General features: G+C 36.0%; 2 protein-coding genes and 1 pseudogene across 3 annotated transcripts; 1 reads left to right on the forward strand and 2 right to left on the reverse strand.

Moving 5' to 3' along the window:
• Positions 1-10,945: 10,945 nt before the first annotated feature.
• On the forward strand, positions 10,946-13,717 carry LOC127117384 (uncharacterized). Its single transcript, XM_051047437.1, has 9 exons — positions 10,946-11,175; positions 11,299-11,355; positions 11,606-11,703; positions 11,973-12,042; positions 12,342-12,390; positions 12,805-12,893; positions 12,986-13,033; positions 13,260-13,319; positions 13,415-13,717. The coding sequence occupies exons 1-9, from the start codon at positions 11,116-11,118 to the stop codon at positions 13,514-13,516; spliced, it is 633 nt and encodes a 210-aa protein (XP_050903394.1). The 5' UTR covers positions 10,946-11,115; the 3' UTR covers positions 13,517-13,717.
• Positions 13,718-14,319: 602 nt separating this feature from the next.
• LOC127117400 (polyprotein of EF-Ts, chloroplastic) lies at positions 14,320-19,342 on the reverse strand. 2 transcript variants are annotated; one of them, XM_051047439.1, is made up of 6 exons: positions 19,121-19,342; positions 17,018-18,565; positions 16,808-16,882; positions 16,267-16,458; positions 15,401-16,112; positions 14,320-15,146 (listed from the first exon to the last, which is right to left on the reverse strand). In XM_051047439.1, exons 2-6 carry the CDS (start codon positions 18,507-18,509, stop codon positions 14,513-14,515), a joined length of 3,105 nt encoding a protein of 1,034 aa, XP_050903396.1. In that variant the 5' UTR covers positions 18,510-18,565; positions 19,121-19,342; the 3' UTR covers positions 14,320-14,512. The 2 variants fall into 2 exon arrangements, with proteins under 2 accessions (XP_050903396.1, XP_050903395.1); XM_051047438.1 differs by having other exon boundaries at positions 16,808-16,912; positions 19,121-19,341.
• Positions 19,343-30,606: 11,264 nt separating this feature from the next.
• On the reverse strand, positions 30,607-36,145 carry LOC127092657 (probable CCR4-associated factor 1 homolog 11; annotated as a pseudogene).
• Between the last annotated feature and the right edge of the window lie 35,944 nt (positions 36,146-72,089).

Below are 72,089 nucleotides of genomic sequence, written 5' to 3' on the forward strand. Positions count from 1 at the left end.
CCTTGTGAGGAATAATCCTTAGTTAAACCCCTTTGAGCTTATTTTAGGATTCATTTGATTGATCATTGTAAAATCAATTGAAAATTGTGGAATAAATGAATCCTAATTTCTTTCGTATCAGTTGAAACCCCAAACCGAGTTGTTTGCAAAATTTTGCCTTTTGCTTATGTCTAAGTAGGGAGCATTATTGAATAAATTTGGTTTTGGAATATAAAGTTGGGGAGAGTAAAATTAGAAGTGATTAGAAACTTGGGAAAGTGAGTTTCTTATGAAAGGGTGAAAATTTGAAAAGAAACAAGACAAAGAAATCACCCTTGAAACCATAGAGCATAAAAAAAATTAGAAAAAGAAAAGCAAAGAAAATGCTTATGGTTGTGTGGATTTGAAAAGAAAAAGAAAAAGAAAAAGATAGGGATCAAAGAAAGGGAAATTGTGTAGGGTTGAATATTTGGGAATGCTCCCTTAGGATAGGCAATTTGGTTGAATTCTCTTAATCATATCCTTTCTTGTAACCTAAGCCACATTACAACCTTTGAAAGACCTCTTGATTCTCATTTTTCACATGATTTGGTACTTGTTGTGATAACCGCATGATTTGAGTTGTTGTTGATTTAATTGCTTGGATGAGTGAAAGTAACCCTTCATGTTATTCATCATTATTATGATGTGTGTGTAAGTTTGATTCAATTTTGACATATATGGCTTTGAATTCCTTGGAATGATTTTTGCACTTTACCATTTCCCTTATTCATGTTTTGTCTAGAATTGAGATACGTGAATTGAGAAAATGCCAAACGCTTTTGAACCATTTGAATGTCCTTGATAAATTCTTGTTTAAATCTTTTGTGTCATTGCTTTGGTTGTAAGGATGGAAAATTTTGCTTAGGGACAAACAAAATGCTAAGTTGGGGAGAGTTGTTAGGGACCAATTAGTACTACTTTTTATATCATTTTATTGGTCCCTTTTACCAAGTTTTGATGTAATTACACACTTTTTATTCTTATTAATTCGGATAAATGCAATTACGTTTAATTTATTTTGTTTCGAATAGTTATTTCACATTTCTATTAGTTTTGTAGAAATTTTTGGATGAGAAAGCTTTGGATTGCAGCATCATAATATGGAAGATTTTGGATGAAGCTTGCAAAGCAAGGAAACTGAGGCAGCTTCAGTTCGCCCCGCGAACAAAGTTCGCCCCGCGAACTGAATGAGACAGCATCAGTTCGCCCCGCGAACCCTGCGAATCCAGCAAACTGATTTTTGGGTCAAAAGTGCTGTTTTGAAGGCCAGCTGGTTTTGCCATTTTGGTGTCTGCCTTGGAATAGCTTTTCTGCTTTGGATGAGAATGACCAATTAGGGAAATGTCAACCCTATTTGTAAAGAAAAATACATTGTTCTAGGGCATTCATTCATTATTATTCACATTGATATTGAGAGATTTTGTAAGAGAGAAAAACAGAGTTTTTCTTCTTTAATATTCTGCTTTGTAACAATGATGATGAGGAGCTAAAGTCCCCTTTGTCAAGATTGGAGGTAGTAGCTATTCTCATACGTTTATGTATTCCATTTGATTTATATGTATGATAAAGATTGTTGATGTATTGAATACTGTTTTTGCCCTAAGTTGAAAACCAGATTTGAGTAGTTGTCGAGAGAGATTATTTGAGTCTTGACATAAAACAGATTTTCAAGTAGTGAATAAGTTGTAGAGATAGATTTACTCATTACTCTTCTTTGGTATTAAACATTAAAGATTGCTATATTGATAGTTAGGTGGAGAGATCGTCTAAGGATCAATATAGTGATTATCACAATATCATTTAGACATAAATGACTTTGAGAGGATACTTGAACATCATCAATAATCTTGAATCTATTTATTTATCATAAGGAATCATAAGCATTTGAAATAGTGAACTCCAATCTTGCCAAGCTTTTATATTTTACTAAAACCATTCTACTATTTTTAGTGACATTTACTCACAAGATAATTTTCCAAACAAAACAACCTTGTTACTTTCTAAACTTATAACATAAACTTTCTAAACTTATAACATTTGGATTATAAAACCACTTGACCAAAAAGTTTGAATCAACTAACCTTGTGAGGAATAATCCTTAGTTAAACCCCTTTGAGCTTATTTTAGGATTCATTTGATTGATCATTGTAAAATCAATTGAAAATTGTGGAATAAATGAATCCTAATTTCTTTCGTATCAGTTGAAACCTCAAACCGAGTTGTTTGCAAAATTTTGCCTTTTGCTTATGTCTAAGTAGGGAGCATTATTGAATAAATTTGGTTTTGGAATCTAAAGTTGGGGAGAGTAAAATTAGAAGTGATTAGAAACTTGGAAAAGTGAGTTTCTTATGAAAGGGTGAAAATTTGAAAAGAAACAAGACAAAGAAATCACCCTTGAAACCATAGAGCATAAAAAAAAATTAGAAAAAGAAAAGCAAAGAAAATGCTCATGGTTGTGTGGATTTGAAAAGAAAAAGAAAAAGAAAAAGATAGGGATCAAAGAAAGGGAAATTGTGTAGGGTTGAATATTTGAGAATGCTCCCTTAGGATAGGCAATTTGGTTGAATTCTCTTAATCATATCCTTTCTTGTAACCTAAGCCACATTACAACCTTTGAAAGACCTCTTGATTCTCATTTTTCACATGATTTGGTACTTGTTGTGATAACCGCATGATTTGAGTTGTTGTTGATTTAATTGCTTGGATGAGTGAAAGTAACCCTTCATGTTATTCATCATTATTATGATGTGTGTGTAAGTTTGATTCAATTTTGACATATATGGCTTTGAATTCCTTGGAATGATTTTTGCACTTTACCATTTCCCTTATTCATGTTTTGTCTAGAATTGAGATAGGTGAATTGAGAAAATGCCAAACGCTTTTGAACCATTTGAATGTCCTTGATAAATTCTTGTTTAAATCTTTTGTGTCATTGCTTTGGTTGTAAGGGTGGAAAATTTTGCTTAGGGACAAACAAAATGCTAAGTTGGGGAGAGTTGTTAGGGACCAATTAGTACTACTTTTTATATCATTTTATTGGTCCCTTTTACCAAGTTTTGATGTAATTACACACTTTTTATTCTTATTAATTTGTATAAATGCAATTACGTTTAATTTATTTTGTTTCGAATAGTTATTTCACATTTCTATTAGTTTTGTAGAAATTTTTGGATGAGAAAGCTTTGGATTGCAGCATCATAATATGGAAGATTTTGGATGAAGCTTGCAAAGCAAGGAAACTGAGGCAGCTTCAGTTCGCCCCGCGAACTGAATGAGACAGCATCAGTTCGCCCCGCGAACCCTGCGAATCCAGCAAACTGATTTTTGGGTCAAAAGTGCTGTTTTGAAGGCCAGCTGGTTTTGCCATTTTGGTGTCTGCCTTGGAATAGCTTTTCTGCTTTGGATGAGAATGACCAATTAGGGAAATGCCAACCCTATTTGTAAAGAAAAATACATTGTTCTAGGGCATTCATTCATTATTATTCACATTGATATTGAGAGATTTTGTAAGAGAGAAAAACAGAGTTTTTCTTCTTTAATATTCTGCTTTGTAACAATGATGATGAGGAGCTAAACTCCCCTTTGTCAAGATTGGAGGTAGTAGCTATTCTCATACGTTTATGTATTCCATTTGATTTATATGTATGATAAAGATTGTTGATGTATTGAATACTGTTTTTGCCCTAAGTTGAAAACCAGATTTGAGTAGTTGTCGAGAGAGATTATTTGAGTCTTGACATAAAACAGATTTTCAAGTAGTGAATAAGTTGTAGAGATAGATTTACTCATTACTCTTCTTTGGTATTAAACATTAAAGATTGCTATATTGATAGTTAGGTGGAGAGATCGTCTAAGGATCAATATAGTGATTATCACAATATCATTTAGACATAAATGACTTTGAGAGGATACTTGAACATCATCAATAATCTTGAATCTATTTATTTATCATAAGGAATCATAAGCATTTGAAATAGTGAACTCCAATCTTGCCAAGCTTTTATATTTTACTAAAACCATTCTACTATTTTTAGTGACATTTACTCACAAGAAAATTTTCCAAACAGAACAACCCGATTACTTTCTAAACTTATAACATTTGGATTATAGAACGGCGGTAATATCAACCAATCTCTGTGGATACGATATATAATATTTGCCGAAGATATACTTTTCAACACTTGTGGGATACCATTTGGGAGATTTATTCTGATTGCCTTGTTGGCACGTTTACTTTATACATGTTTGTTTTGTATGTGTTCGTATACCCACAGGTAGCGTGGTTCCTTCGTCAAGGACTGCCTTTTCGCATGAGCATCCCTAACCCTACCAACTCATTGATTTTTCTTCTCCTAAGAATACGTTAACTCCTTCTACTACAGGCGAGTAAGTCTCCAAAGGTCGAGCATCTGGTAGATTGTGTAGTAACGTCGTTCGTCCAAAACCCAATCCATAACCCCGTAGTTAGCCGAACTACGGCTTGATCTGATTCTCATTCCAGATGAGATACGTAGGCATAAGACGCGATGTCTTAGCGAGCACAATTACCCTTAACCCCTAGGTAGCCGAGCTACGAAGACTCTGACTCTCATATTCAGATGAGATACGTATGCAGTGGATACGACATCCGTGCGAGTCATTTTCTTTTGACCCCTTTTTTTTAGTAAATAACACATTAGATAAACCCACACCCTTTAGACAAGAACTACAAAAGTGGATCCCGTAGAGTACTACGGATGCGTAGGGGTGCTAATACCTTCCCTTCGCATAATCGACTCCCGAACCCAAGATTTGGTTGCGAGACCCTGTCTTGTCCTTTCCTTTTTCCAGATTTACTTCGAGCGTTTCTTTTCCCTCCTTTGGGATAAATAACGCACGTGGCGACTCTCCTGTCTTTCTTCGCCGGTTGTTTTTTTTCGCATTCCATTTTTCAGGTTGCGACAGTTATTAATGTTTTTTATGTGAGATACTCTTTTAATCTGATTTTGGGCACATATGAAATATTGTATATGTGTTGGGCCTAGGGAAACTGTTGTACTTACGCTGGTTGAATACAAATAGGAGACCCTGAGTAATGACATTGAGAATTAATGTTCTATACATTGCTTAGCTCTGCTTACATTGGCGGACTAGGGATAGAAAACACCGAGTAGTGGTTAGTGGGTTATTTAGTGAGGGATAAACTATAACAGTTTTGCTAATTTGTCGTGGTTTTATAGTGATAAGATCATTCATACAAGGCATCAAACATCAACAATAGAGGAATAAGGATTCTTGAACACAACCTGACCACCTTTGTGATATTGTTTAATTGTTTATTTGATTTTTGCACTGAAACTCGAAAATTCCCCATTCTTACTAGTTTTCTATACATTGCACACATTTTATCTTGCTCGAAGGCAATCCGTGTGGATTCGATAACCGTTTTGATTCCGAATAAACTTATATCATTAAAAGAGATGCTTATACACCAAGGAATTAACACAACTATCAAACACTAAAAAATAAAGAATTCGAGAAAGGCATGGTCATTTTAATCTCCGATAACTTTCATCTTTTAATTTTATTTTCTGTTGAAAATCAATTTTTTATGAAAATCCCCAAACTTAGTAATTTTAGTACAATGGTATTGTCGTGTTGCAATTAAGCAATCCCCATGGAGACAAACTTATTATAGATATTATTGCTTGACGATGATTTAGTACACTTGATGAATAATCCATCAAACATTTGGTTCTTTAAATTGATCCGAGAAGTACTTAAAGACCGCATGACGAATCTCAACCACCCACTCAATTCAACCATTGCATTTTTAAATAAATAAAAAATCCGTGGAGGTCTATATGAGATTTTTTTTAAATAATCAAGTTTTTCAATTAAATTTCTAAAATAACCACTATTTCAAGTTATTTACGAGAAGCATAGCCAAATCTCAATCCAGTATTGATTGTCTTATTTGACGCATAATTTGAGTTTCGTAAGTCAGTTTGAGGCACAGTCAATTGCTTTGGAAAGATAACCGGATAACCATTCTATTGAAGTGAGGAAATTATGTCTGAGAGAGCTACAAAAGTAACCGTTCTCTGGTGTTTATACCAGGAGCTTAGTCAAATCTCAATCATATTGGTCATCTTGTTTCACGCGTGACTTGGATTTCGTAAGTCTGTTCGAAGTGTGGTCAGTTACATTGAAAAACTACAACAATAAATTTGTTGTGATAAAGTTTAATGATATTGTTGTATCAATATCACTTTGGTAAATTGTGAATGATCATTGTGAGTTGAATCTCAACAACATTAAACATTTAAGTTCACACAACAACAATAATCATTACTACATTACATCCATGCTTTCCTAAAAACAATAATATTTTTTAACAAACATGTGTGGAAGAACATAATTTTAGCAATTAGAAAATAAGAGATTATTTTAAGAAACCAAGCTCGATTAAAATATTTTTCTATTTTTACAATTTATGATAGAGAATAGTTTATTCTTGTTGATTTCACGTTGTTGGAAAAATCAAGAATTTTACTTCGGTAGAAAATCATCAGAGGAAAAAAGTGGGGAATTTTACATTCTATCCTTCGTTAGTTCATTCACCAAACTGAAGAAAAAGTCATTTTATAACTGAGGTAATAACCTTTTTTCTTAATAGTGAGTTTTAACCTTTCTACACATACTAAGAGAACATAAAATCTATCCGTTAGAAAAAGAAAAAAGTTGTATACATGATAAAGATATGAAAGAGAATATTAGGTGATGAATATTTTATGAACTGAATTAGATGCTGAATATTTTATGAACTGAATTAGATACCATCTTATAATAATTGAATAATCTTGCTGAAGAATAACGCTGGCAAATATTCTGTACTCCGTATACATAAATCTCCTATAAAACTTAAAAAATTAAGGGTAAACTTTTTTTTTAGTTTTTAAAAGTTCCAAATTAAAAATTTTGTTTGGATATAATATTTTGCAAAACTGTTTTTAAAAAATCTTTTTTATTTTTCAATTTTTAAAAGTAAAAAAGTGAAACAATTTAGGTGTATTTTACTTTTTACTTTTCAGTTTTTAGTATTATAAAACTTGAAGAAAAAATATAGAAAATTTATAATTTTCATTAATGTCATTAATATAATTTTAATAATTTTAATATTTTTAAAATAAAATAAAAAACGTATTTGAAAGAGTATGATATTTATTTTATTCATGTGTGCTCTTTTCATGTATAAGTAACTTTTTCAAATATGTTTATTTATTTTAATTAATTTTTTTGTGTTTCTTAATTATTTGCACTATATCTATTAAATGTACAATCCCATTTTTTTACTTGTTTTTTTCTTCTTATTATTATTATTCTATTTTTTAATTCTATTTTAAATCCTCAAAGTAATAAAAACTCACTTTCATATAAATTTATTTACTATTTTGAAAATCAAATTGCTCATCTAATCAATAAAGTACTGAATGATTAATTTATTGGTCGAACCACGATGTCATTGCTCGAACCGCATGGCCAAACCAGATTAATCTAGATAATTCGGTTGAATAAACCAGTCTCTATGAAAAAAATGTATAGTCATTAAATCGGTCGAACCAAATGATTCAGTCTCAAAAAAAAATTACGACACCTATAAAATTTCAAAATTTTAAAATATCATAATTTAACAAATTCATTCTTTAAACTCAAATTTTAAACATATTCATAGCACACAACAAAATAGTAATAATACAAATCTAAATAAAATAAACTCGAATAACAAATAATGCATTGTCTAATAAATTAGATTTAAGGAGTGAAAGGTGTTCCAATTAAATTTTAATAAAAATCTAATTATATTTTAATTTTTTTAATTTTTTTTTATCAAAACAGTGTCGTGTTTTGTGAAAAAAAAACAAGCAATTAGGGTCTGTTTGAAACACTTTTCAATTTTGGTTCTTAAAATTTGTTTTTCAAATCAATTTTAAAAAACTATTTTTAAGAAGAAAATTAACAAAAAAATTTTTTGCTAAACTAATTTTTAAAAACTGTTTTGAAAATATGAAAATGAAAAAACTTGTTTGATAATCTAATCTTTTAATAGTACTTTAAGAAGAGAATAAAAATGCATATTTTGTCATTTACTTTTAAAATCTATTTTATTGTATAAAATATTAAAAACTTAAGAAAATTAATTGATATTTGGTCGAATACAAATAATTGGGTTAAATCAATTTTTAATTTTACAAATCACATAACACTTGTTTGTAATAATAATAAGAAAAAAACAAGTAAAAAATGGGATTCCACGTTTAATAGAAAAAAAATTATATAGTGAAAATAATTAAGAAACACAAAAAAAATTAAGTAAAATAAATAAACATATTTGAAAAGGTTACTTATACATAAAAAGAGCATAAATAAAAGAAATAACATACTCTTTCAAATACGTCTTTCTATTTTATTTTTAAAATATAAAAATTATTAAAATTACATTAATGCTACTAATGAAAATTATAAATTTTTATGTTTTTTCTTCAAGTTTTATAATACTAAAAACTAAAAAGTAAGAAACAAAACACAACTAAACTGTTTCACTTTTTTGCTTTTAAAAACTGAAAAATAGAAAAGAGTTTTTAAAAACACTTTTGCAAAACATTATATTCAAACAATTTTTTAAATTTTAAATTTTCAAAAACTAAAAAAGAGTTTTTAAGATGCATTTCAAACAGACCCTAATTCTTTATCTTCTAGAAATGATGTTGAGTGATGAACTAAGATTCGGAGTTGTGTTCTTTAACTTCTCCCGAAGAATACTTTTTAATGAGGTGTCCAGAATTTTATGTCATGAATCACTATGATGGAGAGACTTGATGGGCTATGGTGATTCTTTGGAAGTTACTGGTTTCACTGAATCGTTCACTTTTTCAAAACTCATTCTAGTATTTTTTTTCTCTTAACGGTTACAAACCCTATTTTGAGCATTTTTCGAATATCATTAAATTGTCATCCATTTGCCATCATAATCATCATCTATCATCTTTACTCATCATCATCATCATCTTCATAATGGCATATGAGCTTAGTTCCAAATGAAGGTTTGAAAGGCAGAGCTAAAAGAAACCAACCTTTACTTCTATTGATTTTGAACCTCTAGTTCCAATTCCAAAGAGGTCAAGAACAAAAGTCCAAGGGAGTAAAGCATATTGGATAGGGTTTTGAGCAAGAAGGCGAAAAGATCATCCGCTATAGGTTCCTCTTCTTTGCCACTTTTGTGTAGTAAAGTGATTCATCTATTACTTGAAGATAGCTTGCAAAAGTATCAAGATAAGTTCTTATACAAGCCTGTAGACAAAAATCAGGCACCATAAATCCTACTCGTTTATTACAATTTTCTATCTTTAAAATTTTACCTGTTCTAAACTAAAAACCCTAAATTTCGATTGTTTTAGCTACACATAGATTAGATAGAATTTGGTAATCATTCATTTTATCTATGAGGCTCGACAACTTTTTATACTACTCGATATTGCCATACGCTTGTAACGTATTAGCATGACACCCTATGTTGTATTCACTCTTCTTCATGGCATCCTCTATATCATCTCTCAAATAGTTCACCATCATCTCTGGTGCATTAGGTATGGTCTTCTTGGAGTGGTCTAATAATCTTTCCCCAATCGAAAGATATAGTAGAGATGGCACATCATCTAGTGTGATGAAAAGACGACGTCTCAGAGTGCCATCTTTCAACAAACAATGACAACATACTATGATTAATAGTAGTATAACCGACTGTATATAAATCTCACAGCCAAGATTGTTGCATGGCATCGCGAAACCACTACTCCTTAGGATACTCTAGCCTCACAATCTTTTGACCATGGTTGATGCATTTTAAAGCATCTCAGTATTGTAAAAAAAATACATCAACTTCAGAAAGTTCGAGTATTATAAAAAATGTGTTTCAAAGAATAAATACAAAGAAAATTGACCTCTCCATCCTATACAGAGGCCATAATGATAAGTTATATGGGCCGCCTCTAAACTTCTCAGGAATGACAGTAGTAGGTGCATCAACTTGGATTGGTGGGGCTTCCGGAGTAGTAGCTAGTGACACCTGCTTCCAGGAAGATGAAGCCGGAGACACTTGAACCCTAAAAGTTGAGGCATATGCATCAACTGAACTGGCAGGGATCGATGGTTGCGAGGGTCAAGATATTTCCTTGCGAACCGATGCATGATGCGATACTTTATCAGCCTTAGTCGTTCTTGTTTGCCAATCATGTTACCTATAATTAAATCAGACAACCCAAACAAATCATAAAAAATCAAACTCAAATGAGTGACATTAAAAATTAAACCAAACAATATAGACAGACAAAATATAGAAATGCACTTCTATATTCTTTAAAAATCAAATTCTACAACAATATGGAAGTGTATTTCTATAGTTACTCGCAACTCAGAAAAACAAAAAATAACATAAACACGGGGAAATCAAAAAGGGAAAAAACACATTATTCTGTTACACTATCTAACAAAGACTATAACTACCTATATATTTATATGTATATTACACAACTTAATGTTCATATTTCTTAATGCATGTATAGAAAATCAAATGTGAAAAAAAAAACTTAGATTTAAAAACTTACCAAATATGTAATTTACATTGAAAGCACTTTGATTGATTGAATATTAAGAAAAGAAATTGACAAACTATTTAGATGGGATGAAGTAGAAATAAAATTTGGATTGAAAAAAATTGAGAATTTGACGCGTATTTGAATAAAATCTCGTTCGAATTTACATTTTGATAAATTATTCGAAAATACATTTTGGTATTAATTTTTGTAAAAAAAAAAAGGTTCTACCTCACTTAGAAATACATTTATGAATTCTAGTAGGAATTTTTATTTTTCTGAGTTAGGATCCCAAAAAAAATATAAGAAACGGGCTCGGAATGACCGGGCTGACCCATGAGATGATATGAAGAAACAACAAATGTTCTGACAGTGGCTTTGCAGTGACACTGAAAGAGAAAAAAAAATTGTTGATTCATTCATTCAATTCATCTTCTTCTTCACAATTCACCGGAAAAATTCGATGAAGCTGAAAGAGTTAGAAGGTCACCTAGGTTCTCTTGATCAATTTCCTAACCCTAAGGTTTCTTTTTCATCACTCTTTTAACTTTCAATTGCATTCTTCTTTAAATAAAATTAAACTATTAATCAATGATTGTGAAGAACCAAATACTGAATCACTTACTCACTTCATTGTTTGTTGCAGATTGAGCTTGAGCAATACCCAACAGGACCACACATCGCTTCTCGCATGCTTTTTCTTGTAAATTTCTTAAACCCCATTTTTCATATTTTTTACTTTGTTTATTTCCCTTTATGCCCCTAACTCTACTCATTCGTTTGATAACCATATTGAAAATTTTCATCTTGTGGTTGAAACTAGGGATAGATGAGAAGGAGAGAGTATTGTAGCAAAAAAAAATATTATGGATAAGTGCCGTTTTTCTTAATGGAATGTTTATTATAATTACACATTGTGAAAATCCTGTTTCTATTGTGATTCATGGAATCAGGCAGAGAATTCTTATGACGATGTGAGCAACAAAGTTGTGGCTGATTTTGGATGTGGTTGTGGTACTTTAGGCATTGCAGCTGCCCTTTTGAGCGCAGAGTAAGTTGCAGCCGCATTTCGGGATATTTCATCCATTTGTCTTATTTTTTCTCAGTCTTCTATTTTATGGGAGATTATTATAGTGACGATGATTATTGGTAATGCTAAAATTTTGAACTACTATTTTATACAGATTGCAGAAGCTATCTTGAATGAATTTCATTGTTGAAAGATGAAAATTAAATTTAATATTTATTAAATTTGTTCTTCAAATAATTTTCCCCTTTCAATCAAATAATGTTCTTTTGATTTGTGTTAGCATTGATCAGACATGTTCTCAGCATTGACATTGATCCAGAATCTCTTGAAATAGCATCTCTTAATGCTGAGGAACTCGAGGTATTGTCCTTTTTCTGATTATATTGGTAAAAAAATGCTTAGGTTTCATAATAACCAGCTCTATTGTTGAAGGAAAAGAATAATAAGGCTCAATACTTTTTCATTGTTGTGCATGTGTTTGACTGAGAATGATTCAGGTCAACATTTAGATTTTTATTGGAACAATAGGAGATGAAATATGGTCGTTAAATAAGTGCATTATATTTATATATTTTATCAGAGCATTATTATGTTAAAGTTGGCCTCCACTGATGGGTACTGATGCACACTATTGCTTTGTTATTCAACTAAAACTGCAGCTGGACATGGATTTTATTCAATCTAATATCATGGACTTGAGATGGAGAGGTATTTTCAACATTATCTTTGTCCTTCAATAGTTTGTTACCATCACATTGTATTACATATATACACTATTTCTATAACAAGAGATAAAGTTAAGTGAAACCGTCTTCATACAAACAATAAGTTGTTTTCTGAATCTATCTTGGAGAGCTTATAGGTATGTCATACACCATTTGCATAAGTTCTCCTAAATATTTTCCCTAGTTCTTATGCCAGAAGGTAAGCTCTCCCAACAGTCTCACAAGTGCTTATGCCAGTAGATAAGCTCAAATAAGTCAATCCTAATAAGCGTTAGGTGTATGTTATTTACTGGTATTCAATGAGTTAGTGACTTGTTCTGGTAGCTGTCAAACAATATAATCTTGTGATAGTCACCAGTTAAGAAGAAAGCAATAATAATATTGGTGCTTTCGCCAGGTCCAATTGTCGATACAGTTATAATGAATCCTCCATTTGGAACTCGGAAAAAGGGTGCAGATTTGGAGTTTCTTTCTGCTGCTATGAAGGTAAAGCAATGTCATGGATGCTGGTTGTAAATATTAGCATATGATTGATGAAAAATCTAATAATATACCTTTGCAATATTTTGTTTCATTAGGTTGCTTCTCAAGCTGTTTATTCTTTGCATAAAACTTCAACAAGAGATGTAAGTCAGTTGCAACTTAAACTTTTAGTTTTTCAGTTGAGCAATTTAGTTCTGCAAACTTTATCATATTGCTATTGACAACCACCAATATTTCTGGATTATTGATCAAAATCATTTTTTTCTATAATCTATAACAAACAGACCCTACATCTATATATATTCTCAACACAATGAATGAATATTCCCTCATGTGTTAATACCATTGGTTAACTATATATGATTGCAGCATGTGAAACGTGCAGCCTTAAGGGATTTCAATGCTAGAAGTGCTGAAGTTCTATGTGAGGTGAGTGCAGTTAAAGTATTTGTGGAGTGTAACCATGGTGCAATTCTGGACCGTTCTCATATTGTTGAAATCTTGTGTTTTTTATGCTATGGCAGCTTCGGTATGATGTGCCGAAATTGTACAAATTTCATAAGAAGAAAGAGGTCGATATTGCTGTTGATCTCTGGCGTTTTGAACCTGCAAATCATCAGAGCTGAGGCATTTAGTGCAGACAGATTGCAATAGATGATAAAGTTGAAAATTAGAGATGAAATTTTGTTATGTACCTATATAAGAAAGATATTGTGTTTTTCCTCTCTGTTACAAGCTCTTTGATAGACTTGGGAGTTTCCTCTTCGGTAACTTGTTTGAACTTTGGAATTCCTTTTCAAATTTATTCTAGTGATTCAGATTAACCATTTGAGCTACATCTTGGCTATGAAGTGGCTATGAAGCAGACACCGGACATTAACATCTCTGAAGTTGGTAATAATTTGAAAAATAAATAAATAAACCAGACACAATTGTATGTGTTGGTGTCAGACACACATGTGTTGGACACTAGATACGTGGCATGTTGATAAAGATAATAATTTGAAAAAAATAAAAAAAACAAACATTATCATATTGGCACCGGATACGTTTTTTGTTCAAAGATGTCGGTGGTATAAAGGGTTCTAGCAACTTGTACATGTAAAGTTGGTCTCAACTCAAGGATGTTTTTGTAATCTAACTCAAGAAGCATTCAAGTGTTGCTGTAGTATTCCTTCTCTCTATTTTTAGAGTATCTTTTTTTTTTATGGATGATGATAATGTTTACCAATGAAAGTATGGTATGAAATAATCCATTTTCAATTTATGATACGCATAAATTAGACATATTATTTCTTTCACAATATCCAACCGTACCAGCATACTATAAGCAAAGAGTTGCTATCCTTACAACAATTCTCAAACAGATCAATGATTATTACAATTTACATGAAACGTAACAAGTGTCAAGAATTAATGAAACTAGCAATTCAAACTTTAATGAAATTTCGTAATTTAAAAATGCATCAACTAATAATTTCAACACAAACCACAAAATTACACAAAACTCAGTCCTCGTGTATCGACAAATACAGATACAGATCAGTTAAATGTGTCCGCGCCTAATGAACATTCTGTTATTATGAAAAACAGATTTCTGTTTTCAAAATTGATCTCTTAAGCTATGCTGCAACTGTTGTTTCTTTTTCAACTGTCTCTCCGAGAGTGAACCGAACAAAACGTCGCACTTTAATGTTCTCTCCAATGGCAGCTATACTTTGCTTCACCAAATCTTTCACCAACACACTGTCATCCTTAATGAAAGGCTGCTCTAGAAGAGCAAGCTCCCCTAACCTCTTTGAGATTCTTCCCTCAACAATTTTCTCTCTTATGTTCTCGGGTTTTGAAGCAAGGTCTTCTCGTTGCATCTCGAGTTCTTTTTCCTTCTTCACAATGGCTTCTGGAATATCTTCAATCGATACAAACTGAACCTGTGTAGAAGCCACAACTTGCATTGCAAGATCATCGACCAGTTCCTTAAATTTCTCACTTCTGCCAACAAAGTCGGTTTCACAGTTCACTTCGATTAGAACTCCTATGCGTGAATCGTGAATGTATGTGCCAATTCTTCCTTCAGCTGCAAGTCTTCCGGATTTCTTGTCAGCGGATGAGAGACCCTTTTTCCTGAGGTATGCTTGTGCCTTTTCAAGATCACCTTCGGTTTCAGCAAGAGCTTTCTTACAGTCCATCATCCCCGCACCGGTTTCTTCCCTTAACTGCTTAACCAATGAGGCCGAGATCGCTACTGTTGGTTTCCTGCAGTTCAGCATTGAACAATTTTAGACTTGCAGCAAACACACCTTTGATTAAATTTTGTTCATACCAAGAATAATTCATAGATAATATGTAACATACAAAAATAGCAACTAGAGTGCCTGGGAATTTGAACAAACTGCTATTGTTCCACAATTTAGTAACGGAATTTGAACAAACCGTTATTTTTCACGATCTGCATTTGACAACACTGATTAACAACTCATTAACAAATAAAAACTCATAGATCTGCTTACTTTTGTTCAGTCTCCTTTACTTCGGCAGCAGCAGGCTCCTCTTTCACCGGTGTAGTCACTGGTTTTGCTGCAGTTTGTGCGGCCACTTCAGCAGCAAAATCCTGGCTTTTCTTTTCCAAACCTTCGCCGAGGTTGAACCGCACAAACCTCGTAACTTTAATATTTTCTCCAATAGTTGCAATTGTCTGCTTGACCCAATCCTTTATGGGCACTTTATCATTCTTGATGTAGGGCTGCTCAAGCAAGGCCAAATCCTCGAGTCTTTTCCTTATCCGTCCTTCAACAATCCTTGATCTGATTTGCTCCGGTTTCGAAGCAAGATCTTCTTTCTGCATTTCTATCTCTTTTTCTTTGTTCACAAATTCCTCAGGAACATCTTCAGTAGCAATATACTCTACTTGAGGACACGCGGCCACTTGCATGGCTATATCCTCAACGAGCTCTTTAAAAATTTCACCTCGGGAGACGAAATCTGTCTCGCAGTTTACTTCTAGCAAAACACCGATCCTGCTGTCATGGACATAAGAACCTATCCTTCCTTCAGCAGTTGCTCTGGCTGCTTTCTTGTCTGCGCTTGCTAAGCCTTTTTTCCTAAGGAGCTCTTGTGCTGTAATAATGTCACCTTCACTCTCTGATAAAGCGTTTTTGCAGTCCATCATCCCAGCTCCTGTTTCGTCCCGAAGTTGCTTCACAAGTGTTGGTGATATGGTTGCTGCAATCCAAAGGAGGGCGGAACAGACATTTAACAATTAGAAAACCTATTTAAAAATCGAAATGATTTTTGAACAATCAAATTTAGATATTTACTTCAGTTTAATGCAGAAAAGTGAGAATTGAAATGCGAAGCAAATAAATGAAATTGAAACCTTTACTCAAGCCTTCGCCTTCATCTGAAGCAGTAATTTCGGTTTGTTCATTAGAACTAGATAACGTGCTGTTTGTCTCGGATTCAACTGCAACCTCTTCAACTTGTGCTATCACAGGTGTTTGTTCTTCTTGCACTTCTTCAGTGACAGGACTTTCAGGAGAGGGAATTTGATTGTTTTCTTCGGTTCCATCTGTCGACAAAAGAAAAAAAAATCCTCCATTTATAAGCTAACTATAACGATGCCATTTGCTTCGGTTGCATAAAATTGATTGATTGGAATCATATAGGAAATGAAAAGGGTGCAAAATCTCATGTAATATGTGGTTTATGCATAAAGATCAAAAAGACAACAAAAACCTAAAACTTGCAAACAATTTCCATTCATTAACCAAAATACAATCCAGTGCTGTTAATTAGCAGCGCTATAGTGCTTTAGCGTCGCGTAGCGGAATTTGAACAAACCACTATTTTCTGCAATACACGATTCACAACACTGATTCAATCAGGCAAGTAGAATTTGAAAATGAATCAAGCATAACCTTTGTTCAAGCTTCCCTCGGGAGACAAATCACTCTCATTGTTCTCTGGAACAGCTCCAACATTGTCGTTGTTCTCTGGAACAGCTCCAACATTGTCGTTGTTCTCTGATTTTAGTTGTAATTTGGGAAAAAGACATTAAATCAGTACTTCCATATGTAAATACGAATGAGATAAATGAGCAGAAAAAACGTGACATCATAAACAAGAACCTGCGGTTTCTTGAAGAGCTGGTGCACTTGATGTTATGTCTGATTCTGTAACAACAGGGACAGGCTCAACTGCTTCATTATCTGTCTGTGTTTCATCTTCCGCAACAATTTGATCAACTCCACTTTCTATTACATTTTCATCAGTCACTTCAACTGGTGAGTCGGTTTCTACATCGCTTGTTGTGATATCTGGCTGAATAGCTTCCTCGACTATTGAGTTTACAGCAGATATATCCCCTTCAGAAGCTTCCTCCGTTTCCTTCTCCACATCACCATTTATACTACTTCCTTGACTGCTTTCATCATCCGCAACAGTTGTTGAGGAACCGACCGATGAACTAGTTCCAACATCTTCCTCAGTTTCTGTTGTTGATGATTTCACTTCGCTTTGAGCTTTCTCCCTCTCATCCAAAAATTTAGCAATATCCTTATTTTTACGAAAAGCCAATGCAAAAGCGTTTGTTCCAACATCCACACTCTCTTGTGGTCCAAATGGATTGTCCGATTCCGTAACAGCTCCTTCCTTCTTCATAGTCAACGTCGCTTGTCCTCTTGTGATACTCAAAACCCGTACGCTAACTTCTTGACCAGCCTTCAACGAAGATTTTCCCATTACATTCGCAAATCCAATGTCACTCTCCTCACCTATCGGGAGAAATCCCTCCTCACCTTCCGGAAGAGATACAAAAGAACCACTCCTTGTCATATTCTTCACCGTACCGTTCAATTCCTGACCTACGGTAAATTTTGTGTTTCTCTTCATACCAGATTTTGAAGGGTCCCTCCTACCAGGGCCGATTCTCTCCGTAGTGTTCGGTGCATCGTTACGTTTGCCAGCGTTAGCATTCTCACGCATAGAGAGAGATATACGCTTAGTTTCAGTGTTCACTTCAATCACCTTCACCTTCACTTCTTGTCCAACAGAAACAACACTGGCAACATCCTTTACATAAGTATCACTCATCATAGAAATATGAACAAGTCCGTCTGTGAAAGCTCCGAAATCAACAAATGCACCGAACGTCTGGATAGATATTACTTTCCCCGTAAAAGCTGCACCTGGAATCAAATCCTCTTCCTTTACCGGAGGCATCTCGCTTTTCCTCCTCGGTCTTGAACCTTTTACGTTTGCAGAACTAGTGTTCCCATTGGACTTAGGAGATGAAGCTACAGTTTTTGCAACTTCAACTGAAGGAGATTCGCTAGAAACTTCATCTGCAATAGGTGAACCTGTTACCTCCACGGGTGCTTCTGTTTCTGTGGCTGATATTGAGGTTCTAGATTTCCTACGATAAGAGCATATCCGTTTGTTCTGCGGAAACACTCCATTGACGACAAATGAAGGAAAGAGAAATCTTCTAGTTGACAATCCTTGTTTTAAAGAACTCCTTGAAAAACTGAGTCTAGTTAACGAGTTATTCTTCCTTGTCGAATACGCAACTCCGGGAATAATCGAAGCATTGCCAACAGAGCATGATATTATGGGATTCATGTTGAATTGAATTATAAAACTTAGCTATTTTTCAGGATCAGTTCATCTCGTGTCACCTTCAAAAACAAATGAAGAATATCAAAAGGTGCAAACTCGGTGATAAATTAAATACATGAAAATTCTATAAATACACAAATCACATTACATAATCAATTTCCTCAGAACTACTTCAACCATAATCGCATCGTTTACGAATTGAGTAAATACAAACACATACTACATTGCAGAGAAATATCTACATGAATTTCAATATCTGGATTTCGGAATCGAAAAAACTTCAAGTTATTGAATTTCAATAACTGAATTTCGTAATTGAACTCTTACACAAGTTCAAATTACTCCCACTCCACAAATTATAATATATAGTCTGAAATGAAAATTAGACTAACAAATTGAAGCAAAACACACTTTCAAAATTCAAACTCATTTCATGAAAAATACCAAATTCATTTCATATAGATAAGTGGCTAAGCCATGAAACCCCAAAAGTACTTTTTTTACACAATTAACTTAGTGAACTAACTAACGATAGAGTGAAGTAAACACAATTAACTCTTAAGAATTGCCACGGAGAAAATAAAAACACTTGATGGTTTAAGCATAATATATACCTCGGAAGCTTCAAAAGGGTATACACAAAAAGGGAAGAACAATGAAGATGAAGTTTGGTGTTTGAAGTTTTGAGTGTAAAACTGAAATCTTTTTGGTGAAAGTGGAAATGGGTAATGATGATAGAGAGGGAGAGAAATGAATGGAGAGGCTTTAAATCCTTATCTTCATTATTCACAGTTGAGATGAGACAACGTTGTTTTTCTTTGCTTCTGTTTTTCTGATAAACCGAACGAAATGCCGAGCCTGAGCTTCGGTTTAAGCCTGGTAAAAGAGCCATTTAGTTGGGCTTAAAGCCCAAATCATCAACCATACATATTTTTGGGTTGCTCTTCCCACCTTGGTAGCGAACACCCATACTAATAAATTTCGAAATTGCCTTTTTAATATTTTGGAAGTATATTTTCGGAAGCACTTAGTGCACACTAAAACACATTCTAAGTAAAACACCTTCATTTTCTCAAAAGAACTAGTTCAGAAGTATATTTTTAGAGTAATTCTTATATTGATTTTATTTATTTCACAACTCAGTAAATAATCAGAATTGCAGTTTGAGATTCATCAAGCAAAAAATTGAATAAAACACTACCATGTATTTCACAATTTAGTGAATAATTTGGAAGTGCAATTTCGAATTTGTCAAGCAGAAAATCGAGTAAAACACCATTTCACATTTATTCTTCACTCATATGATCATATTAGCATTCTTCTTCAAACCCTATAAAAACTTTCTTTCAGACTCAATCAATTTTTCTACTTCGAAATGATATTCCTCTATTTTTTCACATAAAAAAGGAGTAAAATAAGTTACAATTTAAAGTAATGTACATGTATTTCCTTCTTTAATACTTGTTAGAATCTAGATTTTGTGCTGAAAAAACAAATGTTGCGTCCAAAAGTGTAATTTTGGATTATTATTCAATGTAATATGAAGTGTATTTCTAGATTATTGTAATGTTGAATTTGGTGAGTTTTTTTTAAAAAAAAAATCTTGTTATGATTTCTCTTAGATATGGTGCATCTTGTCGATGTCTCCAAAGTTAGTGTGTCTATGGATGTTAAACTAGCTGACGTCGAGGTAGATGTTGGTAAATAATTTACAAATAAATAGGAGTTTGTTGTTTGTGAACATATGCTCCAATGGATCCGCACATATGCAGCCAAATTGGGGTTTAACATTGTTATCGGGAGGTAAGATAATGGTTCTGATATAAGACAAACATTTGTGACAATGAGATGCGAGAAGTGACAAGTACATAAAATATATACGAAAGTTGAAATAGGATGAAACGGGTTTGAGAAAATGTGAGTGTCATTTTGAGTTGTGCAAGTACCTTATGGAGAATAATACATTGACATTTAATAAGATATGTGGTATACATAATCATGACTTGTGTTACAAGTTAGTCGGTCATCCCATTGCATGCCGCCTTAATCCCAAAGACAAAGATCTAATTTCTGACATGACATTAAACATGGTGCAATCTAAAAACAAACTTGTAACTTTGAAACAGAAAAGACCTTAAAATGTCTCAAATATCAAGCAAGTATACAATGTTCATGTATGAAATAACAAGGCGATAAGAGATCCAAGAACTGAAATGCAATAACTATTAAAGCTTTTGGATGTTAATCATTATGTATCTAGGTACCGAGTGTGCGAGGATAGAGAAATCGTTTGAGATATATTTTGGACTCATCCTGATTACATCAAGTCGTTCAAAACATTTCTCAATGTCCTCATTATTTAGGCGGTGACACATATTTTGATGCATTTTAGTTTTTATCTAGCAATGTATTTAGGTGGTGACTAATTTTTTGTATTTATGTGGTGACTATTTTTTTTGTATGTATTTGTTTTGATATTGTCAACGATGTAAACTGGGTATTATTTAATAAATTTTCATGTATATTCAACATTAAATGTATAAATATTGGTTGTTCCATTTTTTTAAAATTTTGTGTTTTAAATTGTTTTCATAACAAGTTCTGTTATAACAGATTATGTATGAACAATGTGAGGTTAATCTGGAACTGTACTTCCGGACTCACCATATTTTATTGGAAAAAAATTAACATGAGATAATTCAGAATTGTATTTTTGTAGACACTCATTTATATATGATTTACTAAACTAAACAGGGTTAATTCAGAAGTACATCTTTGGAAAATCATGTCTGAGACATGATTGGGTTTCTATGGTCCATATTGATCTAAAACTTGTATTAATATGGGTTCTTCTCATGTTGTTAGCCATATCATACATAGAATATCTCAATATTTGTATCTCGCTTTTGTCTATTTCAACGACGAGAGGCCCCTTGTAACACCTTACTTCCCGACTCCATAATTAACTAATGAAGCATGTATAAAAACATAAGTATTCATCCAGTAGGATATTACTCGCACAATCCAAACCATCAAAACTCTTTGAACCACATAATATTGAGAAACAACTCGAATAATAAGCAGTAAAATCGCAGAAACCTTTGGCATAAAACCTCAATATTAATGTTAGTTTGAAAAATGGTTCATCGCAGAATAAAATAAAATAGAAAGATACGCAACAAATCAAATATAGGACAACCTGTTTCCCCTGTGTTACGTATCAGAGCGACTCCAACTATAGCTCCGAACGATAAACAACTAAATAGGCACAAGACGTCATCAACCTTAAACTCCTGCTCAAGTACTTGATTGTTTGTACTCCAGATTAGCACATACGCAACAACACAAAAAGAGGGTGAGAATAAATTCAAATCATAAACGGTGCATAAACATTCAGGATAGATTCACACATATATGCAATTATCCACACAATCATAAAACACACAAACTTCATGTATTCACACCTCACTCATATCACAATCATGCAACAATGATTCGACTCATGCTCGTCACGGTTCTCACTCTGATCTGGAATCACAACTCAACTCTATATGCATGTTGTACCGACTAAACATTTGGTTCTTCATATGAACCAAGTCTCAATCTCTGTGAACCCCGAGCCCCCACTCTGAGCTCCAAGCCCCCACTCAAGGCTTGGGATAAGCCACTAGTCCTCATCTCTGAACTAGCGAACATGCCTATTTCATAATGCGACGCATATGATGTATGTCATACAAAATGTATTATAGCCTCACTCTAACTATACATAACTCTCAACAACAATAAATGTAAAACAACTCTACTCTGATTGTAATAAAAATATATTCTCAATGCATCAATAGTCACTCAAACACATCTCATCGACACAATTAACATCACATCATAATTTGACCTTATCACAATATTCATAAATTACACATAATCACATGTATGCATAATACTACTTGAGTAATTATATAATTTAATTAATCGGCTCATCATAAAACACCAAACAACAACCCATCACTGATTGCCCGACAAACCACCCTCATATCCAAACTCAGCTCGTCAGAACCTGCATTCTGACTCGATGATGAGTAACCTGTCACCAGGATGACGCCTGTCATCCATCTCAGAACCCAACACATCACACTGTGACGACCTGGCAAGATTGATTTTTGTTTGGGCAAAAAGTGTAATTTATATATATATATATATATATATATATATATATATATATATATATATATATATATATATATTAATTTATATATATATAAATTTAATTTATAAGTAATTAATATTATTTATAAATTTTTGGGAGAATTAGGGTTAATCATGTTAAGGTTAATTAATCAATTATAATTAGGGTTTATTGATCGGTTATAATTAGAGTTTGGTAGTTATGACCTAATTCAAACCCTAATTCCCCATAAGACTAATTAATCAAGTGCGACACTAATTAGGGTTAAGTAGATTGGTGTACAACCTAGATCTTTTCCTATAAATAAAGTGTTATTTCGTTGCATTTTCTTCACCACTATTTCCTATCACTTTCTCTATCAAGTTGAGTTCATGGCATCCCCAAGACCGTCGTCATGGCAGCGAACATCATCAAGGCGGCCGGATCCTGAACCAGTAATCTTAAAAAGGGATGGGCATGTTATTTTCTCGCCTGTGAAACCCCCAATGGAGATGAAATTTTGGAACATCCGTTCGTTGGACCAACTAAAAAGGTCCTTGATGTCTTGGTTAGAGGGAGATTACGAACCTGGTGAAGTCATCAGAAGGATTCAGAGGCTTAGAAGAAGTATCTCATTTGAAACTGGAGAAACGGTATGTTCATGGGTTGAAGTTGAAAGCGACATTGATTGCATCCAAATGATGCATGGATCAGACGACATAGTGTTAACTGTTGTAATTTCTTAGATTTTAATGGTTGTTTGTCATGTTGTTGTTGTATTTGTTATTGTTGTAGTACTTGTTCTTGTTTTATTACTTGTTTTTGTTCCAGTATTTGTTTTTGTTTTAGTAATTGGTGTTGTAATGTTAGATGTTTGTGTTTGTTGTTCAAGTGTCATCTTCTATTTGGAATAAAAAGTAAACTTTAATGATAAATAGTATTAGTACACAGATTTATGAATATGAAAACTAAGTTGTGGAACTAGATCCACGATATGGACATTTGTTTTTATTATGCCCTAGTTGTCTACATATGCTACACTTCCTCTGCATTTTCTCTGCGACGTCCATTTCAGTTCTAATGCGCCTGCTATTTGGGCGACCACTTTTATTCCGCCGCATCGATTCGTTGTGCCAAACAATTTCCCCGTCATACTCTGGCCAATATGCCTCCAATGCTACCACCGGAAAGGGATTGTCGTATACATTTAGCAATGTTGCAACTTTGTAGATGGGAGACACTAGTGACAATGCATCGAAGTGGCTGTGTGAACATGCTGCAATGACATGGGAACAAGGCATACGATAGGCCTGAAATTGACCACAGTCACACCAACTGTCTGGTATTAGGACCCTATACTCTTATCTGGGCAGCCCCTGGTTATGGTCAATTGTTTCCTTGACACTAAAAGTATGGCCATGGCGGTCGAATTCCGTAACCCGATGGCTGCTGGCTTTGGTAGATTCCTGCCTCATAAACTTTATGCAGGCATCACTATATACTTGACTCGTCTGTAACACTTCATGCCAGCGCTTCCCTCTTGTTACGAACAATGTTGCCATCCGAAAATAGGTCACACTCACCAAAGCGGTTACCGGGAGGTTACGTATGCCCTTAAAGACGCCATTCATTGATTCCACAAGATTTGTTGTCATGTGGCCCCACCTCACCCCATCGTCGTATGACCTAGTCCACTTTGCTCTGTCGATATTATCAATCCACCTCCATGCATCAGAATTTGCCAACACTATTTCCCGGCGGTAGTATTGAAATCCAGGTTGGTTTAATGCATACCCCGCGTTTATCAAATTTTGCTTCAAGAAATTATCTTTGAACTCCCGCACAAAATTTTGAGCAATATGCCTGATGCAGTAGACATGCGTAGACGGGGGGTCATGCCAACCATTTGCTGGATTATTGTATGCACTGTCTATAGAAGCGTGCCTGTCAGAAATCACACAGATGCCAGCTTCTGGAGTCACGTGCGTTCGGAGATTCTTAAGGAAGAAACTCCAAGCAGCAGCCGTTTCTCCTTCAACCAATGCAAAGGCTATTGGGAAAATATTAGAATTTCCATCTTGTGCGATCGCCATCAGTAACGATCCTTTGTATTTCCCATACATCCAAGTTCCATCGACTTGAACAAGTGGCTTGCAGAATGTGAAATCGATGATGCAGGGACGGAATGCCCAGAAAAGTCTATGGAATATTCCATTACCTTCTAGACGAGTTCCGTCAGGGGATTGTGCCGACAAGGTCTCCATTATAGAAACCGTCCCAGGTGAATACAAATGTAGTGCAGCCAGGTAGCGCGGAAGTTGTTTGTATGATTCCTCCCAATTACCGTATACCAGTTCAATTGCCTTGGTTTTCGCTAACCAAGCCTTTCTGTATGACGGTGTATATTTGAAAACAGCCACACAATGGGAGATAATAGTTTTGACCTTGAGTGACGGGTCAGCCTCAACCAGAGGTAATATGGAATGGAAAATCATATCATGGCTAAGTTTGCGATGATCCTGTGCCATGTTTGTGTTGACGCAAGTGTGAGCTTGAGAAATGGACCCTATCACCCACACATTATGTTTCTTCTTGTACGATGCCATCAACCTATACCCACACTCCGGATTTTTGCATAAAATAACGTATCTTTCCGGATTTGATTTGTTAACATCGTAGTCAACACAGTTTTTCAAGTGCCAGTTCTTTATTGCTAACAGACACTCTTCCTTGGTCCGAAATTGGTCACCCTTCTTTAACTCCTCATCAGACCTCATATGTGGGTTGTAGAACATATCTGATGAGGGCTCATCCTCGCCCAAGTTAAGGGTTGTGAAGTGCGTAGGCGGTGAGTAGCGTTGCGCTATAGGTATTTGAACTTGGTCTTCGTCTTCGGAATCACGGTTCACCAAGTCATCAACCACGTCTTCTGCATCATTAACCACATCGTCTTCAACGTGGTGTTCAACATCTTGTTCGTCATCAATCACAGGATCAATAACCTGTGACTGAATATTTTGAGTTGGTTGAAATTGTTCCAACATAATGTACAACACTATATATTCGTAACCAGAATACTCATGGTTACGAAACATGTATTGTGCCTCCATGTCATTTTGAATCAATGACTTATAAAACTTGACTGAGTTATTTTCAGAAAAAAAAGGTTGTTGATAAAAAATTTGGGACACGGGTTGTCTTAGTTTGGACTCAATCTTTTTTTTCAGATAAGAGAAGTCAAATCCTCTATTTAGACAAAAACGAGTGCATTCGGTGTTTCTAAATAGGAAGCCAGACATATCACATTCATAAGTCTCACCATTGACGTGAGCTTTGATTTTGTAATGTGATGAAGATGCCATGTTATGTGAAGGTTTTGTGAAGATATTGTGAAGATATATGTGAAGATATTTTGAAGATTGCTGTGAAGATATTGTGAATACCTTTGTGAAAATGTGTGTGAATATTTATACTACCACCAAGTCTGCAAGATTCTGACACATCTTTGCATGCATGTATTCAACCAAGCATTCCCCAAGACTAACGCATGCAAAACTTGGACACGTGTAAAGCATGCAAAGTTTGCTGAGAATCTTGCAGGCTAGGTGGAGCTGCATGCATGTAATAATTTTGACATGTCTACTGCATGCACCAGTAGGTCAACAATAGTTATAATACTCATACCACCAAGTCTGCAGGATTCCCATGCATGCCTTACACGTGTCACACCTTTGCATGCAACACTACCACCTAGCCTGCACCTAGCCTGAACCTAGTCTCAGAGATTCCCACGCATGCCTATCCATCAAATGTATTCACCACCAAGTCTGCAGGATTCCCACGCATGCCTTACACGTGTCACACCTTTGCATGCAACACTATCACCAAGCCTGCACCAAGACAAGACAAGTGCAACCTAATCTGTACCAATGCATGCGAACCTATCCACCTAGCCTGCACCTAGCCTGAACCTAGTCTCAGAGATTCCCACACATGCCTATCCATCAAATGTATTCACCACCAAGTCTGCAGGATTCCCACGCATGCCTTACACGTGTCACACCTTTGCATGCAACACTACCACCAAGCCTGCACCAAGACAAGACAAGTGCAACCTAATATGTACCAATGCATGCGAACCTATCCACCTAGCCTGCACCTAGCCTGAACCTAGTCTCAGAGATTCCCACACATGCCTATCCATCAAATGTATTCACCACCAAGTCTGCAAGATTCCCACGCATGCCTTACACGTGTCACACCTTTGCATGCAACACTACCACCAAGCCTGCACCAAGACAAGACAAGTGCAACCTAATATGTACCAATGCATGCGAACCTATCCACCTAGCCTGCACCTAGCCTGAACCTAGTCTCAGAGATTCCCACACATGCCTATCCATCAAATGTATTCACCACCAAGTCTGCAAGATTCCCACGCATGCCTTACACGTGTCACACCTTTGCATGCAACACTACCACCAAGCCTGCACCAAGACAAGACAAGTGCAACCTAATCTGTACCAATGCATGCGAACCTATCCACCTAGCCTGCACCTAGCCTGAACCTAGTCTCAGAGATTCCCACGCATGCCTATCCATCAAATGTATTCACCACCAAGTCTGTAGGATTCCCACGCATGCCTTACACGTGTCACACCTTTGCATGCAACACTACCACCAAGCCTGCACCAAGACAAGACAAGTGCAACCTAATCTGTACCAATGCATGCGAACCTATCCACCTAGCCTGCACCTAGCATGAACCTAGTCTCAGAGATTCCCACGCATGCCTATCCATCTACATGTGCAAATTTAAAGTGAATAACTCCATAGCGAAAAGTAAAACTTCTTGAACTTCCAATACTGAAATAAAATTGGAAGCCATAACAAGTGAATAAAATAAAACATTATGTTGGAAGCCATAACAAGTGAATAAAATTGGAAGCCATAACAAGTGAATAAGATAAAATAAAACAAGTGAATAAAATAAAACGTTATTCAAAAGCTAAACTATCTCTTTTTTCCATTATGTGTTTAAAATAATATTATATCTTATTTAAGCTTATTTATTTATTTTAAACAACCTGATTAACTAAATTGAATTAAAAACCAATTTAAACTTTCTAAAACTATTGTACTAAAATAATATTCAAAGCAAGATTCCCACGCATGCCTATCCATCAAGTGCCTTCACCACCTAGTCTGCAAGATTCCCGCGCATGCCTTACACGTGTCGCATCTTTGCATGCAACACTAGCACCAAGCTTTCCCCTAGACAAGACAAGTGCTACCTACTCTGTACCAATGCATGCCAACCTATCCACCTAGCCTGAACCTAGTCTCAGAGATTCTCACGCATGCCTTACACGTGTCACATCTTTGCATCATCAGGTTCCACCAAGCCTTCCCCTAATCTGTACCAATGCATGCCAAGCTATCCACCTAGCCTGCAAGATTGTTGTATAAATAGAAGGTCATTCTTGCAAGTTTTCATCAACCACTAACACTTTTATTCAGAGAACTCCGGCGAAACTTCTCATCCACCAAACTTCACTCTACATTGCAATCATGTCTCTTCTTACCATGGGCCAAGAACACAGAGGCACTAGGGCAAACATTGCCTCATTCGTAAGTTTTTCTTGAACATTGCCTCTTTCGTATGTTTACAATTTATTTTTTAAAAGTCCAACCTAATGATTGTTTATATTGTTTATTTTTAAAGGATCCCAAGAAATTTCGTCAACGTTCACACCCTATGCCTTATCCAGACTCATGGTGCGTACCTTACATAGAGCGTGCGGGGTTCGATCATGTTATGCATGTCGTAAATGCCACAATTGATGTCAAATTTATTCTTGCTTTGTGTGAATGTTGGAGATCAGAGACACACACTTTTCACCTACCAATCGGTGAATGTACCGTCACACTAGAGGACGTGTACATGCTTTTGGGTCTTCGAATAGATGGTAAGCCTGTGACTGGAAATGTTCAACAGCCCAACGAAATATGTGTTCAAATGTTGGGCGTAGATCTGGTCGAGGGTGAGGGATCTGCAAAAGCAAGGGGCCAGGGTATTAAACTATCGAGCCTCCAATTCTACCACGACTCCATAACTTTGACTGAGGATTCGTCCGAAGAAGAAAAAATCATAAAAACCAGAGTTTACATTATTTCAAAATTAATTAAAGAAAATTAAAATAATCATCTTCACTATTAAAAAGATTAAAAGTTTCATAAAAAATAAAATTTATTTTCAATATAATAAAAAGATTATGGTGTCTCATTTCTATATTAAGTTATTTAAAAACAATTATTTTAATTGATTCTTTAGTCACAATATTTGTTTTGTGTATATTTTTATAATACATTATAATAAATCTATTCTCATTTTTAACTAGAAAATATATAATGATAAGTTAACTAAATAATAATGATTTATGAAAAACAAAAAAAAATCAACGTAAAATTACATGCTTCAACAATTTATATAATAACTTATTTTCAAATAAAACAACTTTAAAAATTTAAAGTTAAAAAATAATAGTTGATATATTATATATTTTATTCATTTTTATGTTGACAATATAAAAAATAGACATTAATTTTATTCTTTAACCACAAATATGCATTTCAAATATAATTTTTATAATATATTAAAATAAAAAATAGTTAAATTTGACTAATTAAATTAATTACAAATAGTTTAAATAATTTAATTATTATCAAATAAAAATATATAAAATATTTATTTGATAAATAATATTAAAATAAAAAGAACAACGTGCTTTTAACAACAAATTATATGGGGTGATGTGGTTTTTTTTAGTCTTTTGTTTTCTTAAGTTAAGTTATTTAATAGATGAAAAAATAAAAGAAAATTAAAACTGATATATTTCTCTCTCTTCTTTAAATTATATATTTTTTCTCTTTCTTGCATTTTAATAGTTGGATTAATCAAATGGTTTTGAATTGCACATAAGAGAATGCATGAAAGAAAAAATTGGAGAGGATTCAATTCCCACCGACCAACCATGTCACATATTCACAAGTGATTATTTAAATAAAATACTCAATTAAATTAAATAAATAAATAAATCGGGGTGTTTCACCCCTCTTGAATTTAGATTCATATCACTCGTCTTGTCAATCTGAAATCCACACTAGAGAATCTGTTGCAATATCCAAACAATCGAAGAGTTGTCAAACTCGTTTATAATTCACTCTCGATTGACTATGAAGGGAAGATACAATTCAGCAAGTTTGAGCCGAAGACGGATGGAGATTTAACTATTATGTGGAGTACATTCCTCTGTTACGAAACAAAATGTATGACTTAGGTGGATGCAAATGTTGCAAGATCGTCCGAAAATATTATAAAAATGTTGAAATATCATCAACCATCACTTGAGGATGACATGTAATGTTATATTTATGTTAATGATTATCTATGTAATATTACATATGTTATGTATGTCATAATAATGATTGATGTTAATTTATATTGTTCTTCCCATTCTGCATTTATTTTTAATTTGAGAAAATAGAGTAGATTCTAGAGATATACTTCCGTAACAACTACGAAAATAAAACTCCAAATTTATTCAGTTTCGTTTTTGCATGAGTCTGAGTTTTATATGAAGTTTGAACATTTTTGATGCCTTTGAAAATATATCTTTGTATTTTAAAAGAATTTATGGTATTTTACCCGGATGTGTGAGCAACACTGATAATTTCTCAGGTAATTTTATAGTAGTTTATTTAAATAATGGGCTATAGGTTGATGATGATAATCTTATAGTAGTTTATGTTGTGATGAAAAAGAATAAAATAGATCACAGAAGTGTCATGCAAAGAAGACAAATGCATATAGAAAATAATCAAAGAATAATTTTTTTATATATTTTAATTTTTATAATAACCTTGTATTCGGTTTCACTAAACAACAATCTCTAATCCAAATAACACTCCAGTGTAATCTTTAAGATATTGAACTTTCTTATTGATAATGAGAGTTTCTATCATTTTCCTAAATGTTTGACCTATCAACAAACTATCAGATCCAACTTGATGAGACCTTCCAACAACACGACTCACATTTATAGTAGTAACTACTCGTTCTAGACCACCATGCAAAAAGTTGCAGAACTTCATCATGTGTTTCATATCGATCACTTTTTTTCCAAACAACACTTCTACATTATTTAAAAAATCCTCTAAATGGTTTGGTAAATTCTTTTGAGTTAATATCTTCACCAAATCCCAAAATCATAAGCACCGTTAAATGTGATCCACATAAGTGATTTGTTGAAAACAAGTCCGGACGAGAACATTAGCTCAGTAAAACGCATTGAATCCACACCATTACGAAAATTTTGATTGAAGTCAATCCCTTGACGGCAGGGCATATGAATAGAATCTTGATTACAAGGATCATGATTGACGTCAAAATTACGGAAGTTAAATTCCCAAATGTAGGTGTTGTTGTTTCCAAAACCTGGAAGATTTCCCTTAATGTCGATAAGGGTGAGACCAAATTGAATGAGTTTAAGGGCATTAACATTCGCCTTCAAATAGTAGTAGTTGTCATAGGGTTGAAGATAGTGACAATGAAGTTTAGGTGAATGAATTACACCAGGAAATTCAGTGTCCATTGAGACCATATGATGTTGATGGATAGCTTGGCGTATGCGATTAAATTCATACTCCAAATTATATGCCCAGACTTGCCGTATAATGACTTCCTTCACCTTACTCATGTTGAGTTTTGTGAATTCTTGAGACCTTAAGAATTCTCTACAAATGAATAAATGAATAGTAGAACTGTTTATGATGATGTTATGAGATGAGAAGAGATTTTCCTCTTTTATATTAAAAATAAACACTAAACACGAAAAAGATATTGCATGCAAAGTGGAAGGTTAGTTACTAACTAATATTTAATATTTGTTATTAATTAATGTGTTTGTTATATTATGTGCGTTGTTTGTTGGCTTTGAGCATTCAACAAATTAATTACTATTCCATGTATCCTACGGGTTTATCTCAAAATAATATATTAAAACCATTTTAGATGCGTATCTTTATATATTCATATATATTTATTGAACTTAATTGACATGAACCGTGTAAAAAAAATCAACATTATGTCATATGATTAAAAAAAAAAATTAAAATGTAAATGTGATATGGCAAGATACATGATTTTCATTGATTGAGAGTGTAAAAATAATTTAGACCGTCAATACATCACTCATTTTCTTATATTTATTTAATATATATAAATAATATTTTACCTATAGATATTAATTTTTATAGATTTATCTTAGAAAATAATACGTCTATATATAATAATGTCACATGTACTATACAGAAATATTTATTTAAAAAAAGTATCACTTTTTATTTTCATTTTATTATAATTATAATTAGTATTGTTATTTTATTTGCAGTCTTTCATTAATACTATTATAATTTATTTTGAATCATTAATTATAATTAATAAAAATACATTAGTAATTAATAACTGTAAATCAATAAAACCTAACAAAATTATTTGTTATGATTTTTTTGATTCTAAAAAACGGTGAGATGTAACAATTAGAATGAGATCACATATATTAGATTATAAAAAACTTATATTTCAAACTTTTAAGATTAGAGTTATACAAAATATCTTCCGTACTTTGAAGCTAGTTATGCTAATACTTTTAGTTAATTAATGAATTATTATGTCACATGGTCAGGCGACAGGGATACGTAAATTAAAACCTTTTTCTAATTCTTTTTACATCGTATATGTAATTTAAACTTAAAATTCAATGTAGAATTTTAAAGAAATTATGAAAATTACAATTTTTGTGAGACAAGTTTTGAAAAGAGACTTTATACTACTTAAAATGAAATAAAATCTTATAATTTCAAGTTCAAGATTATATATATATATTACGAAGCTCTTAGTGCATTTCACGTCGATAGATCAACAAATTATTATAACTTAGCTACTGTATAAGAGGTAGAGCATGTCATTTCTCAGATAATTTGAATTCAAATTTCATTCACCTCATCTTACTCTCATATTAATTTGGATGTTGAAGTGCTAACCTTGCGGGTCTACCTCCTTTCTACTGCACCGGAAGCTCAATTCCACCTTTGCAATCAACATTCATCGATCACCGGTCAATTATGGTTCACGCGTGAAATAGTGGTGTCGTATGTGGAAATGACATTTGATTACTGTGTTTTCCATATTTAAATATTCATCTCTCGATTCATTCAACTGAAGCTTCATCAACCTAGAAATTCATATTTCCTCAATCTGAACGGTAGATCTCCGTTCTTGATCCTCTGTGATCGAAGATGAACACCGTTTCTCAAACCTCCATCTTGATCCACCAACAATGGCAGGTTCTAGAGCTACTCACTTTGTTACATAACGCGGGGCAACTGCACCCGCTCGAGCTACAAGAGATCCACCACCTCCTCCTCAAAATGATTATGCTCAAGTCCTAATAAATTCTCCATCTGCATAGTCAAATCAAGATCATGTTCAACATATAATGTCTCAATGAGTATTTCAACATCTCCCCTTCTTAGGATCCGTTACACAATTTCAACAAGGTGAACCATCACTCAGACATCCGACACAATCGATGGTACATAGACAATAAGAATCACTTAGTTTTCAATGTTACAAGCCAACCTTAGTGTGCAAGGTGCTAACGAACTATTGAATAATATTTACAATATGATTTGGAACCATAATTCACAAGTTGTGGAGGAAAGGATACTCCAAACCTCGAAAAAATCTTGCATAACGCAAATTCGAAGGGCAACACGGTGCAAAAGGCTTTTTTTCCGAAGAAGTCACATGGACGTCCCTGAACGGGAAACATCTCACTTGGAAGTAGCTTTTATATCTCCAAGCCGTTCAGGAAGGAGGAAGAGGTTCCTCCCAAGGTCTGCCACCCTCAAAGAAAGGAAGAACCAAAGGACTGGTCCCGGTAAAATAACGTGAGAAACATCCTCTTCCGGCTCGTATCCTGGATAGTCGGATACCGAAATTGCTAGAGAAGACACTAAAGCTCAATAGTTACGATGGAAAAGAAGATCCAAATGATCATGTGCAACATGTTGATGACCATCTGGATTACTATCACTCTGACGATGTTGCAAAATGTAAGCTCTTTGCATTAACTCTAACCAAATCAATTATGATTTGGTTCAAATCTCTGGACGACAAAAGCATAGATTCATGGACCGACTTGTGTGAAAACTTCACAGCTCGCTTCATCATCCAAAATAGGCAACCTACAACAATAGCTACGCTCAACGAGATTACCCAAGGCAAGAAGGAGGATTTGCGATAATATATCAACAACTTTACAAAAGTAACGTTGGGAGTGAGAGGCTCTGACGAAAGTAGGGTAGCTCATTCAGATACAAGATACAGTGTAAGGAGGACCACACTTTGAAAGATATATTGAATAAGGCTTAACCTTTATTAATTATGAGGAAAAACTCATTGCTCTAGGGGACAACCGAGCATCATCATATGCAAGTTCTAGTCGGTCATTAGGGAAAGAGTCTACCCGACTTAGGGAGGAAGGCGACCGCAGGACCCACAACTGGTTTGATAAATACACTCCCTTTAAAACCTCTCAGGAGAAAATCTATAAAGAATGTGTTATCACCGAGTTTTGGAAAGCCAGGATAAAAATTCCCTTCTCGATTAGGAAGTCTTCTCAAATTGGCAAATCAAAATATTGTTGTTTCCATAAAAGTCACGACCACACCACTAAGGATTGCATCCAACTGAAGGATACAATCTAGGGGTTAATCAAGGTTCGTTTGTTTGAGTACTCCAAATATGGCAAGAGGGACCAAAGTGATTCCTTGAAGAGCAAGTCCTCGACCAAAATAGTTGATATCGTGACCGGAGGTAAAGAGGCAAGCAACGAAGAAGATGGGATGTATAAAGGGAACGTCAACATATTACAGCCACGACGGGAGGCACCCTGCAGGCAAATGCCCCGTCCAAGGGAAAGGCAAAGAAGAAGATCGTAAAAATTAATGATCGTTAACAAGAAAGGCAGAAGTACATCAACCAAGGGGCCCGAAAAGGTCGATGCTTGATTTTTAGGATAGTGAAAAGGTAGAGGGAATATCGAAAGATATATTTCCATTGGTCATAACAGTCATGATCAACCACTTTGATGTTTCCTAAATACTAATTAATTGTGGTAGCTCTTGCAACATGATATACTCAGAACTTTTGGATAAGATAGGCCTGAAAAAGGATAACTTGTGGCCTTATAAATGATCTAATTTATAGGCCTTCAATGGCACAATGACACATCCATATGGGTACATCAAGTTGATGATTTCTGTGGGAGAATGGAGAAATTTTAGAACCGTCAACTGACAATTCCCGGTGGTTCCTTGCAAAGAATCCATAACTTTATCCTTGACAGACTCTTTGTGGAAGCCTTAGATAATTTAGCATCCCTGGTTCACCTCAAGATGAAGTTCCACAACCTCCACGGTGAATCAGCCACTGTGAATCAACCACGGTAAATGTAGACCTTACTAAAGCTAAGAGAATCTACAAGGCCTTGCAACAAGACAAAAAGGAAAGGGAATGTAAGACCATAGAGACCAACATGGCTCCCTTACTTGCCAATTAAGGGACATGAAATTTGTCCTACCCACGTGTATGAAAGGTTACGTCATCTAGATAAGAAAAATCGGTTGATTCCAGCTGATTACAAGAGGCATGGCAAATAAGTGGTGGAAAACTCACCTAGTTATGTTGATATTTTTATGTAAAGAAAAGTCATATCATCGTAATGTATCATGATATTTTTATTTAAAGAAATAACAATATTCTTCTGAAATATTTGTTTCCTTTGTGAATGTGAAAGGTAACAATGAGTCCAGGGTACGATCGAGGAAATCAAAGCCAACCACAAAGACTCGGGTGTAGTGTCATAAACACTACATGCATATGACTAAAGTAATCAAAACCTCATAATGCAAAGCACACACACAAAGAAAGTGGCAAAACCACAAAATGGAAATAACCAACCCACCTCCTCTTGGTAGCTAGCCAATCCATAGGTCATAGTGAGTCCGTCACATGTCAGCCTTAGACCAGGTTATCATACCTCAATTTTGTCTTACGTTAAAATTGCATTGCATTTTTCTTTTTCAGTTCATTTCTATCTGCATCAACATGACCATTTCATTTGGTCATGTGCTTTCATCAATTTTAAAAATCATTCATCTGCATATGTTTGACTTTATTTTTTTAATATTTCTCACATTGCTTCCATATGCATCATTCACCGTATAATTGGGTCCCCTGTTTTTAAGAGGTTTGAGCTCATAATGCTACAGTAACACCTCATTACCTATATTGCATATGATCCTCCAAATCACAAGCCTGATTATGTCCATTAAACTGCATGACTTTCATCGTTACAAGTATTTCATTTGTGTTTTAATAATCATTTTGTAATGACCATGTTATCTCATTTTATTTTTCCTTGTTTATAATGATCATTTTTGTCTTAGTTTAATTTTATTTTTAATTAATAATAATCATCTCTATCTCATTTTATTTATTTATTTTCTTTTAACAAAGACCATTCTTCATCTCATTTTATTTTCTTTTTCATTTTTTATAATATAAGAAGCTTTTTATCTCATTTTAATTTTAGTTTTTATTAATAACTATTATCCCTTTTTTTTTTTCGTTTCTCATGTTAATAATAACTATTATCCCATTTTATTTTATTTCTCATTTTCATAATAGCAATTATCCCAATTTATTTCATTCCTCATTTTAATATTATTTTCATTCCATTTTAATTTTATTTTATTATTAATAACCATCTTTACCTTTTTTATATATTAATAAAAACCTTTTTTTATCTCACTTTATTTTCATTTTTATTTTAATAATAAAATTTTTATCTCCTTTTTGATAATCCCATTATTCTCCTATATTTCATCTTCATTTAAAATAATCTCCACATTATTTAATAACACACACAAAAAAAGAAGTAGAGATTTGCATTTTTTACATAAGTTGAGAGTTTGGTTATTTACGCCAGTAAAAAGTAACAAAAAAAGCGTATCGGCAACTTGAACCATATGCAACAGTAAAAAAAATTGCATCCCATCTTTCATTAGAGAAAAGTAACAATTCCACTTGCACCAATAGCAATTTTATTTACATCAGTAGTAATTACAAAATGTATTGCATCAATAGAGTAACTCAATTGCATCATGATAGCTTAACAAAAGTTACATCGAGCAGTAATAACACTAATTTCAAAAGTAGAAACTAACTTGCAATGAAAAACAAAAAGTAAGTTACATTTAGTAAAGGAATTACACGTGAAAATAACACACACACATCAGTAAAAGTAATCAAAACTCATATAGCAGTAAAACTAACTGCATCGGTGAAAAGTTAAATTTAGAAATGACAAAATACACACAAAAAATCTGCTTACATGCTGGAAATCTTTCACGCATTTCACTCTCTCCAATCACCATCCATAAAATCAGGGATTTTAGAAGGTCCTTTCTAACGAATTTGTTGCAATCCTTATCCAATTTTCACCTGATTTTCTTTCCTCAACTCTTCCTATAAGTACACCCACTGACACTCCTGAAAATCACCAAGAAAAACAGTATTACTACTCTGCCAAAATCCTTTACAAAAACCTTACATCAGAGCTCTAAACCTAGACCTTTGAAGTTGATCATTAAAGCTTCAACGCGTCTGAGCTTAGTGTTTACCTTGAAAATCGGTAAACAATCGTTGATCTTCCAAATTTCTAAATTTGGTTACTTGCAGGATCGATCAGATTGACCCTAGGACATGTGCTAACTATTTTGAAAATGAGTTTTGGTAATAACGAATACTCCAATAGTAAGCGTAAAATTAGAGTTTGAAAACTAATAAAAAGGTTGATATGAATTTGAAAAATTGTAAAGGACTTGTAGCAATAAACAACTGACAAAAGTAAATGTTGAAAGCAAGGACTTGTAAATTGTAAAGACTGTAAATGACGAAGTAAAAGAAGAGTGCTTGGAATGAAGAAGTAAAGAAGTGTATTTCTGGGGAAAAAGTAAAGATAAATTTGTATTGCTTTGAAGTAACTAACAATGGTGTAAACAAACGTACATTCTGTGATTTACGATTCTTCTTCACACGAGTACTTAGTAAATTTACAGGTTTTTGTACATACTTTGACACACATTTTTTCTAACACTAAGACTCTATATTTATACTGGATCGAGATAACCGTTTCTGATGGTTCTTCAATCACGTTGAGTCACATGGCGCCTTGCATGTATGCAACTATCCATTATGCTCCACGTGTCCTCTCAACGGTTTCCGATAAGGGCAAAGTTCCCTCCCTTATTTGAATTTTGAATCTTTGATCGAAAACCATTCTCAACCGTTTAAGAGATCTTTCTAGAGTCTTAACTGTATGTTGATCCTTATTACCCTTGTCCAGTCGAATCACCTTCAGCTGGTCGAATATCACCTCCTAGTCGAAAAACAACTATACTTGTGATTTCCTTTTTTGGTAATTCTTAATGGGCGTCAAAAGTATGAGCTAACAAATTGCCCCCCAAAAATGTTATTTTCGACACTTATGAGAAAAAGACATTTTTTGAGACTTTGTTTCGACGCCTTAATAACTCTGACATTGTGCCAAGTATCCCAATGTTAGCAAAACTTTTCAGTTTCTCCAATTTGTCTGGTGACGTCAGAGTCATCATTATCTTTTTCCTAACCACGTCCTTTCAGCCCACAACCGAATCTTTTTACTCATCACATTTCCTAGACTCTAGGAAATCATGGGCTGAAGCATTAATTGACATCTCCATCACACTGCCCAAGGAAGACATGTGTTCCACTAACTTGCCAACCATTAATACTGATTTGAAACACTCTCTCTTCCAAGCACGCCTATAAAACCCACAAACTTACCCATTTCATATTTTTACGCCTTCTGAATTTCCAAATACTCTAGATTTTATTTCTTCAAACATTCTTCAACTAAACCCAGATTTCTTTCAATCTCTAACAATGGCAACCTCAAGCAAAGCTCTTAAGGAAATAGGCGTATCCATCAAAACCACCGCCACCAAGACAAAAACTCCAAAGAAGATCTCAGAGCTTCCTCCGCTCGCCATGTTGTCTTCTCCACTCGCGGCTGGCAACCGACAATATATACCAGAGCCCCAAACAGAAGAACAATGCATAATTTACTCTTCTCAGGTACTCATTCATGTCTCTGTTTCTGGAAAGAACTACGCATTATCTGGACCCTTAGCTGATTTAGATGCCGATTCTAGTAATCTTAGAGAAGTTTTCCCTTCTTATCACAAATGTAAACCCATATGGCAAGCAAGAAACCCTAGAACTGAAATCACCTATACTGAAAACCTTAAGGCTGGTGATATTATAGATCTAAGATTTATGAATAATGGTTTTAGAGCTTTCCGTGCTACTCCCACCTTTAAAGATCCTACTGATTATCTAGATTGGTTAAATAAAGTAGAGAAAGCTAAGGCTCAGGCTTGGAAAGACATAGGAATTTATGACCTGATTATGCTGTCAAAGCTGAATTTAGAGTACAACACTCCTATGTTGATTTCTTCATTGTACTTCTCGGAAAGAACACACTACACTTTCCACCTTCCTTGTGGTATAGCCATGCCAACCCTTTTTGACTTGGCCGCTATCACAGGGCTAAAGCCTACTGGACACACTTATGATCCCGACATTGATGTTATGGACACCATCGCCTTTTCAACCAACAGAGCAACATATTTGACGCACATTACTCATTATCATGATAATGACACCGACATCGTCTTCGACGTGGAGCATATAGCCTTTTTGGCCTTGTGGTTGTCCCACTCTGTTTTTTGTTCGAAATCCCTGCAAGTTGCCAAGAAATATCTCACTTTGGCGAACCAACTACATGCTGGGCACAATATTTGTCTAAGTTAGATGATCTTGGCAAGTCTTTATGAATCCTTGAGCGATGGAGTGACTCAACTGAAGAATTTGGGGGACAAAGGGAACCTTCTCCTGTCTGGCCCTTTCTGGATATTGCAACTTTGGCTAAATGCCACTTTCGAGGCCAGTCTTCCGAACAAAGGCCTTGTCGATGAAGATGTTGATGAGATCAAGAATAGAAGGGTCAAAGGCACGAGGTTAGCTCATCTGACTCCAAATGATGAAGGACAAGCCCTTCAACCGACTTTCATGGGCTATATAATGATGTTTGCTAAGCACCATGTTTTCACTTCGAGCATGGCCCTATTTGCCTTTAGAAAGCACGATCCCAAATGGTTTACCAGGACCTTCCCCTCTCCATCCAAGAAACTGGAGACAAAATATTTGCTGATTTGGGAAGCCTTTTTGACCCCCAAGATTATAACCCTTCGACTCAACCCCTTGAAGGTTCATCTTACTTTGATAACCTATCAACCCAACCTATTCGCTCGATAATTTGGGTTAGTTCAGGTTCTTCCAAAGTGCCTGTATGACAGAAAGGGTAGTCTCCTTCTCCATAATACAGTCCATAACGAAGCCACTGCCCTCAAACAAATATCCAAATATACTGGCAGAACCCAGCTTACTCCGTTCAACTTCGAGCCCAATTTCCTCTGCAGTCGAGAGTTTGGGAAATGGTGGACCAAATATTACGTCAAAGAATTATGTGATGTCACCTCTTTCATTCAACTATTTAACAAAGCTTTTCTTCTTGTGCATGAAAAGACCAGAAAAGGTACTTACACACTTATAAAAGAAATCCAATCTTTTCAAAACTACTTTGAAACTGCCTATAGGCCTGATGATCTTAGTCAAACCATCCGCAAAGCAGTTGTCACGCTTAAAGAATTTTTTTCAAAGAAAATGGAAAACCTAAAGATTCCTTCATATGTTCCTCATGAGAAACATTATGAAATGGCTCTTGAATTGTTTCCCCCAAAGTTTCCTCCACTGCCTAATGCTGACTTCAGAGTGACCCTTGCCCCTCCATTTCCAAATTGGTTTATTTGTATAGATTCCATTAAAATACTTCAACAACAATCTCAGAAAAAAACTCAGCGGATGATTGCGACTAAGCATACTCTAGACAGTTTCAAAGGACATCTTCATATAGGGACCGAGGATGTCCGAATCGAATCAGACATATATGAAGGCGTGGCACAAGAGGTTTTCCTCAAAGTACATTCCCTTTTCAAGCCATTTACTCTTAGCTAACACTAACTGTTTTATGTTGTTTTTATTTAGCCATCAGGGTTCCACCTAAAAAACCAACCACCAAGGGACCAGTCGAATCGAGGACTGGAGGAGGCTGTAAAGGTATACTTTTGCTTTCTCATTTCTTCTGCTTTTGTTGTGTTTTAATGATGCCAATATTCCCATTCTTAACTCAGGCTGCTCGAAAACCTCCAGTAAGCCCCCTAAAAATCCAAAAACCTACTGACATCCCTGTCATAGTAGAATCTGATGAAGAGGATTTGTCGCTGGTTCTCGACCTAACTTATAGGAAGAGGAAGCAACAACCAAAGGCCACTGATATTTCGAACCAGCCTCCAGCAAAACTTCCAAGGAAAAGGCCTGCTGCACTTGTTATCCAAGACCCTGCTCTTGAAGAAATGGCGAAGATAGCAGCGACCCAAAGTGAGAGCGACAACTCCAGCCCTGGGGTCGAAGGTGATAAGGTATAACAAACTTCTCTCTACTTTACACAATTTGTTTACCGTCTTTCGCCATTTATAGTTTCAGTTTTATTGATTTCAGGGTGGCGTAAGCACTGCCGTTTGAACCAAGGATACAACCTCCTTCACGCCCGTCTATGTACCAGATGTTTTAAACAGTGCCGGTGAACCCACTTATCGACCATCATACAAAAAAAGGGTCTATAAGTGAGATTAACCAACCTCCCTCTGGTGACCTTGATGCTTCACCACCGAAGACTGTTACTCAACATTCTCACACCAGTGACTTCGGCCATGAAACTGCATCAATCGAAGAAGGTGAGGCTGGAGGCAATCCAGAACCCATGGTTATGGATGAATTAGTTGAGGACGAAGATGCCCCTGAGGATGATTTACGTAATGCTGAAGGAACAAACAATCCTTAGGGAGAAGGTGGAGATATCGAGGATACAGTTATGGAGGAGGAGTACGAAGATAACCCAATCATAGTCCCTGATGATGACGAAGGCTTTGAAGGGGGAAGGCTGATGCAGGCGAAGAGCAGGCTCAAACTCAAACTCTTGTCACTCCAACTATGGCAACTATTCAAATGGCCAGAGTTTTGACGAGTAGTACTGGGGGTCTTTTTGCAGAAAGACTGGCTATTCTGAAACGAAGCCAACCCCTTGAGTATTTTAAGGCTATGTTAAGCTGCGGGAAAAGTTCCTCTGACAAAAGCCTTAGTACTTCGGTGTCTGAAGATCAACCTTCGAGCACCTCTGAAGATGAAGTACTTTCTAAGATTAAAGATGAAGTCTTCAAAGGTGACTTGTTTCTATTGCTGCTGGTCGATCCCTCTGCCCTTTTGACTCTAAAGGCTCTTCTTAACCAAGCCGACCTGTTAGAAACTTCACCTGAAGTGGCAACATTATATTGGACATAAGTACTATGATCGACCAAGCTGTTGCGGATCATAAGTTGTTACCTCAGCTCATAGGGGAAATTAAGAAGAAGTCTGGTTCTAAGGCTGCTGCCTGGGATTCTGCCACCGAATCTACCAATAAGGTGATGGAATTGGATCAGACCAAATAGAAAAACAAAGAAAATATTGAAGGTCATGATTGATGCGTGCTTTTCGCAAGTATACGAACGCGTCAGAGTAATATAAAAGATTGTCGAATCCACAGAGACCAAGTGTCAATCTATCGTTATCTATTGTTATGGTGTTTATCAAAGGTAATCAAAATAGGTGTTTTTAGAATGTGCAATGAAAAGTAAAGTGTTAAATAAAGTTCAATTAATAAAGACAGGGTCGAATGTAATTCACATAATCAATTAATAATCCAAGTACTTGCTAATAGAGCTACTTATGGGCAGTGTTTCCTACTTTGAAAAGAACTAATTTAACAGGAACTGCCGCTTTCGCGTATTCAGAATCGAGTTGTACTCCCTAATCAAACCCTCTTATTGTCACTTATAAAAAGACGCGCATTGCGTTAGAGTAGTAAACCTATTTTTAAGAAATATAGTATCTTGACTAAGTTGAAAAGTATTATAACCTGGATTTCTTAACCAAAAGATGTTCTCACGAACCAGACTCTAAACTTATAAACGCGTCCGAAAATAGTTTTAAAATCTCTTTTCTTCTTGAGTTAAAAACTCCTAATGAACTAAACAAAGCGCTTTCGCTGTTTTTGAAATAGTTAGAAACAATTAAGTTTAAAAAGACGTTGGACGACTTTCGATCTTACCCAACGGAATTTAAGTACGGGAAAACTTAAGTTGAAAGTTAAAATAGCCCCTAAGTGTTTCTACGAACAATTGTACGGATTATCGGTTCAATTACGATCCTTACATTCTAACCTTATAGATTTAGTTAGAGATGGTAAAGTAAAAGTGCATTAATTTAAATAAAAGTAGTGCGAGTGCGGAAAATAAATAAAAGTAGTGCGAGTGCGGAAAATAAATAAAAGTAGTGCGAGTGCGAGAAATAAATGAAAGTAGTGCGAGTGTGAGAAATAAATAAAGTAAAGCGAGTGCGGGAAATAAATAAAGTAAAGCGAGTGCGGGAAAATAAAATAGATAAAGGCAAAGTAATAAAAACCTGCTCCGATCGGAGGGTTGAATAAAATGCAAAGCGGAAATGAAAATGGAAGCAGGATTAACTTCCTTCCAAAGTGCTCCAAACTCGATTACAGACTCAATCACAAAACTCGATTATACAATTGTGGTAACACCCCAATGCGAAACGATTACCACTTTAAAATACTGAATATATGCCTAAGTGAAACTAATTTTGCTCTGGATCTTCCTCTGCTCTAAGTTTGGATGGTTGAATAAGTGATTTCGAGTCTCTATTTATAGGAGAGTAAAATGATGGAAATGACAAGGATGCCCCTCAACTTGAAAATGGGAGGGAAAACTTTTCCTCTTGTGGAAGTAGTGGGGAACGTGGCAGTTGAGGGAAGTTGAGCTGGGACACGTCATGGCAGGGTCTATGGCGCCAGCCATAGTGGGAGCCACAAGTACAAAATGCTAAATTTTAGGGTTTTTAGCTCTTTTCCACTCCTTTTCTCGATCAGGGCTCCGATTAAAGTAAAAACCTGAAAACAAATAGAAACATAGTAATAACACAATAAAATGACAATAAAACTACTAAAATGCATGCGAAATCGGAGTTGAAAATACAGTGAATTTCAGTGTTATCAATGATTGTAACATTGCTTCTTGGAGGAAGCAAATAGAAGAACTGCAGGCGAAGATTTCTGATGCCGAAAGAAGCAAAGATCAACTCTTAGAGTTTGATGAAGCTTCAATGGCTAAAGAGCTATCATTTGGCATGAAGTTTGTCGAACAAGCTCGATAACTTGAGTCTGACCTCAAACTCCTACGATCGAAGAGATCTTTATGCGAGAAACGTCTAGAGCTTCTTAAAGCCACGTATCTTCAGATCAAGGCCAACCTTCCTTTCTAGTTTTTCCTTGTCCAGTTTGAATGTAATGATAACTTTTCCTTTGTAATGAATATTGGCCCTTTGGCCTTCGAATTCAATATAACCATTTTATCATTTTTACCATATTAGTTTTTCTTTACTTATATAACTATTCGTCTCTTATTTTTATCTCTTGGAGTACTGGTTTATATTTTTTCAAATATTTTCCGTCACTCTTAAAATCCTTTTATCTTCATTAAGATCTTCGATTTCATAAGCACCATTAGAGAATACCTGTAAAATCTGAAAAGGGCCTTCCCACTTTGGGGACCATTTCCCCAAGGCTCTATCCTTTCGATCCATTGGAAGGATCACTTTTCAAACCAAGTCTTCAGGTGTAAAACTTTTGACTTTTACCCTCTTATTATAAGAGATTTCTATTCTCTTCTTTTGTTGTTTTAAGAATTCCAAGGCATTTAACCTTTCTTCATCTAAGTCAACCAATTCATCCAACATCATGTTCCAATATGATTATGTTGGAAGTTCATGGTGCCTTTGAATCCTTATAGATTGTAGGTGAATTTCTACTAGTAGAACAACATCGTGGCCAAAGGTTAGCCGAAAAAGGGTTGACTTAGTGGCCTCTTTAGGAGAGGTACGACATGCCCATAAAATTTGGTCTAGAGTTTTATGTCAATTCGTAGGCTTCTTCCCTACATGCTTTTTAATCAAACTAATGATCACTTTATTGGCAACTTCGACTTGTCCATTGGCTTGAGCATAATAAGGCGTCGAAGTTAACAATTTGAAACCCATTTCTTTGGAAAATTCTTGCATTTTCCGACTAGTGAATTCTGACCCTTGATCTGTTGTAACCGTCTATAGGATTCCAAATCTATAAATAACATGCTTCTGGATAAACTCGATCACATCCTCTTGATTCACATTTGGTAAGGGTATAACTTCAATCCACTTCGTAAAATAATCAACTCCCACCAATATATATCTTTGATTTTTAGATGATGGGGGTTGAATTTCCCTAATCAAATCTAAAGCCCAACCTCTAAATGGCCAAGGCTTGATGATATAATGTAATTCACTTGCAGGAACGTGTTGTATGCCTGGATGTATCTGACATTCTTGGCATCTCTTTGTGAATTCAATGCAACCTTTCAACATAGTAGGCCAATACATCCCTTGGAGAAATTAAAGCCATTTCATCTTATGACCAACTTGGTGTGCCCTACACACTCCACTATGGACAATCGAAAGGGCTAAGTACGCCTCTGACTCACTGAGGCACTTAAGCAGAATTCCCTCAGGAGACTTTTTAAAAATCTCTATACCCAAAAGAACATAACTCAATGCTCGATATCTGGTTTTTTGATCAATAGATGACGTTGTATTCTGCAGATACACCACTATTGGTTTCCTCCAATCTTCATCTGTCAAATTGTCTATTGCCAATATTTCGAAGTTCCCTTCGTCAGTATATCCTAACTTTACATTTTCTAAGTCTAGAACTATTAATATGGTTGCCATTGCCTTTCCTCTGACTTCAATGACTTTTTGCAAATTTTCTTTTGAAATTTTATACCTGGATGCAATCTGAGCTAAATCGTTAGCCACTTGATTTTCTAGTCGAGGTATGTGTCAAATAGTAGCCATTTGAAATCTTTTTAGCAGTCGACTGGCTATTATGAAGTACATAATTAAATTCTCCTTAATACATCTATATTCCTTTGTGATCTGCTTTATGATTAACTCTGAGTCACCCATTATTTTGACTCGAGTTGCCCCTAATTCCAACAATATTTCAAGTCCTACTATGAGGGCTTCATATTCAGCCTCATTGTTTGAGCAAATCCCCTCTATTTTGTACTTGAATCTTGTTGGAATTTTATTAGGAGAAATAATTATAACCCCTATGCATGTACCATCCTTGTGACTAGGCCCATCGAAGTACAACTTCCAAGGTTCCAATTCGAGATAGTTCAGTGCATTTGCATCTATGGAGTGGTCAACTATAAAATCTGCTACCACTTGTTTTTTAACAGCTCTTAATGGCATGCATGTTAAAGAAAATTCAGTTAATGCTAATGCCCATTTCCCAAATCGACTATGCAAAATTGGTTTGGATAACATATGTTTAATAACGTCGAAATGAGATGAAACATAAACATCAACAGATTTTATATAATGCTTCAATTTTGTACAAGAGAAATACAAGCATAAACATAATTTTTCAACTATGCTATACCTAGTTTCTGCATCATTTAGGACTCTACTGAGGTAGTATATGGCTCTTTCGACACCATTATCATCCTCTTGAGCTAACATGCTCCCTAAAGTCTTGTCAGATGCAGATATATGCAATCTCATACTTTTGTTTCTACAAGGTGGTGTCAAGATTGGTGGATGACTCAAGTATGCTTTAATCTTATCAAATCCTTCTTGTTGAGCCTGCCCCCATTCGAATCCTTCCTTGTTGAGTCGAAGCAATGGTGAAAAAGCTTGTGTCTTCCCACTAAGGTTTGAGATGAATCTCCTTAGGAAATTGATCTTACCTAGTAGTGACTGCAAAACTTTCTTCGTTGATGGCGCTTTCGCTTCCATGATGGCCTTGGTCTTATTCTGGTTTATTTCGATCCCCCTTTTGTGGACCACAAAGCCTAAGAAATCTCCAGCCTGCACACAAAAAGCGCATTTTAAAGGATTCATTTTTAGACCATGTTTTCTCATCCTCTCAAAAGATATTCGAAGATGGTCTATGTGACTCTTCCCTGAAATAGACTTAATGACAATATCATCTAGATAAATTTGCATAAAAGTCTCTATAATATCGTGGAAGATCGAATTCATCTCTCTTTGGTAGGTTGCCCCAACATTTTTCAAACCAAAAGGCATCACCACCCATTCGTAGGTGCCTAAGGCTCCAGGGCATCGAAATGTTGTTTTCGAGACATCCTCTTCAACAATAAATATTTGATTATACCCAGAATACCCGTCAAGCATGCTCAAATATTCATAGCCTGCAGCGAAATCGACTAGCATTTCTGCCACTGGCATTGAATATTCATCTTTTGGGGTTGCAGTATTTAAATCTCTAAAATCTATGCAAACCCTTAAAGTACCATTCTTTTTTACAACTGGCATAATATTAGCTAACCATTCGACGTACCTGGCCGTGCGAATGAAATTGTAGCGAAGGAGCCTTTCAACTTCTTCTTTGATCTACGAAAGTATTGCTGGGGCAAATCGCCTTGGGTTCTACTTCACAGGTTTCTTTCCAGGCTTGATCGACAATTTCAATTCAACCAGCTCTCTGCTCAAATCGGGCATTTCATCATAGTCCCATGCGAAACAGGCCTTAAACTCTCTTAGCAACTAGACCACTTCGACTTTGAGTTGAGGATGAATATTAACACTAATGTAAGTTGGCCTTTTTATCGCTCCCTCTCCCAAGTCTACTTCTTCGAGGGGATCCTGAGCCATCATTTTAATGTTTGTTGCTAGCGGATCCTTCTCAAAACCCAAAGGCTTATCTTCGTAGATGGCATCGAGCCTCTGGTCTTGCTCTTCATTCTGACCCTTGTCAGGTGGCATTGGGTCAAAGTCCTTCCCAGGACCTATCGATTGAGAAACTTCACTAGCTTCGACATCCATGCTTTTAACATTGGCCTCAAAGGCCAATTGTTGCTTGCTTTCGGCTATGTAAGCCGAAATCCTTTTTATCGCTGTAAACCCAATCATCAATACTGAATTCACTTCTTCGTCCTGTGCGCTTGATTCCAGGCACTCCCAAATATCTGAAGTCGTCATTGCCTACTATTTCTCTGTCCCAACGAAAACCATAGTGAGGGTGCAGTGACAGGGAAAAATAAGCATTGTCATTAGGGGTGAATGCAAACTCAGTCGAATCACAGGGAGCTATGGTGGCCAAATGCTTGTCAAATTGGCGCCTGTCGACATGATTGATAGGGGTTTTGAAGTACCCCTGATCCGCCTCTATGTTTTCGATGATGCCATCTGGGCGCCAAATTATTATCCTCTGGTGCATTGAGGATGGGACATCTCCAACCCCATGTATCCACTCCCTTCCAAGCAACAGATTGTAGTTAGCCTTTGTTTCCACAATCATAAACATTATGGATCTTGTAACTGTCCCTACTGTTAATTCAACTTGGATGACTCCCATAGTGGAACCCACTTTACCTTCATAGTTGATTAACACCATATTATGAGGTTTGGCATCAGTATCTCTCTAGGTTTTTATCCTTCTTTGTTCTCTCCTCAATTGAGATCTGGTCATAAGATTCTTTCCCTTATAGTTCTAAGACACATGTGAGGTCCTTTTGTAAGCCCGAAACTCCTGGCGGTAAGCCAATGACGAACCTCTCTCGACCTCGAAGTTCTGCCATTTTCCATGACCGCGTTTCCTACCATTAGTTGTCTTGACCCACTTTTCATTTGACCCTTCGACACTAGGCCTGAAGGAAATGGGTTTAATATCTGGCCCTGCTTGCTTGGCTTCACCAAGTCTCACCATGGGCCGTCTTGGATCAGGATATCTCCTGGGATCGAAAGCCAGTCTTGGCTTACCCGTCTGTTGATTTTGGACGGCTTTACGACCATCTCAGTGATTTTCTCTCCTAACCCCTTCAAGATTTTGATTTTCTTTCTTGTCGAATACAACACTGCACTAAGGGTACAACATGAATTCCGACTTCTTTTTATGACACCTTCGGAGGAAGTCAGAAAACGTTTCTTCCTCTTGAGGGAAGGCGATTTTGTTATACTCCTCCTGCCAACATTCATCGTCGACCTCCATAGAGGTCTCTTGAGATACCTCGACCATATTGACCTCCATGTGGATATCTTCAGTGATATCTAACCTTTGGAATTATATTTGAAGGCCCTTAGTGGCCTTGTCCATCTGGATGAAACCATCTGCAGTTTCTTTGGTGATCATCATTAGCTTTGAACTTTCAGTGTCCTCAGCGTTGGAGGCATCAACATTTTTGTTGGTGATATCTCTTGCAGCCTTTTAAGAGAAATCATCAAGAGGTTTTTGCCCGAAGTATTCATGAACCTTCTCTAGAACAGGTCCATTCACGAAGTCCTCAGTGACTTCAGTCATGTTAAAATCTTCAGTGACTTCAATAAGGTTCTCTTCTTTAGGTTCAGTATAATAGACCTTAGCTACTTGCAGAGGATCAGAGTCGATCTTCATTTGGCTCCGTATTTTGTCTCCGAACTTGAGTCTTCTTTCCTGGATGGCTTTTTGCACAAGATCCCTGAAAAGAAAATATTGAGACGTTTAATGACCTAAAAAACCATGGTATTTTCAAAACCCTTTTTTCTTCCTTTGCCTAAAGGAGGTACTTTAGCACCCGGAGGTACTATCATTTGACCATCCTTGACTAACAAGTCAAAACTTTCGTCACATTTTGTAACGTCGAACGTATATGTATTCTTAGGAAATTTGTCACTCTTTTTTGGTTCGGCGGGATTTTTCCCATTCGAAGGTGCTAAAACTTTGCATGCATATGGTGGCCCTTGCGTCAATTCAGCAAGGTCGATCTCATTATCGTTGAAGTCTGAAAGTCCATGATAGGAACCTTCATCATCATTTCTAAAATCGACATATGCTACCCTTTTACCTTTATTTGCCCTGCACTTTTCTTCCTTCAAACGTTCCAACTATCGAACCCTATCATCCAATTGTGCCATATCCCTCAGGTATTGAGTATCTAATTTCTTCCTAATCGAATAGTCGAGGCCCCTAGCGGCCATTTCGACCAGTTCATGCTCTGGTATTTGTGTAAAACACCTAGCTTTGAGCAATTGAAAGTTATTTAGATAGTCATCAATTGGCTCAGTGAACTTTCTCTTGATACTAGCCAATTCCTTCAAACTTATCTTCGTTTTCCCCATGAAAAACTGCTCATGGAACATTCTTTCCAATTGGTTCCAAGTGTGGATCGAACTTTGGGGCATGGTGGTGAACCATGTGAAATCATTCTTTGTGAGAGAACTTGGAATTTTTTTTATCCTAAGGCTCTCATTGTTTGACATATCTCTTGCCTCAATTAAATATCTAGCCACGTGCTCGATAGTAAATTCAGTGGTATCCCTAGAAAACTCAGTGAATTTAGGGAATTTGGTTCTAGGGGGTGCTTCTGCCTACAAGATATACTCTGACAAAGGTGATGTATAATTTGGCCTTCTAAGGCCGAAATTTTCCCCATTTCGAACCATAATTCTTTCGACTATAGCTACTAGATTATTATCTACTTCCACATCATCATGTCAAACTCGCCATATGATATCATCAGCATTTTGGTTTTTATTCACCATTAATACCCTTGGTTCCCCGGGTATTTGTGGTTCTGTCCTAGGGGGTACTGCTACTCCCCCTTGGTTTTTGGGGATCTGAGGTCTTCTTCAAAAGTGGCCTCTTGATTTTCTCTTACCCAATATCTAGGAGGGTGTCGTTGGTGATGCGGTATGCCAAGGAACTCAGACATTTGCGCCACCTGTGCTGTCATCTGTTGGTTCGAATGAGTCGTATTTTGAATTAGAGGATTCAATATGGTGGTCAAAGTCTGGGTCAACATCTGAACCATTTCATGGTTGCTTTCGTCTATCTGTTGCCTCCATGTTGCCGCAAAGTTATTGGTAAGAATAGATAGTTGTATTGGGTGTCTCAAACCTGAATATTAGTTAGTTCGACCCATGTTAACTCCATACCATTGTACTGGAGAATTTATGTTAACCATTGGTTCTGAAAAAGTAGAACCAGCATTGTATAAATTGGCCATTATTAAAGTTGGCATTCCATACGGGTGTTCTCGATTACCAAATGGTATTGAGAAACCAGGGGGTACCAACGACCTATTTGGAATATCTCTAATTGGTGGGGGAGTATGAGGAGGTCCCATACGCCCAATGTAGGTTAAAATTGGTTCAATATGGGAGATTGAATGCTTATGCATCGAACTCACCATAGACAGAACTACTTCGGACACTTGCACTGTGGCCGTGTTTTCCCCTACCGAAGAAGAAGGGGGCGTTATGTTACTGGTTGATGGATTTTAAGAGTTTTGGGTATCTGGCGCATTCACATTTTCCATCCTCGTATGGGATTCTCTCCCTGTTCGTCGTTCGTTGTTTATGGCTACTTTACAACTTCTTAATAATATACAACGAATCTTTTCCCCCCAAAAAAACTTAACAACCAGAAACTACATACAATTCATAACGTTAGCACTGGTCCCACTGGGCGTGTCAATTTGTTTATCTTGAAAATCGGTAAATAACCGCTGATCTTCCAAATTTCTAAATTTGGTTACTTGTCCTAGGATCAATCTGATCGATCCTGCAAGTAACCAAATTTAGAAATTTGGAAGATCAACGGTTGTTAACCGATTTTCAAGGTAAACACTTAGCCACTGCATTACCACAATACAACATACACCAGCAGCACAAAGAAAAGAGAAGTAAAGAAATAAGAGCAAGGAAAGGCGGAACGGACGAATGATTGAAAGCTTAAAGAGAAGAGTATTAAACGAACCCGAGGTATACTTTTTACCCTCGCAGGAACTTTGTCGGAGTTGCAAAAAATCCGACGAGGCCTTATATAATGCTTTTGACTTGTTTCGCCTCAGTTGTTATTCCTTTGCAGAAGAAAACTTTTGAATAATTGCATATCATTCATTTTTGTTGTTGTTGTTGTTTGCGATTGAATATGTGCATTTGATTCCGGTTAGGCTTCCGACTTGGATTTGTTTTAAAGGTAGGGATCATGTAGAATTGTTAGAGGGTTTGATATGAGAGCTTGATTTATGTCTTTTTGTTGTCGATGTTTGGATACTTTGAGGTTGTTTGGACCATGTAGAATTTCTTGAGGGTTTTATATTGAGAAGTTTTTATGATCTAAAATTTGTTTTTGCTTTTGCTGTAGCGTGTTATGATTAATTTATGAGAAATAAGAAATGTGTAAAAAAAAAAGATCCAGAGGAAAGAAAGTTGGGGTTGTATTTGAGAGTTAATGAGAGAGTTGGGATTGTATTTCAGATTAATGAGAGAGAATGGATGCGTGCAAACGTCCTTGTAGTTGTCAATGATCACTTTTTTACTTTATGGCTCTTTATTACCATTCAATGCCAAGCGGCTAATGGTCTTTCCCAGATGTCTCAGTGACTCACACATGGCTTAGAAGGACGAGAGGTGACCACCCTTTCCTTTTTTCTTCTTTTCCTTTAGCGTGCCTTAGGTTTTTGGGAAGTGGATAGGGTTTGGGCCAATTGAGCCCAACCCGTTTGAGAACTCTTGCCAGCACCCTCTCTGATTCTCTTACCTCCTAGCTCCTCATAGGTGTTTCGATTGAGCCAACAATGTAGGCCCAATCTCCTTCATATTTCACTTATATAATCAGCAAACACACATTTCACTAATGTGCACCCTTTTTTTATTAACTTGTTTTTATCATTATTTTTTGATACTATTGATTTTTTTATTAGTTGATTAAACATTGCTTCTATTAATTAATTTTGGTAATTAACCTTAACTAAATTAATGTTTGGATTAAATCTTCCATTTAATTGATTAAAGTAATTAATCTTAGTTAATTTATTTAATTAATTAATTAAAATCAAATTTTAGTTAATAAATCTAAAATTACTCATTTAATTACCTTTTGCTCCATCATATCTCTCATGTCCATACTCATCTTTGACTATTTTTGGTCATTTAGACCTATATCTATTATTATTCATTTACTTGCTTAAATTGAAGGTTAAATGAAGATTAAATTAAATGAATGATTAATAATAGTAGTAAGTAAGTTCTAAGTAAACAAACTTGGTCCAATGCCAAGTGCCATTTTCGAACCCCGATTAATTTTGAATCGACGCAAGTTAAATTTTTTAAAGTATTGACGTACCTTTAGAAATTTCATTTCATAATTAAACATCAGATAAAAAATGGAATGGGAGGTGTACGCCATGTTGTTCCTCGAATAAGTGAGTGATTGACGCGTGCCATATTGCTCAAATTTTCGTCTTCCGATTAAAACACTCTAATCAAACTTGGATAAAGGAATGGATGGTGTACCCCTCATTATTCCTTGAATAAGAAAGTGGGAGGCGCGCGCCTCACTGCTGCGAATATTCGTCCTCCGCAAATAATTTTCAAAACATAAAATTGGATGAAAAGGGAATGAGAGGCACACGCCTTGTTGTTCCTCAAATAACCGAATGATTGGCGCACACCATATTTCTCGGACTTTTGTCGTCCTTCTAAAAAAACTCAACATATCAAACCTATTTTCTCGCCCTCGTGCGATCGTAAACCTTTTACAAAAGGAAATTGTTTAGTCTGTTCTAATGCGAATACAAACAAGCGCTTAAGCCTCCCCCGCGAGCATACAAGCCAATGTTTAACCGTTAGAACACGATCTAAACACATGTTCAATAAAATATACCAACAAAATCATAGTTTTCTATATCGAACTATGAAGCTTTGAGTTTCTCATTGTACCTAAGGATACGTAGGAGCAAGCCCCGCAATCTTGTCAAGCACCCTAATCAAAACATTTTTGCAACCCCTTTTCTTTTTGCACTCTTTATCAACCAAATAAGACAATTAATATAATCTAATATTCAATTGCAAGTTTAAAGGTTCTTGTTAGGTACAATGGATGTGAAGGATGATAATACCTTCCCCTTGCGTAATTAGCTCCTAAACTCGAATATTGTTGTGACGACCATCTTCTTCTGCTCTTAAGGGTTTTATTGATATTTTCCCTTTCCTTCTTTGGAATAAATAAAGTTCGGTGGTGACTCTACTCGAATCATTTTTCGCGAGCGTGCAAATGCTCTACGAAGGATTGCATTTTTCGAGATGCGACAACTGGCGACTCTGCTAGGGACTTTAGCACCAAGAAAGAGAGAGTCAAGCCTAATTTAGTTCAATTTGTGATGAATGCTAATATTGTTTATTTATTTTCTTCCATATTTTTCTCTTTGTCTTATTATGTTCTCTATGTTATATGTCATTTAGTTCCTCTGACACCATGATGGGTGATCTTTGTGTTTGATATATTTTGTGAGATAAACTTTGTGCCTGAGCTTTGAGAGCAACCTTAGAATAAGAGGTTGTATAGTATTTAAATGATGGGTCTACACCTTATTGGAGCAATACGAAGACTCCACCTAGAGTAGTTCTATTTAGATTTTCATCATGATGTGGCTAGCCCACTATTGTGTTGAAATTCCGAATAAGATCCATGACTCTAGGAACCTTACCTTAACTAGAAGCCTGTTATTAGGGTTGGTGAGTGTGCAGTATTGAATCGAGGAGTCTACATATTGTTGGAACGATACAAAGATCTCACCTAGAGTAGATCTATTTGGAGTTTTCATCACGATATGGTCAGCCCACTATTGCAAGGAAATTTTTAACATGATCCGCGACTCTAGGAGCTTTGTCTAGAACGAAAACCCGTTCTAACTATTGGTGATTGTGTATTATTAAACTGTGGGGTTTACACCTCGTTGGAACGATACGAAGATCCCACTTAGAGTAGATTGATTCAGAGTTTTCATCATGGTATGGCTAACCCACTATTGAGATGAAATTTTGAACATAATCTGTGACTTTAAGTTCTTTCCTTTGAAACGTAACCTTAGAGCTATCCCTTGTATAGGGGGGGGGGGGGGGGGTAGAGAACTTAAATCCTCCGTAAGAAATATACCATTTGAATTGTATGGAACTTGGATTTCTATCATTACATATGCAAATTTGCATAACAAAATCATTTACACACTTTTATTTTAAGGGAATCTCAAATATTTACAATTGTTAAGTGTTCAAGAGCATATGAAGCCAGGAAAGAGAAAAACCTTCCAAATCAAAGCCAAAGTACCAGATGTGAAGGATTTCATAACATTTAGAGATGGGCTGACTAATATTTGTCAACATGCATTCACACTCAAGTATGGGAAGATTCTAAACCTGTTATTCGCTCTTGTGCAAAAGGAAGTTATTAATGCATTAGCCCAATTTTTTTATCCACCTCTCAGAAGCTTCCTTTTTCGAGACTTTCACTTCTCTCTAACTTTGGAGGAGTTTGGAAGGATTTTGGACTCCCCTAAGAAAAAGAAGGGACCTTATAGGGGATTGGGCCAATTTCCAAAGCCCAAAGAGCTGAAGCCTACAAAATTATTATGGCTTTACTCATTTTTGGACTAGTGTTGTTCCCTAATATGGAAAACTTGGTGGACATGGTAGCTATTAGTGTATTTTGAGCCGTCAAAGTTAAAGATGAAGACCCTGTGCCCACACTTCTGGCAGATGTATACCATACACTGCACTTGCACTATGAGAAGAAAAGAGGATTGATGTTGTCTTGTACTCCACTCCTTTATCAATGCTTTGTCTCCCATGTGTTTAAATATATGTTTATGATCAAGGAGATGAGTGGGTATGATTGGTCCCAGAGCTTCGTAGGACTCACATAGAAGGTTATTCTTAGGTACCCTCAGAGACTTAACTTAGGGAATGTGATTACCAATTGTGGGGACTTCCTGAACATGCCACTTATAGGGTTAATGGGTTGCATTAATTACAAATCTGCCTTGGCATTAAGACAATTATGTTATCCTATACCATACAAGCCCAATGGTCAATTATTGGAGGGTTTTGTGGTCCATGGTAAAGAAGATCCCTCCAGCTGAAGAGAATTACCCGAGCTTGGGAATATGTTCACCTAAGAGGAAAGGACAAAGGGAAAGGCATCTTGGTGGCTAGGTAGCATTATTATCAGTGGGTCACCAAAAGAAGTCAAGACATCAAGTTGCCATTCATTCTTGATCCTCCTACTCAACCTCCACCACCGGATCTTGTTCTTGTTTCCCTAGAGGAAGTAGAAGCACTCATAGCTACTATAGTGAGGCTTACCAAGGAAAATGAAGAGTGTGGCGGATGTTTTTTTGAGATTAAGATATTGATTAACTTAACTCACAAAGCAAGAGTCACCATCATGCTTTTATTATTTCCAAAGGAAAGGGAAAAATAACTAACAAAACCCAAAGAAGTTTTAAAATAAAACTAATAAAAAGAGATAAGAGTTTGGGGGTTGGTTATGCAAAGGGAAGGTATTAACACCCTAAAAATCTATATGAACCTGTTTGAAAATCTGTACATTTTGGCTTAAAAATGGTGCTATTTGCAAAAGATTGGGGGGATGAGAAGAAAAATGTTTTTTGTTTATGATTTTTGTGTTTGTCAAGACTTTCTGAGTCTCATGCCTACGTACCAACAAAGTGCAATGGAGTATCAAAACCTCGTAGTTCGTGGTAAAATTAATAAAGATGTTTGTTTTGATTCATTTTTCATTTTTTTAAAGAAAATGCATTTTGTCATTTTAAGGAGAACACTCAACTAGCCACCCACGAGTATGAGAACTTTGCATCATCAAGGAGAAAGGCTCCAACTTGGATAAAGACTAACAAGTATACCACTAGCTCTCTTAGATGGAAAAGAATTATCATCAATACTATAGGGATAGGAGAATTACATCTCAACTATAGAAATGACTCATGTCTAAACCTTGAGAAAAAGTTTTAAACGAAAAAGTGAACAAAATAGTTTGAATGAGTTATGTATTTTTTGTCTTTTGAAATTGGTTTGGATATGCTTAAGATGTATTAGCATTTATTAAGAAAAGGTTTTGAAAACTACTTTACAAAAGTCAAGGTTTATTGAGTTATGTATTTTTTGTCTTTAGAAGAGAGGAGATTTTGAAAATTAAAGATGGAGAGGAGATGAAAAGACTGTCCTAGAACATAAAGTAAAAGCTAGGGAGGAAAGATCTAACCAAGAGATAACAAGCTTTATGACATAAGTCAAGCAACAACTCCCTTTTTTGGATTAAGCCTCAACCAATCCAAATAAGAAAAGAATAATCCATGTATCAGATGAAACCAAAGTGACCAAGCCAAGTCTTCAAAAGAAACCCAAAGTCCAAGGTACCATATGAATTCCAAGGTCTCAAATCACAAAATCCAAAGCAAGGGTCAAAGTCCTAGTTCTAAGTCCATAACTCCATAATAATGCCAATGATAGTAACCTCAAGTCCATGAATTAAGAGAACCAAATTTTTAGGGGGTTTTCCTTTATTAATGTCTTAAAAAGAAAAAGAAGTCCAAATGGACAAAGAGAAAATAACATGAGCACAAACAATATGAGATGAGATGCTAAAATAAAAGCATAAAGTAAATAGTAAGAAATAAAGAGCATACGATAAATGACATTAAAATAAAGTTAATACAATAACATGTTAGTAAGTTGTGTTAGAAATCAAAAAATAGAAAGACCATTTGTCATTTTCGGAAGAACACTTAACTATTCACCCACAAGTATGAAAACATGGACCTCTACATCACCATGAGAAGGACTCCAACTTGAATAAAAATCAACAAGTATTCCACTAGCTCTCATAGGTGAAAAGGAAACTATATTTTTCACACAATACCATGGGGAGTAGGAGACTTACAATCTCACTTGTGAAAATGACTTACTTCGGGACAAATTTAGTGGTATATTAAGCAATCATAATTGGAATTATGTAAAAGTCACAACTATTTGAGGTTAGTCAATAATAATATTTGTGTTAATACATGCTAGAGAAATGATATATAAATCATTCTCCTAAAGTCATGCCACACAAAAAGAAAAGAGGATGGATCAAGCACAAAGGCTAGAAGGATGGTCCATTACATCAATCTATACTTCATGATATTTAGGACAAACTTATGCATCAATCCAAAGTACCTTAAATGACTCATGATCAATTAAAAGGTAGATTTGAAATGATGAAAGTTCACCAAGTACCAATCCACACATCATGAACAAGATAGACACATAACACCCAATTGATCAAGGAAAAAAAGAGAAGGGGGTGAAGAAGAAGAAGAGAAATCAAACCCAAATTGGAACAAATGATTGATCAAGTCATCATCAATATAAATGGATTAGGGTTTCCACCCCATTAACTCCCAAGATCCATTGAGTTTGATGAGACCTATAATCAAATCGACTAAGACCCAAGGCCAACAAAAGTCAACAAACGTCAACCAAGCATAAAATGCAAGAAGGCAAAATAAAAATGCATTAAAACTATTTTTAAAATGAATTTTAAAAGAGAAATAAAAGAGAAAATCCATAAAGCCCTTTAAAACACCAAATAAGTGGCCAAGAAAATTATGGAAGGTTGGAGATAAAATAACAAACATAAAATAAAATTTTCAGAATTTTTAAATGCTTAAAAGTATTTTTAAACCAATTAAAACAAAGGAGAAAAGAGAAAATTCAAGAAAATAGAAAACCAGGAAAATAAAATATGGAAAAATAAAATTCAGATGAAGAAAAATAAAAGAAAATCTTAGAAATTATTTTGGGATTTTTTGGATGAAAGATGAATTTTCTATGAATTTTAAAAGAAAATGCAATTTAAAATGAAAAAAAGAAAAAGAAATATAATCAGAAAAAACACGAAGGGTTGAATCTTGCCTCATTAATTGACGTGGCAAATCCAATAATCATCAGGCTAGGGCGCATGGTGGAAATTAGCCAAAATGAAACACGAAATCAAATTCAAAATGGACCAATCAGAACATTTCAAATGACCAACATGGATACAAACTCAGATGACCTGAAATAAATCGGGTAGTCTTCTCCGCTGAACCCTCATTAGATTTTCATCGTTTGCCAAATTTAGAACATGAGACTACCACCAATGTGATTTCCTCCTCATCACGAATCCAATATCATGCTCAAAATTTATTTATCTAAACTGAGCATGAAGAATTTCAGAGAAGTTTCAGAAATAAGAAAGCCATGAAAAAATAAAATTAAATGATGAACACGATCAATCAACACCTGATAAGTTAGGGGAAACCATCAGGGAGTGAAAGACTACATTGTGGTAACTTGTTTGAGTTCAAATGATGCTCAGAACTACCTTGTCCAAATGATGATCAGAAGTTGATGAAACTCGATCTAGTCAGGGAACTTCAGAAGGTCTCAGAGCTTGAGAATTATTGCAAAAGCTTCAGAGAAGACCGAAGGTGCTAATGGAATCAAGAAATTGGATTGAAACAAGCTAAAATTCAAAACACGATAGCTCAATTTTCTGGAAAAAGTTCAGAGTGAAGCAGAGGTTTCTTGGCTCTCCAAAGCTTGGGAATAAAACATATATGTTGCTATATTTACAAGGAAGATATTGGTGATATGATACGTGCCAAATGATTCTCAATTCGTGCAAAATGAATTTGCTCATAATGTGTGAAAAGTGTGACCTTCAAACCATCAAAACTCATCCAAATCATGTGTTTTAAGAGTCAATTAACTTCTAGGAACTTGACTAACATGTTTAGATCTAAAACGCATGGTAAACTGGCTTACAATTGAGATTAGTGAAGTTCAAAATTCTGATCATGGTGATTTCTTCAGTTCCAAGTCACCATGTTTAACTCAATGGGGCATCTTGCTCAAGAGGATTTTTGATCCCATTCTTCTTGAAATTTATTGACATCATATCAAAGATTACAATGTGCCAAGAAATGTTTCATTTGGATGATTGAGCACACAGTTTTGACATGTTGAAGTTGGCACGAAAATCTGGTAATGTAACTTAGAAAATTCTAAGTCCCAAGTGGCTGAAAATGACCTATAATGTCTCAAAGAATTCCATGGCCTTCCATTCATAATTTGACTTTGATCCTTGAAGCAAATTTGTATAGGGAATCACAAGTGATATTATGAAAAAAGAATCAGCCTCAAATGTTGAAAATTGAAGAAGTTATAAATCTTGAAAGTTGAGAAAAAGTCACTTGAAAATAGGTCAAATTACACTAAGTCCGCAAATGACCTATAATGTCTTCAAACTTTTGATCATCCTCCAAGCATAATTGGCTCTCAGTATGTAAAGATATTTTGTAGAGGATAATTATAAGAGTCATATGCAAAAAGTAGCATTCAAAAATATTGTGAATTGAAGGAGTTGTGATCCTTTGAACTTTGACTTCAAATGTTGATTTTATGGTCAAACCTCTTGGAATAAACTTGTGCACCTGGACTTATCTTGCATTTCAAAGTACACGGATGATCATATAAACTTAAAATAAGGTGTCCTTGAATGTCTCTTGATTAAGTTGCTCAAAGTTTGAGGTAACTTGTTGAAGAAGGCATGGAAATAAATACATGAACCTTTGAATTTCCTTTAGAAGTAAGCAACAAAAATTTGAGATACTCTTGATCAAAATGAGATTGCAAAATGCTTGATAACCTTATAGGTCATGTTTTGAGAGGTAAGTCTCTTGAGAATCAATGGTTAAACACACTTTGACTTGAGGAATCAACAAAACCCTAGTTGAGGAACCATGTTTGATGCTCTTGATGAAAAGCCCTACCATGCACAATAAACTTAAAGAAAACAAGACATATTTTTGCTATTCTGATTAGTGGTTAGATAAGAAATGAACATATAAATACAAAGGTAAAACACCAACAAAGAGGTGTTTGATGATCCCTGCAAAAGGCAAACCCCAAAGATGAGAGGGAGAGGACAAATATGTGATCTTGTTTGTATGCAAGGATGCAAATGATATGTGGGATCTTAGGGTTAAAAATTAGGGTATGAAAAAGAGTTTCACCAATAACTCTGCAATATCGCTTCATAAAAAAATGAACTCAAATTTAGCATTGGAAAAATAGGCAAAGAGTTTGATAAAAGTCAGGGGGGCGCCTCAAAGGAAAGAGGAAAGAGGAATTAGGAAAAAGGTTAAGGAAGGATTAGACTCATTGGGCATAGAGCTTAGTCAATGAAACAAAGAGCTCTAGAGGGCCGTCAAAGCTAACAAGGAATAGAAAGTCTGGTGGGATAGATACTCTGAGCAAAGGAAGATGATGCAGGAAACCTTCGAGGCCATAACTGAACATGTCTCCTAACAACTTCAAGGAGCTCAAGCTCACGCCGTGCGAGAAACTCAACGCCGAAAAGAAATTGAGAGGATCCACCAAAATCCTCATGGACTTGATGAAAAGATGCATGAACTTAGGCTCATTGTCCAATGCTTAAGAAAATCTAGGGAGGAAGTGAAGTTATATTTGGAAGCCAAGTTTAATGAGAAATAAGAAGAATTGAGACAATAGGAAGCATTCTCCCTCCATGCACAGATAACAGTCGACAAGTGGTTTGTAAAGTGTGAAAATATGGTCAAGCTTTCTAATCACTTGATACACATATTTCCTCCAAGGCTAAGGGATGAATTTTAAGATATGACTTATGAGAATATTCCACATAATGTCTTCAACTTTATTCTCCTCTATAAATACATAGTCAAGGACCTTAAAGAAGAATTGTCTCACTTGAAGAAAGTCTGAGGAGTTGGAAAATGATAGGGTACATTTAAATTTGTATTACCTTATCTTGTACTCCTCAAATGTACTTGACTATGAATGAATGAATGATTGAGTTTCTTTCAAAATTGTTTTTCTTTACTTTTTCTCTTACGCTTCTGAATGACTAACAACTAGCAAATTCAAACGATTCCCTATAAAAAAACAAAAAAAAACGCATATCATTTGCATGTATAAAATAAACATCATCATGCATTTCATTTTCAAAGCAAAAGACTTACACACATTCCACCCTCTTGCCCAACAAACTGACGTCTTGACACTATTACGAAACTCGTAACAACTATAAGATGATGCTCGAACAAGTAGAAGCCAACCAAGCAACAATGAAGACCGACATCAACTCCATGCAGGAAAAAATGGACTGTCTACTTGAAGCCATGTTAAGCATGGCCCAAAAGGAAAGTAACGCTTAAATCAACACTGATGCCCAAAACATTACTGCTCAAATAGGTCCATCGTCATTAAATGTCCATGGGGTAACTAGTCCCGAGTTTGGACTTATTCATCTTGAGGGGGTTCCTGTCTCTCCTCCTGTTGGAATACTAGTGGTTAGTTGGGGCCCTAAAACCACTCGGTCGCATCTTCCAGGAAAGGATCTCTATATGACAAAGATGATCCTTTTGATGTCTTCTGCATACATTCGTAGATGATGCATGTTATTGGAACTCTATCGAACCCTCTTGTATAAAGGATTTGTGCTTTAGAGGAGAAGATAAAGTCCTTGGAGGTTCACTCTACTCCCAAATTGGATGCTTTCGACATGTGCTTGGCATCGCAGATGATGATTCCCCCCAAAATTCAAGGTACCACACTTTGACAAATACAAGGGGGTTGACTGTTCTTGCACTCACCTGAGGGTGTACTGCTGTAAGATGGTAACTCATATTAACAACAACCAACTCTTAATCCATTACTTCCAGAACAGCCTAAGCGGGGCGTCCCTGGAATGGTACATTCAACTAGAGAGGGGTCAGATCCAATCCTGGAGGGACCTTGCTGAAGCCTTTCTCAGGAACTATTAGTATAATACTAATCTTGCACCCAATCACACCCAACTGCAGGATATGACGCAATACAATAATGAATCCTTTAAGGAGTATGCCCAACAATGAAGGGAATGCGCAGCTCGAGCCCAACCCCTTCTCCTCGACAAGGAATTAATTGACATGTTCATGGGAATGTTGCATTTTTAATACATGGAAAAGATGATGGGAGCTAGCTTTTTAACATTCTCTGAAGTCGTCACTGTTGGAGAAAAAAATAGAAATCCATGTGAGAAAGGGAAAACTACCTTATGCTACAAATACCTCAAGATGAGGAAATGAGCCATATCCCAACTTACAAAAGAAGAAGGAAGGCGAGGCGAATGCTGTTATAGGAGGATGGGGGAACAAAGCACAACAACATATGTTGTTACTATATCACTAAGTCATGATATTGCACCTGTGCCATTTCAACAACCAACTCAACAACAATAGTCATATCAACAACCACAACCATATCAACTGCACGCTTACCAACCACCATAACCGTATCAACAACGAGGGTATCAACCACAACAACAAAATCAACAATAACGCGCTCCTCAACAACGCCATCCAGATCAACAAAGAACAAGGAGGCTAGAAAGACAACTTGATCCCTTGGCTCTCCCATATAACCATATTATTTCTTATCTGTTAATAGGTGGATTGGTCATTTTTAAAGATTTAGAACCTACAATCCCTCATTATCCACCAGGTTACATTGTCAATGCTCATTGCGAGTATCACATGGGTGCCCTGAGGCACACAATGGATAACTACAATGCTCTATAACACAAAGCCCAGGATTTAATTGACTATAAGGCATTTACATTCAGCCCCCACGAGCCCGAATGTGAGAACGAACCCCATGCTGGCGCATGCAGGTTCGTTAGTAAATGCTATTAAGGAAGACAATAAAAAAGACATGATTAGTAAAGTTGAGGAGGTTCAAACCCTAATAGATGTAATATGGGAGCAATTAAGAAAACATAGTTTGATCACAGTAGACCATGTTAATGATGATGTTGTCACTTCCAATCTAGAGAACAATGAAAGCTTAAAAAGCTGCGTGCAAGAGCTGATTAATCAGGGTGTCATCCAAATTGGAGAACTAACAAAGAAGTGAAGGTGAGAAAAACAAGAAAGGGGGGTTTGAATTGTTTTGAAAATAAGCGCTTTTTCAAAATGAAAATCACACAAGGATTTTTATACTGGTTCGCTTATAACACAAAGCTACTCCAGTCCACCCGGCCAAGGTGATTTCGCCTTCAACAAGGACTTAATCCACTAATCTTGAAAGATTGATTACAAACAACGTCTAAGAGAAAGATCTCTCAGTCCTCTCAAGTATACAGACTACACATAGTCACTTGAGGAAATACAACAAAGATAAAAACTTATGTAATCTAGAGTGCTTCTAAGATAAGCAAATATTACAACAGTAAGAACAAAGTGTTTAACATTTCAAGCAAAAGCTTTGTGAAATATTGAGAGAGATGAAGGATGTTTTTGTGTATGCTTGCTTTCTCTAACCTCTCAAAGTTGATGTTTCAGTAAAATCTTGTGATGTTGTACTTGTCTCTCAATGTTGATTTGCAGTCCTTTATATAGAAGAGAAGGATCCGTTGAAAAATCATAGCAGATAATAACTCTTGAATAATAATTAGTGCCATAACTTATGTTGCTTGTTGCCAAAGCAACTTTCTCTTCTTGAATGATTACTTTCCAAAAATAGTTCCTATTCATTTGAATTTGGAGTTAACGTCTCTTTCTGTATTAGGAAGTCCATTTCCATAACTTTATTTGAAGTTAACGTTACTCTTCCTTATTTAGCAATTCCATAATCAGAGTCTTCGTGTTTCTGGAGATCTTGGAATCTTGCTATCTAACTTCTGATGTTGATCTCTTTTGAGTTCTGATGGTTACTTCAGATAGCGCTGAGAACTTCTGGAGTTTGACATACGTTGTTCAGAGTCAGAACTTCTAGAGCGTACTTCTTGTTCAGATGCTTCTGATACTTTGCTGTTTTGCTCAGAGTTAGACTTTCTTGAACGTGTTTCTACTTCAGATGCTTCTGGTCTTCTGATAATTTGTATCTGATATGATTCTGTATCTGATGATTTCTTCCTTCTTTCCTTAGAACCCTGCACACTTAGAAACTTTTCGTTAGGGTGCCATTTTTGGTTTCATCCTTTGTTATCATCAAAATCATGGAATCTGTTGTAGAACAATTTTTGTTCTTACAATCTCCCCCTTTTTGATGATGACAAAACAAACTTAATTAGCAGATGAAACATAAACAATATCAGATCAGATAGACAAGAGCTCCCCCTGAGATAGGCTAGGGAGTTCAGAAGTTCTTACCAGAGCTTCCAAGCAATGAGGTTTCTTGATACCTTCTGCAATTTCTTAAGTCTAGAGTTAGATAAATTTATTTTTAAGAAAAATATGTTGCAGAGTGCTTAGGTATTTAGACAGTATTTTCATCAGAGCTATTAATGACTTCTCCCCCTTTTTGTCAGAATCAAAAAGACAGCAAAAATAATAATAATTCAAGAGAAAACATTGTATTCAGATAAAAAGCAACAGAGGCAAAAGGAACAAGTAAACATCAGAAACAAAGAAGGCAAAAAACAACAAGCAAACAAAATCCTAAGTGCCTAGGGGTTGGGAGGCGGAGACATTCTCTGAAGCAATAGAGCCAGCATGTTCTGAATGTTGTCGTTGACAGAGTCTTGTTTATCCATTCTGGTACGGAGTTCCTTCTGATCGTTCTTGAGTTCTTCAAGCGTCTGGAGAACCATAGGAATAACAGAAGAGGAGGACTCCCCCTGAGTCAGAGCCTGCTGTGCTTCAGCAGCGGCCTTTGCTTCAGCTTCGGCAGCAGCAGCAGCATCAGCCAGAGCTTTAGCTTCAGCTTCCTTTGCCCTTTCTTCCTCTAGCCTTCTAGCTTCTTCTTCAGCTTCCTTTGCCAATCTCTCTTCCTCTAGCCTTCTGGCTTCAACTTCTCTTGCAAGTCTTTCCTGGAGTCTTGCCTCAGCATCTCTGATGTAGCCATTTCTGACTTGTTCAGAGATGTTCTTCAGTCTAAAAGCCTCAGAGGTCATCCAGCCAATGACTTTGTTCCAGTGTGTCCTTACAGAGTCAGGATCATCACTGACTTCAGAGTTAATGGTCAGAGACTTGACCTTTTGTACTGAAGCCCCTGCGACCAGCATTATGGCTTCCTCAAGGGTAGGTACGGAAAGGTTAGGTTCAGAGGTTTGAGGTGAAGAGGTTGGAGGGCTGAGATTTAATGTTAGAGGTTCAGGTTCAGCTTCAGGTTCAGCTGAGGTGTTTGGAGGGGTGATATCAGAGGTGTGGAGGTCAGAGGGTTGAGTTTCAGAAGGTTGGTCTTCAGAAGTAATGTTGGTTGTTTGTTCTGGGGGAGGTGAAGTTGCTTCAGATTGTGTTGGTTGTTGTGAAGCAAGGTTTTGAGCCTAAATTTGGGCTAAGGTTGGAGAGTTAGGGTCAGAGTATTCTTGGTCAGAGGAGAGGTCAAGGTATGGAGGTGATTCTGGGGCTGAAGATGATGAAGAGGAAGTGGTTTGGTTCATTTCTTCAGAACGTGGTAAAGATGTTTGGGCAAGATTAATTTGAGGTGGAGGTAGTGAGGTTCTGGTTGTAGAAGGTGGGGTTTCAGAGGTTGTGTATATGGGTGGTGTTGGGAGAGGATTAGAAGAAGCCATAAGTTGTTCATAGGGAATAGAGGGAGCAGACGTACCAGTAGTTTCTTGCAGAGGCGCTGGAGATCTGGTTCCAGAAGTTTCTCCTATTCTTGCTCTCTTTGCCTTTGAAGACTTATGCTTAGAGGGACCTCTTTTGAATCTGACAAAGTCTTCTTCTGACTCTAGACACTCATCCAGTCTGAAGTCAGAGATGTCGACTCCTTCATCCTTCAGACCCTGCATGTAGTGGAGGATTGCATCTACAGGTTCATTCTTGAAGAACCTTGCAAGACCATGGGGTAGCTTCCTCTGATCTTTCAAGGCATCCCAGGAGGTATCCATAGTGGGTCTGACTTGAATCTTCTTCAAAATTCCCATACTCTTGAGATTTCTGGCGTTCAAAGGTCTTCCAGTATCTATCGCCAGATCTTCCATCAGCCTGTTCTTCTCCAGATGATCTATCAACCCATTCTCAATGAAAACATCAGATATAAGCCTTCCCAGAGGGATGTAGGATCTGGGTTTCATGTTGTTTCTTGTCTCCCTTACAGAGTCTCTGAGATATCTGAAGAGAAGTGCAGGAAGGCAGAGCTTTACACCCTTGTGAATGCAATAAAGAATGCACTTCTGATCTGCATTGATGTAGTCAGAGGAGTTTGATGCTGGGCGATGATGAATGGTTCCCAGAATGATCTTGAGCCATACTCTGAGGTTCTGATGAAGCTCTTTGTTCTTTGAAGGATTTCCTTCAGTGTTGAGTTTGAAGATGGTTGGATTGATTACTTCAGCAATGTGCTTTGACCTAGGGTTGATGTTGTAAATCCTTTTTCCTCCAGTTTTCTCCATGTTTAGTAAAGAAGCAATTGACTTTTCAGTAATCACTATCTTTACCCCTAATACGAAGGAGACGATGAAGTGGTCATCAGCATCAGCAAATCTCCAGAATTCTTTGATGAGATTTGGGTAAACAGGGCCATAAAGCCTTTGGAAGTAGTTTTCCCACCCTTGTATACGGAGTTCTTCAGTAAGATCTACTCCATTTCTCCTCATGTTGTCGAAGTCCACCAGTGTTTCACATAACACATCCAGTCCCTCAAAGGGAGTTGCTAGGTTAATGTGAGGTTGATGATCAAGAATATGGGGTTCCTTGTACACTGGAGTAATGGAAACGCCTGTAACAGTTGGAGTTGGAATGCTTGAACTATGGGCAGTGGTGTTGGATTCCATTTGCTGAGAAAAGTTGAAAACTTGTTGTTGTTGAGCATCCATAGTTGATGAAGATGAAGGTGAAGATGAAGAGTTTGTAGAAATGCTTCAGAGAGGGTTTGAGAGTGAGTGAGAGTGATAAGTGTGTGAAATGTGAGAAAAGTGTTTAAATACCCTAAACGAAAAACACATGCAAAACGACACACTATTCAGCGTTAGCACAAAGCACAAGTTAGCACGCTTGGGGGAAAAATGATTAAGGCTCATTAATGAATGTCTAATCCCAACAGTATGCACACTGCTCGAGGAGATCTTAAACGTTTTTCTTCTGGACAGCTGTCTAGAAGTTCTAGGGTTAGACGCTAAGTGCTCCACGTGTTGATGTATCTGATCTTCAGGAATACCAAAGGATTGCTTAAACGCTAACTCAGATATCTTCTTAACTGGTAGAAGTATCAGAGTCAGAGGCAGAAACACATTTGTTTATGTCAGAGTCTCATTTTACATCTTCAGAGCCACACTTCATTCAGGGCAATTTCGAATGTTCAGATTTTCTAAGATAAAAAGAAATCTATCTTCAGCTAGAGGCTTAGTAAAGATATCTGCCCATTGATGATTTGTATCAATGAACTTCAATGTTACTATCCCTTTCTGAACATAGTCTCTGATAAAATGATGTTTTATTTCAATGTGTTTAGCTCTGGAATGTAGAATGGGATTCTTACTTAGACAAATGGCAGCAGTATTATCACAGAAGATAGGAATGTTACTCTCAAAGATTTGCAGATCTTCTAACTGATGCTTCATCCAGAGCATCTGAGTTGTGCACAGTGATGCTGAGATATATTCTGCTTCTGCAGTTGATAGAGCGATAGTTGACTGTCTTTTGCTAGCCTAGGATATTAGATTGTTTCCCAGAAGCTGACAATTTCCAGATGTGCTTTTTCGTTCTAGTCTATCTCCTGCATAATCTGCATCACAGTAACCAGAAAGTCTATACTCTGATGTTTTCTTATACATCAGGCCCAGGTTAGGAGTTCCTTTCAGATACTTGAGAATTCTCTTAACTGCTGTTAAATGAGATTCTCTAGGATCTGATTGGAATCTGGCACAGAGACAGACACTAAAGAGAATATCAGGACGAGTAGCAGTCAGATAGAGAAGAGAGCCTATCATACCTCGATAGAGCTTCTGACAAACCTTTGCGCTTACTTCTTCCTTTTCAAGAATGCATGTTGGATGCATTGGAGTTTTTGTAGAGTTGCAGTCAGCCATGTCAAATTTCTTCAGAACATCTTTAATATATTTGCTTTGATGAACATATGTAACTTCTGAAGTTTGGTTAATTTGAATTCCCAGAAAGAACTTTAGTTCTTGCATTAAGCTCATTTCAAATTCTGCCTGCATTAACTTAGAGAATTCTTGACAAACAGAGGCGTTAACTGAACCAAAAATAATATCATCAACGTATATCTGGCATATCATGAGATCATTGTTAAGGTTCTTACAGAAAAGTGTGGAGTCAACTTTCCCTCTGATAAAATTGTGTTCCAGAAGAAAATTGCTTAAACGTTCATACCAAGCTCTGGGAGCTTGTTTAAGTCCATATAAAGATTTTTTAAGTTTAAAAACATATTCTGGAAAATTTGGATTTTCAAAACCTGGAGGTTGGTTGACATACACTTCTTCTGAAATATAACCATTAAGGAATGCACTCTTGACATCCATTTGATATAATTTAATAGAATGGTTAATAGCAAAAGATACAAGAAGACGAATAGATTCTAACCTTGCGACTGGAGCAAAAGTTTCATTATAATCAATACCTTCTTGTTGACTATAACCTTGAGCTACCAGTCGAGCTTTGTTTCTGACGACTTCTCCTTTCTCATTCAGCTTGTTTCTGAATACCCATCTGGTTCCAATAACGTGAGTGCCTCTGGGCTTTGGAACAAGATCCCAGACGTCATTCTTTGTGAATTGATCTAATTCTTCTTGCATGGCTGAAACCCAGTCGTTATCTTGAAGTGCTTCATCACAAGACGTAGGCTCAATCAGAGATACTAGTCCCAGAGGAGTATCTTCAGAGGTCCTGAAGGTAGATCTGGTTCTAACCGGTTCGTCTTTGTTTCCCAGAATCAAATCTTCAGATACATTGATACGACTTTTAACTTTCTTTGGGATTTCTGGGGATTTAGTTTCTTCAGAGTTCTGAGTGACAGTTGCTTCTGGAGTTTTATCAGATCCTGCAAGAGTGATTTCTAAATCTGCAAAATTTTCAACTAGCTTTGACTTTTCAGGGTCAAGCTTATCATCAAATCTGACATGAATTGATTCTTCCACAATTTTGGTTTCTGTGTTGTATACTCTGTAGCCTTTAGAGCGTTCTGAGTATCCTAACATAATACCTTTCTGTGCTTTGGAATCGAACTTGTTCAGATGTTCTTTAGTGTTTAAGATAAAGCAAGAACATCCAAAAGGATGAAAATATGAAATGTTTGGTTTTCTTCCTTTACACAGCTCATAGGGAGTCTTTTCCAGAATAGGTCTTATAGAGATTCTATTCTGAATGTAACATGCTGTATTTACAGCTTCTGCCCAAAAGTGTTTTGCCACATTAGATTCATTGATCATGGTTCTGGCCATCTCTTGGAGTGTCCTATTCTTCCTCTCTACAACTCCATTTTGTTGTGGAGTTCTAGGGCAGGAGAAATCATGGGATATTCCATTAGAGTCAAATAATTCCTCAAAATCTTTGTTTTCAAATTCTCCACCATGATCACTTCTGACTCTAATAATTTTAGAGTCAAATTCTTTTTGCACATTGGAGCAGAAACTAGTGAATACAGAGTGAGACTCACTCTTGTGCTTTAGGAATTTCACCCATGTCCAGCGACTGTAATCATCAACAATGACTAGTCCATACTTCTTTCCATTGACTGATGCTGTTTTCACAGGACCAAATAAGTCAATGTGGAGAAGTTCCAGAGGCTTAGAGGTAGAAACAACATTTTTCTTTTTAAAGGTTGTTTTTGAAAATTTTCCTTTCTGACATGCTTCACACAGAGCATCTGAAGAAAACTTCAGTTTAGGTAGGCCTCTGACTAACTCGAGTTTATTTAGCTGAGAAAGTTTCCTCATGCTAATGTGGCCCAAGCGTCTATGCCACACCCATTGCTCTTCGTGAACAGTCATCAGACATTTGACATTTTGTTCTTTTAAATCAGAAAGATTGATTTTATAAATGTTATTTTTCCTCTTGCCTGTGAATAGGACTGAACCATTGTTTTGATTTATGGCTTTACATGTTTTTTGATTAAAGATTACATCATAACCATTATCACTTAATTGACTTATGGATAATAAGTTATGCATTAATCCTTCTACATAAAGGACATCAGATATAGAGGGAAGAGTACCATTACCAAAAGTTCCGGAGCCTCTGATCCTTCCTTTCTGATCTCCTCCGAAACCTACAAATCCAGCGTCTTTAAGTTCCAGACTTTGGAACATAGACTTTCTTCCCGTCATGTGTCGCGAGCATCCAGAGTCCAGGTACCTTGACTGGTGTCTGAACTTTGCTGCATAGGATATCTGCAACATAAACAATCTTATCTTTCGGTACCCAGAATCTCTTGGGTCCTTTCTGATTAGTCTTCCCAGAGTTTCTTATAACTTTGGGTTTTCTAGCATTTTCAAATTTTTGTTCTTGTGTGTGTGTGTAGTGATATGAAAATGGAGATTTAAGTTGGTCACTAGAAGAAGTTTTAACTTCCTTAGGATCATACCCAATTCCCTTTTTATTGTTCTGACTGACTCCATAAATCATGGATGCCATAATACTCCTACCTATTCCATTTTTCAGAAATTCTTGAAAGGCTTCTTCGTATTCATAAATTAATTTATTTGAAGTTTGTGGTGCTTGAGACAACGCTTCTTCTAATTCTAAGCTTTTTCTTTTGGCTCCATCTCTTTCTAATGTTAAAGATCTGATTGTATCTTCCCGCTCTAGAATTGTCATCTCAAGCTTGCCACATTCTTCAAATTTTGCTTTAAAACAGCCTTTTATGTTTTTAAGCTTTTTTTTTTAATTTCTGATATGAGCTAAGAGTTTCTGACAAGCATGATTCTAGATCAGATCGAGAGAGTTCAGAAAATACCTCTTCAGATTCTTCATCTGAGCTGCTCCTGGATGTGGTAGCCATAAGTGCCACGTTGGCCTTTTCATCAGAGTCAGATTCTGATGACTCAGATTCACTATCATCCCAGGTAGCCATCAATCCTTTCTTTGTCCTGAAGGTATTTTTCTTGAAG

The sequence above is a fragment of the Lathyrus oleraceus genome, chromosome 1, assembly GCF_024323335.1.
Source record: "Lathyrus oleraceus cultivar Zhongwan6 chromosome 1, CAAS_Psat_ZW6_1.0, whole genome shotgun sequence".
Lineage (NCBI taxonomy): Eukaryota > Viridiplantae > Streptophyta > Magnoliopsida > Fabales > Fabaceae > Lathyrus > Lathyrus oleraceus.

Excerpts from the sequence above, each read along its gene's own strand:
- LOC127117384 (XM_051047437.1), top strand. The coding sequence starts at position 11,116 with ATGAAGCTGAAAGAGTTAGAAGGTCACCTAGGTTCTCTTGATCAATTT. Across the intron at positions 12,043-12,341 it reads TTAATGCTGAGGAACTCGAG|CTGGACATGGATTTTATTCA; the intron begins GTATTGTCCTTT and ends CTAAAACTGCAG. Across the intron at positions 13,034-13,259 it reads ATAAAACTTCAACAAGAGAT|CATGTGAAACGTGCAGCCTT; the intron begins GTAAGTCAGTTG and ends ATATGATTGCAG.
- LOC127117400 (XM_051047438.1), bottom strand. The coding sequence starts at position 18,509 with ATGAATCCCATAATATCATGCTCTGTTGGCAATGCTTCGATTATTCCC. Across the intron at positions 16,913-17,017 it reads AGCTCTTCAAGAAACCGCAG|AGAACAACGACAATGTTGGA; the intron begins GTTCTTGTTTAT and ends AACTAAAATCAG. Across the intron at positions 15,147-15,400 it reads GTAAAGGAGACTGAACAAAA|GAAACCAACAGTAGCGATCT; the intron begins GTAAGCAGATCT and ends GCTGAACTGCAG.